The 72,089-nt window shown below is 36.0% G+C and overlaps 2 pseudogenes; both read right to left on the bottom strand.

Annotated features, from left to right (window-relative positions):
* Positions 1 to 2,679: 2,679 nt before the first annotated feature.
* On the bottom strand, positions 2,680 to 5,343 carry LOC100968683 (small ribosomal subunit protein uS5-like; annotated as a pseudogene).
* A 39,704-nt stretch (positions 5,344 to 45,047) lies between these two features.
* Positions 45,048 to 50,333, bottom strand: LOC100991145 (52 kDa repressor of the inhibitor of the protein kinase-like; annotated as a pseudogene).
* Positions 50,334 to 72,089: the final 21,756 nt, after the last annotated feature.

The raw sequence follows: 72,089 nt of genomic DNA, 5'->3' as shown, positions 1-72,089 counted from the left end.
TGAGCCACTGCGCCTGGCCTCTTTTTTTTAACTTTAGTTACAGACATCAAAAATCTAATCAATAAAGGTGCCATTTTGCAACAAAATGTATACTCTTTCTATCTCTACATAGAAGTTCTAAAAAGTTAATTTTGAAGTTTTTTGCAAGATTAATAATTCATAAAGCTTGGAGTCATTTATGCAACAATAACAGAGAAAAAAACATCTTTCCCTTTCTTTAAGCTTCATCAAGATTACTCCTTACTTCAAGACCACCCCAACAAAGTGAGAATGCACCAAATGTGATCTAACTTGTGATATGAATAACTATACTTCATAAGAATAATTCTAGTGTGACATTATATTTGCAGAAATGTAATAATTTAATTAATATTTAATGTGTCATGATTTTTATTTCATTTTAATGCTGAAATTATTTTTTAAAAGAATATGTATTCAGTAAGAGATAAAAAGCAAACACTGCCATTCCTTTTGAATTTGAATAGACTTGATTTGCAGTTAGATGTTGAATTAGTAATGCAGCAATGCCAGACAACATTAACAAATGCCTTTCCAGTAAGCAAGTATAAGAAAGTAAGTAACATTAATGCCAATGAAACTCATGTAGCTGAATTAATTTTCTATTCTGATGGTTAAAATATTGGGCAGCCAAAGTTGCCTTTGTGAAGATGTTCTATCTGCCTTGTTTTGCCATGACCAATTACAAGTGTTGTTTGCAGCTTCAATTTAAGGAACAGGTACCTATAGGAATTAATACACAAACTGGTTAATCCAACCCATGTTTATCAAATTGCAATAAAATTATGGTGGCATACACAACAGAAGACTCCTAATGCAAATATGGCCTTCTCTATTTCTCCACAGAAATGACATAATTATTATATCAGTAAGTGAAAACTAGGATAATGATTTTATCTCAATTTTTTGCAGATCGAATATTTTATTCTGCAGTTTCAAACAGGAAATTACATATTGTGCTCCAACTCCAACACCAAAGAATACCACTTCAAACAATAAAATATGCAATACCATAATGATAGAGAAGTGCTTGGACTATTCAGATCCACCAAGCCATGAAGCCAGTTGAGACTACTTTGCTATTAAATGACAGAATGTCTTTTGTTGTTGTCTTTCTCCATGAGATAAGAGATTTGCCTTCCCTCAATTCTAGGCTCTCATCCTTATAGTCTCATGATCAGAAAATAAAGAGGGTTTTCTTTTTTTTTTTTTTCAACTCAACAAAAAATAATCCTAGGGAAGAATTCCGATTGGAATGAGTTGGAAGAGGTTTTGCTATTTCTTTGAGTAGAACTGCTCTCAGAGAAAAACAATAGCCAACTTAAAAGTTCTTCATACAATGCATGCTATATATTAAGTCAGTAAGTGCTTAACGCATGTCAGAAAATGTAATTACTGATTCTCAGTTAAGGACAGGAGGAGTATAACCATATAGACCTGGCAATCTGACATTTTAGGTTTTAATTCCAATTATTTTGGAGATATGAACTTGGGTAAATTGCTTTGCAATTCAGAGCTTCAAATTTTGGTGGTAAAATCACCTTGATAGAGAACTCCTAACTCACTGTTTTGTTTTTCATTTGTTTGTCTTTTCAATGAGACAAAAATTGCCTTTTGTGCATAGTATGAGGCCTGTCCATACTAGTTAGTAAATGCCTGTTCAATCCCCTTTTCCATTTATGAGTTTTGGGATATTAACAGAATCCTTACCTTAGGAAAACATCAAAACTCTCTGTCTCACTTTCTTTACCATTGATATCCCTTCCTGACTGGACTGTGTTTTAGATAAAATGAAATTGTGCATGTAATGGAACTTGAAGTAGTTAAAGGCCTTTTTCAGTTGCAAAGGCTTATTATAGTAGATATGGTTCCAATTTTACTTTGTCACTGCAGACCTTTTAAAAAGCTAACAATAAGTCAATCAGCAATTGAGAACCAGAAACTAAAAAAAAGCATTCCAGTATCATATAACTTGACACTATCCTAGTGCTTTCTGAGATTAATAGCAGATTTCAATGTCATTATATAAATTATGAATGTTGTATAAGTAGGTGGTTAATGTGATTGAGCCTATTTGTTATGGAATAAAAATGACTAGAAATAAGTATGATCATAGCAAAAGCCTGCAGATGCTACTTCTGCTGGAGTCTGAGAAAGCTTTCTCCAAAAATGAAGTATGTTAAAAGGTTTTCAAGTGCAGCTGAGCTCTTTACCGATTTCGTAGTTCTATTCACATGATAAATTCTTAATATCTTTTTTCATTTTATATATATGTAAAACCAGGAGGAACTATTCTTCACAAATAATACTAATAAAGCCCTCTCCTCCCTGATTTTTTTAAAGGGCCTAGCTACTACAAGGAAGATTCTAGAAATGAGTTATTTAACTAGGACCATGGGAGCACATAAGAATTTTATTAGCAGTAGGATTTAATTATAACCACAAGGACTTATGTCTTTAAGGCCTTCAAGAAAGAAACAAGACTGCAATTAATGTAAAATAGTCAAAGCCATGCATTGGAATAAACTGTTTTTGAGCAAATCTATCTTTCATTCAAAGAATTCTCTATAAGAGGAAAAAAAGGAAGCACAGTGATTGAAAACAGTAAACAATTTATTACATAAATGGAGATATTATAGAGGAAAAGTGGTATTTGGCAGTGGAATTTTATGGACAGCCTAGTAAGTCATGGAAGAAAAACAAGCTGGCTTCTCTTTTTTGGAGTGATTAAAGTTTTGTAAAACATTTTTTTTTTCAGGTTTGTATCTCTGTCACTGATTTGCTACCCAGATTTCACATATCATGGACTGCCTTTCTTTTATATATTTGTTAATTTGGCTATTTTATTTTATTATTATTTATACTTTAAGTTCTGGGAAACATGTGCAGAATGTGCAGGTTTGTTACAAAGTTATACATGTGCCATGGTGGTTTGCTGCACCCATCAACCCGTCATCTACATTAGGTGTTTCTCCTAATGCTATTCCTCCCCTTGCTCCCCACCCCCCAACAGGCCCCAGTGTGTGACGTTCCCCTCCCTGTGCCCATATGTTCTCTTTGTTCAACTCCCACTTATAAGTGAGAACATGCAGTGTTTGGTTTTCTATTCTTGTGTTAGTTTGCTGAGAATGATGGTTTCCAGCTTCATCCATGTCCCCGCAAAAGACATGAACTCATTAAAAAGTCAGGAAACAACAGATGCTGGAGAGGATGTGGAGAAATAGGAACACTTTTACACTGTTGGTGAGAGTGTAAGTTAGTTCAACCATTGTGGAAGACAGTGTGGTGATTCCTCAAGGATCTAAAGCTAGAAATACCATTTGACCCAGCAATCCCATTACTGGGTATATACCCAAAGGATTATAAATCATTCTACTATAAAGACACTTGCACACGTGTGTTTATTGCAGCACTATTCATAATAGCAAAGACTTGGAACCAAGCCAAATTCCCATCAATAATAGACTGGATAAAGAAAATGTGGCACATATAGGCCGGACATGGTGGCTCACACCTGTAATCCCAGCACTTTGGGGGGCCAAGGTGGGCGGATCACGAGGTCAGGAGATCGAGACCATCCTGGCTAACATGGTGAAACCCCATCTCTACTAAAAATACAAAAAATTAGCCAGGCATGGCGGCGTGCGCCTGTAGTCCCAGCTACTCAGGAGGCTGAGGCAGGAGAATGGTGTGAACCCGGGAGGCTGAGCTTTCAGTGAGCCAAGATTGCGCCACTGCACTCCAGCCTGGGAGACAGAGCAAGATCCAGTCTCAAAAAAAAAAAAAGAAAGAAAGAAAGAAAGAAAGAAAGAAAGAAAGAAAGAAAGAAAGAAAGAAAGAAAGAAAGAAAGAAAGAAAGAAAATGTGGCACATATATACCATGGAATACTATGCAGAGATTTTATTATTTTTTTAACATGCTTAATTCACTTTATTTTTCTTGTAAAAAAATCCTATGTTGTAGCCACAGCTGGAGCCTGAGTCCTCTCCACAGAGACTCTGGCATGGGTCTTGACAAAATGGTCAATGAATTCCTGATAGGGAGACTTGGTGAATACATTCTCCTTCCAGAGGCCAGGGTCAGGTAGCTGTAAGTCTTGGAGATGGAATAAAAGGCGGCATTGGTGAAGTTGCCAAGGGTGGCAGTGCAACCCCTGGCTGAGCTGTATCAGTCATCAATACTGGCCATCAGCAGCAGCTTCTTGGGCAAAGTGGCTGAGACAATGCCAGTGCTGCTGGGTGCAGGGATGAGGCACACCAGCACAGAGCTGCAGTGGCCTGTCACCTTGCAAGTGACAGTGTGGGTTTTGCCAATCCTGTTCCTCTAGTAGCCTCTGTGCATGGGGACGGTGGAGAGCTTGGCCAGGATGTTGGCCCATCGGATGGCAGTGACAACCTCCTTGGGGCATTTAACATCCAGACGGACATGGCCATTGTGGTCCCTGATGGCAGTAAACACCTTCAACCTGGTGCACTGGCTGGCGCAGGTCTGCTTCTGCACCAGCATAATCTTCAAAACTTCATCTTTGAGAGAGGCCCCCAGGAAAAGGTCAATGATCTCAGACTCCTTGATGGGCAGAGAGAAGAGGCAGATCTCCTCCAGGGATCTGATCTGCATGTCTTTGACCAGGTGGCCCAGCTTGACGACCAGCATCAACTCCTTATCCTCAGCCTGGCCTCCTTGAACTACGGAGTTTTAGCCCCTGCCTCAGCCCCTACCACTGAGGTGACCCCAGCCCCAGATGCCACTGACAAAGCCTCAGGAGAAGCCACCACACTTCCCCATCTCAGGGCCCCTGGGGCCTCCAGGCTCTCCCATTGCACCAGTGTCATCCTGGCATTTGGTGTTTTCTCAGAGAAGCAATTTGGTTATTTTAAATGTCATATATTATACTTCAGCTTTTCTTTTTTTGAAATTGACCTATACTTAACATTTGTTTGAGTCTTTAGCCTTTATGCCAAATCTGGTACTTTAAAAGTTATTTAAAATTACAGTTTTGTTTTTTTGTTTTTTGTTTTTTTTTTTGAGATGGAGTCTTGCTCTGTCACCCAGGCTGGAGTGCAATGACGAGATCTCAGCTCACTGCAAGCTCTGCCTCCCAGGTTCACACCATTCTCCTGCCTCAGCCTCCTGAATAGCTGGTACTACAGGCACCCACCACCACGCCCGGCTAATATTTTGTATTTTTAGTAGAGACGGGGTTTCACCGTGTTAGCCAGGATGGTCTCAATCTCCTGACCTCGTGATCTGCCCACCTCGGCCTCCTAAAGTGCTGGGATTACAGGCGTGAGCCACTGCGCCCGCCTACAGTTACAGTATTTATATGATCTAAGATCATATATACAATGTATATAATCTAATAGGTATATATATATATCTACATATAATCTATATGTATATAATCTCTGGCTTTTTTGAGAGCTGAGATGGCATTTTATAACTTGTGGTTACATTACAGCATCTATCTTAATGACTATAGCGGAGATACTACTGGTAATGAAATGGCCTTGTTGTCTGGGGTGCCACCCAAAGTTCTTTGTCTCACTGCCGAAGAAATCAAGGACACAGACAAACCAAGGGTAAGATTAGAGCAGAAATTCAATAAGCGAAAGGAAGACAGAAAGCTCTCCGCTGCAGAGAGGCATCCCAAAAAAGGGTTGCCATTTTACAGTGAAGGACAAGGGTTTTTATAAAGGAGTTAGTAGGGAGTGGTGCTCCATTTACATAGGGCATGAAAAATGGGTCAGGACTAGGTGTGTCATTTGCATAAGGTGCAAATCCCTTGCAGTCCCTACCATATCCATTTAGTGAGCATGTGGGCCCTTAGCCTAAGTTACTCCATGTTGCTTATCTCTTCCTACTGTGCATGAGTTATGGGTGAATCCCTTCAAAGTGGACATGCCTGGTCCAGGGTATCTCTTCTTATCAGTGCTGCTGCAGGCAGCCCCCTGTGCAAGCTTTCTTATCTGAGTATATCTAAAAAATGAGAAGGAATATGCTCACTAAGCCCCTCCCCAACCCTGCCATCCATATGTGAAACTTTATTGATTACTTGTGATGTGTTTTGTGTCAGACCTGGCTTCCTTTTCCGTGTTTGCAGCTTGATCCTCTCAGGCTGCTCTTTTGTTAGAAGAGGAATTCTGCTGAGGACTCAGCCCTAACTATCTACATAGATAGTTTCTTCCTTTCTCCTTCTCTCTCAGCAGGTCTTTCTTCCTTGTATTTCATCTTCTGTCAATCTCCAGCGTGAGACCATGGACTTAGATCCATGAGGAGAATTTAGCCAATGTATGCTTCTGAGCTGTAGGATATATTTTCCTCCTTGTAGATTTAGAAGGAGAGATATGTGGCCCAATTCCCAAAGAGAAATGGGGCAAAATAAATCAAGAAAAGGTGCTGCTTGGTCGACCTTCTACATTCTAGACACCTATTCCAGGTTCTTCCTGAATCCAGAGATTTACATGCCCTTTGGTGTCATAAAGTTTACTCCATTTTCCATACATCATAGTTAAATTTGATGTCTTTTACTTGTAATTAAAGATTCCTAACTAATATAATGGTTTGTATATTTAACTAAGCACTTATTAGAACTGTATGGTACCTCATTCCACATCTTCTCTTTTTTTCATCTTGATTTTCTTTCATTTCTGTTTTTCTTGCATCTGTCTCTGCACGTTGTTTTGGGGGGAAATAGGAGAGTATCTGAGTTGTTTGGAACAAAAGAAGGAGGTACTTTTGGATTATTTTCCCTATCTTTCTAATCTGAAGTATTTTTAGTATGTATAAATTAAGAGAATCCATTACATAAAAGCAGGTACAAATTAACATCTAATCACCATAAAATAAATTTTTGACAAGAGACTTTAGGTTACAAAAGAATGAAAAGGTTAGTAAATCCTTTTCATAAAAAAAATAGTAAACTGGGCAAAGTTATCAAAACAATGATTCTAGGACATTGGGAAATGTACAGAGAAAAGCAATAAATTGAAAAATGTTAATTCATGAGAGTCCCTGGGACCTGTGGCTGATCCTACCTTCCTCCTCCTCTGCTGGGGTAGTTCTACCAGGGTGTTCCTGGCTCTGTAAACCACCAGGTAGCCCAGGTAGCTCACCTAATTTGGAGAAGAGGGCAGAAAACTCAAGGTCACATGCATTATTAGTAAAATAGCAAATTCTGTAGGAAACACACCAGGAAAACCTGCAGCTCTTCCAGCTTGAGATAGCTATTCCAGTAGGGGAAAGCAACTGATAGATGGACTAGCTAGAAATTTAATAGTGGAATTCTGGATATGAAAGACAATTAGGTGAGGAGTGAAGTGGGGTTTGATAAGTTTATCACTTCACCCTGACTAATTGGGAGGTTGCGGGCTCATGCAGGAGAGACCAGAGGGGAACTGATAGAAAGTAAAAACTGGGATAGTTCCAAAACCGGCCTGAATTTTGAAGTGCACCCCAACATACATATGGCTGCACTGGTAGAGAATAGAATTCTTGCTGGGTTATGGTGTTTGAGTGCATTTTCTAATCAGTCATTGGCTTACAATGACACAATAGAGACAATGGATTAACCCCTTAAAAAAAGAACAAAAAACAGAAAACCCAGTGACAGCATGATGCAGGGAGCCAGATTCCATATATTAAGTCCAGGCCAGATGGTTTACTAATAAAGAACAAAAAGAAAAAAGAAAAGAAACAAAACAATGGCAATGTAATGAACAAAAAGCAAACAAAAAATCTACATTTGTTACAATATGTAAAATGATAACTTTTCAACAAAACCTATGTAACATGCAAAAAAAGAGGAAAGTGTGATCCATAATGAGGGGAAGGGTGGATAGCAGTCAAAATAGTCACTGTGTCCACATATTTCATTAACTGACAAAAATTTACAGTCACTCACAAATATGCTCAAACAATATAACAGAGCAATTATGAAAAAGACTCAACAAATAGAGAACATCAATTTAAAAGCTATTAAAAAGAAACAAAGGAGATTCTAGAATTGAAAAGTAAAATAGCTGAAGTAACAAAATTCATTCAATAGGAACAACAGTAGATTTAAGAGGGCAGAAGAAAGAATCAATAAACTTGAAGATAGATAAATAGAAGTATGAGAAACAAAGAGAAAATGGTTGAAGAGAAATAACAAAGCCTTAGAGATGTGAGTATATGGAACTATATTGGAGCATAGTTCTTGTATTTTATATGAATTGTCAACATTAATCTGAAGTAAATTATGGTAAGTTAAGATGCAAATTTTGATCACTAAAGCAACCATTTGAAAAATAACTAAAAATACACTTTAAAAATTCATCAGAGGAACTGAAATGATACACTAAAGTCTATTTGTTTCACAGAAGAAGCAGGATGGAAGACACAGTAATGAAAAATGTGAGATATATAGAAAACAAATTACTAATGACAAACTTAAGTCTAATCACAACATCTAAAAGTAGATATTAATTGTATTAAATTAATATCATTAAATTCCACATGAATGGCTCAAACACTCCTATCAAAAGAGAGAAATAAACAAACTGGATTTTAAAAGTTTCCAAATGTATGCTTTCTATAAAAAACATAATTTAGATTCATGAACACAAATAGATTGAAAGTAACAGGATAGAAGAAGTTGTCATAATAAGAACTGGAATGACTAAATTAATGTCAAATAAAATAGACTCTACAATAAGAAATAATTCTAGAGACAAAGAAGAAACTTTATAATCATGAAAGTGTCAATCAGAAAAATATAATAATTATAAAAGTATGTGCAACTACCAACACTGCTCCAGAAACATAATGCAAAAACTGACACTATTGAAAGAAGAAATAGACAATTTAATACCAATTTTTGAGGATTTTGGTATCTCACTGTAAATATTTGACAGGATTACTACAGAGAAATTTAGCAAGAATAGACCTGGCGTAGTGGCTCACGCCTATAATCCCAGCACTTCAGGAGGCTGAGACGGGTGAATCATCTGAAGTTAGAAGTTCCAGACTAGCCTGGCCAACATAATGAAACCCTGTCTCTACCAAAAATACAAAAATTAGCCAGGCATGGTGGCAGGCACCTGTAATCCCAGCTACTCAGGAGGCGAGGCAGGAGAATCGCTTGAACCCAAGAGGCACAGGTTGCAGTGAGCCGAGATTGCACCATTGCACTCCAGCCTGGGCAACAAGAGCAAAATTCCATCTCAAAAAAAAAAAAAAAAGAAAAGAAATTCAGCAAGAATATAGAACACTTGAGTGACACCCTCAACTAAGTTGACCTAACTGCTATCTACAGAACACACTACCCAACAAGAGTAAAATATGTATTATTTTAGCCACAACAGGAATATTTTCCAGGAGATACCATATTCTTGGCAATAAAGCAAACCTGAATAAATTTAAAAGTATTGAAATTGTCCAAAGCATATTCTTCAATCCCAATGGAAATGAATTAGAAATTAAAAATAATTTGGGGAATTATCTAAGTATGTGGGTATTAAAGAACATAATGCTAAATAACATGTCAAAGGAGAAATAAAGATATAAATTAAAAACTATTCTGAACTGAATGGAAATTGCATGACAACATATCAACATTTATGAAATGCAGCTGAAACAATGCTTAGAAAAAATTTTATAGCTTTAAACCCCAACATAGAAAAAAAAGTCTTAAATAAAAAAGTCTACTTTAAGAAACTTGTAACTTCTACTTTAAGAAACTTGTAAAGGAATTGCAAATTAAACCTAAAGAAAGAAGAAGGAAGGAAATAATAAAGATAAGATTGGAAACTAAGGAAACAGAAAACAGAAAAACAATAGACAGCAATGAAAACAAAAATAGTAAGAAAGACTAGAATACTAGAATCTGACAGAAATCAACACCATTCATGATCCAAGGCTGTGCTTGAAGCCAGGTTGTCTTATGGTGCCTGCCTGCACTCACAGGAGTTTGCTGGTGTATTATACATCTCTATAGTAACATGATACAGCCACTCTGTCACTACATGCCTTAGTGCATAATTTTATTCATGATCCAACTGTTAACTAATGATCCTCTCTCCATACCGATAGTTTGAAGTATGTAAAAAAAGAAATCTGGATGACCCCATCTGGTCTTCATCATCTCATAGGCCACTACTCAGAAATAAACTGGGATCATTTCTGGCCATGAGCAAGAAACAACACAAAATACTGGTCTAAACAAAATAGAAGTTTACTTTTCCCACATTAGAGTTTACTAGAACTGGTTTCCACGATCTAATTGTGTACATCTCTTCCCAGCTCTACATTCAGTGATATATGCCATATGATAGGAATATTTACTCCTCATAAATCAAAAAGCACTACAAATAAGGTCATTATACCTAAGGAACTGGTGGTTAAGCATTTACCAGCACACTGTTGTGGGTAGGGTTCAAGATCTACTGTGTCGGTTGCACATAAAAGAGCCAGTATTGTTATTTTCTTGTTGCTCTTCCAAGGTCACATTATGGTGCCAGATGGTTCATAAAGTTGCATCACTATATTTTTGTTCCACAAAGCAATAAAAAGGAAAAACATAAGTTGAAGGATATCTCTTTTAATCAAACCCAACAACAACTCCACACAACACTGATCCTTCTATCACATTGTCCAAAAACCAGGCGATAGACACAGGAAGATATAAAGAGGCCTGCAACTTGTAGCAAAGTTCACCCCTAAAAATGATGGCTTTTTGGTTAAATCAGAATGTAGATAATAGATATTTGAAGACTATTAGAACTGCTTGAACCAATCATCATTTAAATTGATCATCTTGCTGTCACATGTTCACTCTACACCAAGCAGTTGCAGTGAAGAGATCATGGCCAGCAAGAGAAGCACATGGACTGCTCCCTCTGCAGAGGATGTGATTAGGCAATTTATCTCAGAAGCAGGTTATGGGTAGAGCTGCCACTATGACTGGCCTGCCCAAAACAGAGATGTTGGCAAAAGAAATTGGAAGTGAGGTTGGGAGTGACAAAAAGCTGATGATATACCTTTTGCCCTTATTAAGTTTGCACAGATGATACAGCATAAAAATCTGGTTCTTCAGGACAAATACAATTATTACAACCCAAGCTACAGTAGACATTTGAGTAGTGTGGCAGGCAGAATAATGGCCTCACAAAGATGTCCATCTTGTAATTCCCTGGTAATATGATATGTTCCATAACAAAGGAGAATTAAAGGTGCAGATAGAATTAAAGTTGCTAATCAACTGATTTTAAAATAGGAAAATGATATGGTTTGGCTGTGACCCCACTCAAATCTCATTTTGAATTACCACATGTTGTGGGAGGGACCTAGTTGGAGGTAACTGAATCGTGGGGGCAGGTCTTTCCAGTGCTGTTTTTATGCTAGTGAATAAGTGTCACGAGATATGATGTTTTTAAAAAGGGGAGTTTCACTGCATAAGCCCTCTTTTTGCCTGCTGCCATCCTCGTAAGATCTGACTTACTCCTTCTTGCCTTCCACCATAATTACGAGGCCTCTCCAGTCATGTGGAACTATAAGTCCATTAAACCTTCTTTTGTAAATTGCCCAGTCTCGGGTATTTTATCAGCAGTGTGAAAATGGACTAATACAGAAGATTAGTCTGGATTGTACAGGTGGATCCAATATAATCACAAAGATTCAGATCATAGTAATGTGACAGGAAAAGAACTCTGTGTTTGCTCCCCATCCTCACCCAATGCATCTCTTCATTTTTCTTTGATTTTATGGTTGTCCTGATTTGTATTCTTAATAAGAAAATATAATCATTAATTATAGCACTTTCTGAAGTTCTTCGGGTCATTACAGAAAACTATCAAACCTGGAGGGTATTATGGAAACCTCTGAATTTGTAGCCAGTCTGTCACTAGTGCAGGTGGCCTGTGGACCCAACTTGCAGCTGGGATTTGAAGTGAGGGTGGTCCTGCAGAGGAAAGAGTCCTTGTGAAGTCTGTGCTAAGTCTGGATGGTCAGTGTACAAGTTGAATTTCAGTACACACTGGCATTTGAAACAGGATACTATCAAATAAAATTTGAAAAGGGTAGTATTAAGATAAAAATATCATTTTATAAACATCCATGTAACATTTTTATAAGCTGTATTAGTTAGAAATGGAAAATGAAAACCAAGGCCTAAAACAGGAAAAAATACTTCAAACATGAATATGAAATGATAAAGGCTTGCATCTCATACTTCTAAGATACCAATTTAGATCCTGTAGGATACATTTTTCTTTAAGGCTGTTAGCTGTTAGTATTCCTATGGGCCCCTGGGAACTGATGCTGAATATTATGTGACATTGAAAGCTGGTTGTTAAATCACTAGTAGCTTGAATATGGCTTTTGTAGAAGTTCCACCACATAATCAAGGTAATTGCAACCAAAGCCATCATTCAGTGTGCTTTTTTCCTTTCTTTCCTCTTATTCCTTTTCTCACCCTCTCTTTCTCTCTTCTTATTCTTTTTTCTCTTTCTCCCTCCTTTCCCTCATCCCTTCCTTTCTTCACTCCTCTCTTTTTTCTCCTTTGCTTTGGCAAGCCTGTTTAGCAGCCCACTGTTTCTCCTACCTCTCACCTCATGTCTTGCTCCTTTGCCCCCATGCTGCTGAGAAACACAAAAATCTGTGGTCCAGCTCTGTGGATGAACAATTTGAAAAAACAGAAATAAACATTTCACCAATGGGAAACAAAATCAAGTGCTGCATTATTTTATTTACTTGGATAGACTGTCTTGAGATGCAGTCCACGTATCTCCTGCTTAAAAAACATAATTTGATCCTGAAAACAAATGCAATAAGTACAAATCTTTCAAACAGAAACTTGTTTTATTAATTGTAACTGAAAAACTACTGATGTATTTCAGCTCAACCCAAGTTACCATTATTTTCTCTGCATTGTTCACTTTACCAAATTCTAAACATATTGAAGCTCCCAGTCTGCATTCAAACTGCACCTAATAAATAAATCTACTACAGGACCACTAATTTTAGGGCAAAATAAAGATGATTATACGTGTAAATAGTGAAAGTATATGACATAATGAACATATCTAGAAGAGGCTACCTCTTTATTTGATTTGATTGGGATATGTACATGAAGAAAAATATTTCAAGCTTGCTTAAACACAAAACAAAATTTACATCTGTCTTATAATGGCATTCTCAGACTAGAAACTGCAATATCAAGTACATTTGTGAGTGCATTACTGCCTGAAACCATAATGTCAAAATCTTAATTTGCTTGGGGGTTTTACGTTAAAGATTATTAAATTTGAAAAATAAAACACATACAAATACTAGTGTACTTGTCAAGAGCTGTCATGGAGAACATTAGCTGAACATTAACTGAACAGTTTTTGTACAAGGTAAGTGTGTAGTTCATTGGGATTCTCTAAAGCCAGTCCTATGTAGTTTAGCCATTACCGGTATTTGAGCCAAGTAGTATCTGGGCTCCCTAGAGTTTTCTCTCCCTCACTTCTTGCCTCAATTTTCTTTTCCCTCATTTCTGCATTCTTGAAATTATACTCTCCAGTAATGTATTAGCATGTAAACTTTGTTCCTGATCAGTTTTCTGAGAACCCAGCAAGATGTCTTGACCCAATACAATTGAGACATTATTTCTTAATGTTTTATTTGAAGCCAGATAGCTAAATAAATTATTCTTTCATGGTCAATTTTGAAATAAATGTTTAAAGATTTTTTTAAGAAAAATAAGAAAAGCTGACTCTTTCACACTATTAAAAGCAAGTGGGCTATATCTATTTCTGTATCTATACATCTGTATGTTACTGCCTGAAATTAGAATGTATGTGTGTGTCTATCTATCTGCATATACACACATGTAGGTACATGCATATGCATAGACACACACACATTATATAGACATATATAGATGCATATATATATATATATACACACACACACACAACGCGTGTGTGTGTGAAAGAGAGAGAGACAACATATACAAAAGTAGCTTACTTTTAGACCTAAGCAAGAATGGTTAAAAGTGGAAGGCAATCAAAAACTGAGCAAGAAAAAAAAAGGCATTTTCCGATAGCTTTCTCTGGGAGCTGGCTTGACACTCAAGCTAGATCATGGTGTTCTCCTATAGAACAAAAACAACCTCAGAGATCAATAACATACAAAAATGCCACTCTGTGATCATGATAGAAAAAATACATACAAGCTCACTTTCTCAATGACACCCACTTCATGTCAGAGTGTAAACAAACTGACAAAGCTCACAGATGTATTATTCACATATTTCTGCTTTATGAATAGTAAGTGCCTAGTAAAATGCCACTTTTATTCCTGTACTTTTTTTTTTTTTTTTTTTTTTTGATGAGATGGAGTTTCGCTCTTGTCACCCAGGCTGGAGTGGGGTGGCGCAACCTCAGCTCACCACGACATCCGCCTCCCGGGTTCAAGCAGTCCTCCTGCCTCAGCCTCCCAAGTAGCCAGGATTACAGGCACATGCCACCATGCCCAGTTAATTTTGTATTTTTAGTAGAGATGGGGTTTCTCCATGTTGGTCAGGGTGGTCTTGAACTCCCGACCTCATGTGATCTGCCTGCCTCAGCCTCCCAAAGTGCTGGGATTACAGGTGTGAGCCACCATGCCCGGCCTATTCCTGTACCTTTAAAAACTGTGAACATCACTCATCACTTGCCAAAAATTTCAGTGATCCTTGATGGTGGCTCCTAGCAGAGCAGCAGCTGGAATAAAGCTGTCCTAGTTTTCAGCTGAGTCTCCAGGTTTTGAGGCTTGTGCATGTGTGCATGTGTGTGTACCCATTTGAAAATGATCAAAGTTGAAATACTTAACTCCCCAGGTACAATTTAGCTCCAGGAAACAGCATTTACCAAATGTATACTTTTTCAGAAATGAAGCTAGAACAATTAAAAAAGTAAGTCAGCACTGAACTCAAATACAAAATGAGGACTATTATTGTAACCTATTAGATAAATTTCTACCAGATTTGTGAAGTCCTGTAGCAGCTTGCTCAGGCCTTCTTTGTCTCTGACTTTAGCTAAGTAAAGGGAGAGAAAAGGAAATATAATGAGATTTTTTCTTCTTTATTTTCTGTGATAAAAGTTTAATCCTCTTAACACATAAATACTCATTAGCTGTGCTGGATTAACATGTTTTTCTAAATGGATGTGGATGGAAGAGAAAAAAGCTGACTTACCCAGAGTCATGCAAAGTGTCAAAAATAAAATTAATAGCTCTTCTCTAAGAGAAATAAAGTGTTACTTTGTAGGACTCTATTCACGTGTTCTGACCAGCACAAATGATCTCCTTCCTTAGAGGATACATTTTCACTATTGAGGAACTGAATTATTTCCTCTAAAACAATTCTAACAAGTGACAGTACATTGCAATCATACTAGGAGCTAAGATTATAGAGATGTTCTTAAGGACCTTCTCATTTAGCAGAGGAAGGGGAAGAAAAAAAATCAATGGTGGTTAGTTATAAAGTACAATATTCAAATGATCTGAATGGGGACAATACAAATAACTGGTAGTGTCATCAGTGAATGGGTGTGTTTGGAGGTGACAGGGTGGTGTGCCATAGGATCCAGTTAAGAGTTCAGATCCCAGATTTCAACTGTCTAACTTACAATCTTGGTCTCTCCTGGTGTTTGCGTAAACTTGGGCCAGCTACCTGCTTTTGTGGAGCTTATATTCTAACCAGAAATAGAAAAAAAGATAATAAGTAACAAGTAAGTAAATAATAAAGATTTTAAAAAGGAAGATCAGAATAAAGGTTGAGAATTTCAAGGTTGAGAGGCTGCTTACAACAATAAGAAGGATAGTCATTAGTCATGGAGAGGGTACTCATAGAGAAGTGAGTGTGAAAGTGATTAAGGTGGCAGAATCATGTAATGTGTTTAAGGAGCAAACCACAAGAAGTTTACTGTGACTAAACCTTAGTGAGTGAGTGGAGATTGGTAAGATTTGAAGTCAAGGAGACATGAGTCTTATATGACTGTTTCAGAAGTTGTAAGAACAGGAGCAGTCATTTCAGGACTTTGGCCAAGAAGACCTGGCATTCTTTTAACAAATATAAGAGAAACATTCTTAAGTCATTGACCTATAGATAACCTAAAGAATTCTGATCATAGATCACTTTGTGATTTTCAGCATGTAATTTTAAAAGGGTTTGGAGCAATAAATGTTATTGCTATAAAAATACACCTTTTAACACCATCTAGGTCAACATATGAATATTATTTTATTACTTGCATCTACAAAGATGTAAAATGTTTTATATTATCATTGAAATCTGTCTTCTTTGAAAAATAATCAAAAATGATCCACAGGCTAATTAATTACACAATTAATCAATAAAAATACCTGTGTCAACATCTTAGGGGATGTGTTTCCAATAACACATTGTTCCCATGTTTAGTGAAATGATAACTAAATTCAGATATTAAAGTCACAATAAAAAATGATACTTAAGTATATATACATATTGTTATGGAGGAATTAGATAAGGTGATTAAAAATATTTTTTCAAGCATAAAAAATACATGTATATTACATTAACATAAGATTTGGTAGCAGAAACAGAATAGAAATATAATTCAAAGTTAAAAAATGGGAAATTTTGAACTATTATATAGATTTTAAATGGATGACAGCACATATCAAATTTCGATGGCATTTATATTTCAATGAATAAATTTTAAAGAATATTGTCAGTTTCATTTTAGAACATAAGCGTTTGGAATAAAACAGAAAAAATATATTATTTACAACTACTTAAATTTATAACGAAAATTGTTTGTGTTAACAAACTGTTGTATATAAAAAAAAAAGTTTTACAAACTTAATTAGGAGTGAAAGGGGAGAGTTCCAGACTAGGCGCAGTGGCTCATGCCTGTAATCCCAGCACTTTGGGAGGCCGAGGTGGATGGATCGCTTGAGGTAAGGAGTTCAAGACCTGCCTGGCCAGCATGGTGAAACCTCATCTCTACTAAAATATACAAGTTAGCTACTCAGGAGGCTGAGGTAGGAGAATCGCTTAAACCCGGGAGGTAGCAATTGCAGTGAGCAGAGATCGTGCCACTGCACTCCAGCCTGGGTGACAGAGCGAGACTCTGTCTCAAAAAAAAAGAAAGAAAGAGGAGAGTTCCCTGATTCCCCTCACAGGACATGTGACAGTGATGTGGCTCATCTGTTTGGTCGCTGCCACTGTTCAAACCCCTTACGGGATGGGGAGCAGGCAGACAGACAGGTGCAGGAGCTCAAGTGGGTGTGTGCTACAGTGCACTCTTTTAGCCTTGCTGTCCATGGACAGCTTAAGTGTTAACCAGCTCAGTGGAGCCTTTGCCTTTCTGCAAGGGCAGAGGGCCAGTGTGACAGCTTTCTGTCCCGAGCTCTTGCTCAGCGTCCTGGAAGAATTGGGTCACACACAGGCTTGAGGAATGGTGAATGTGAGGTTTTACTGGGTGGTGGAGTTGGCTCTCAGTGGGGTGGATGAGGAGCTGGACAGGAGATGAAGTGGGAAGCTGATTATCCCCTGGAGTTTGGCTATCGAGGGACCAATTCTCCAACTATCCCCAGCCAAACTCTTGTCAACATTCAGATGCTCCTTCTCTTCTCTCTTTCTCTGCCATACTGCTCATCTTGTCTCCTGCTTCTGGAGCCTGGGGATCAGGGTTTATATGTGTACAGGATAGGGGTGTGGCGGGCCAAAAAGTGACTTTTTGGGTGCAAAAACAGGAATGCCTGTTCTCACTTAGAGCCACAGGTATCTAGGCTTGAAGGAGAGGCCTTTGCCAGGAAACCGCCCTCTTCGCGAGTGTTTACTTGTCTCCTCTCTGTATCAGGGACACTCATATAAAGTGTTGAAGCCCCCCACGAATTAATAAATGGCAATAAGAATCACCACTGTCTTGTTTCTAGTCTTTAAAATTGCATTAACAATTTCTCTATTAAATACACTTGCTTTAGATTTTGAATATAATGTGTTAACTTTCATTTTTTTAATCTTTACCTTGTTTAATTTTGTTCTTGTATATTGTCTGACCTTCCCACTAAGTTATTTGGATCTAAAAATTAACATTCATGTTCTATTCCTGAAACCTGAAATAGTCTGGAACATTTTTACATCCTAAATAAAAATTCATTAAATAAAATAATAGAATTAATATTTAAATAAATATTTAAATGATTCTTTTAAATGTAATTATTGATTCACAAGTGTTTGTTTCCATAATTATTCATGAAAAAGTCTAGACTACCAGAATTTGTACTAATAACATTGATAAAAGAAGAGTAATAATGCTAATGTGAAATAAAATTGATTAATTAATTAATAAGAACAATAAGAAAAAAACAAAGTTATCATTTCATTTGTGTTCCACATTTACTGGCATTATAAGTTACAGGACAATTTTGGAGGCAATGATATGGGGAAAAATTAAACCAGAAAAAAAGCAATAATATGTTTCTCTTATACCTGTGGCTTTTGAGATAAATGCAACCTGAAATCATTTAGGTATGTGTTGAGCATTTGCACATATTGAATAGAGGCTAATGACAGAAAGAGTGCCCCATTGTCTTTCAAAAGTTCACATTACTTGGTGAATATAGTTCTTTGCCCACCAGCCTACATTCATGGGTACCTACAAACCTATTTGATTCAGACGTCAGGTAGATATTTGATATGAACAGATGTTTGAGACACAGAAATCAAAGACAACATTCCTTTACGCAAAGAGCTCAGAGTCCAGAGGAGTCAGACATGTAAACCAGCAATGACTACCTAGGCTAACGGAAGTAAAGAGGAAAATAAGAGATAGAGAAACAGAGAGAAAGAGAGTTGGTATTCAGAAATGATACAGTTGCTTCGGTGATGCCTCAGCTTGTTCTTAAAAGACATATAAAACATATTTAAAACTAATGTGTAGAAATGGACTTCTAGGCCGGGCGCGGTGGCTCACGCCTGTAATCCCAGCACTTTGGGAGGCCGAGGCGGGCGGATCACGAGGTCAGGAGATCAAGACCATCCTAGCTAACACGGTGAAACCCCGTCTCTACTAAAAATAGAAAAAATTAGCCGGGCGTGGTGGCGGGCGCCTGTAGTCCCAGCTACTCGGGAGGCTGAGGCAGGAGAATGGCGTGAACCCAGGAGGCGGAGCTTGCAGTGAGCTGAGATCGGGCCACTGCACTCCAGCCTGGGCGAAAGAGCAAGACTCCGTCTCAAAAAAAAAAAAAAAAAAAAAAAAAAAAAAGAAATGGACTTCTAGTTCTATGTTTGTGAAGCAAGCTTCAAGAGGGATCATGGAGTGTTTGGTGAACACCAAGAGGTCTGGTTGGTCTTTAGAATAGAGGTATACTTTACTTTATACTCCTTATTGTGTAGGCCATGTCCTACTGTGTAGGACAGACTAGATCTTGGAGAGTCTTGTATACCAGGCTAAATTTGTATTTTATTATTCATGCTAACAGACATGTATGATAGTAGCATAATCAAATCTGTAGTTTATAAAGATCATTCTTTCCTAAGGAGAATGGAGGACAGAATGAAAAAAAGTGGGAGTTAGTGACAAAAGCAACAAAGATTATTCAAAAACTAATGCCAGACTTCTTCTTCTGATAGAATATCAGAGACTGATATTACACCCTCAAATGACACAAATAAACAGGAAAAAAAAAAAAAACGTAAGTATATGGAACAACAATTTTCATACATTCATTAATAGGCAGTGTAGAACAATGGTCCTTGGGAGAAGGGTAATAAACGGAAACCAGGAGTTGGACCAAAGAAGAATAATACTAACAGCAAATTTAGGAAAATTAAAAAAAATAATTATTTAAGAAAATAAACTGGATTTTAGGGTTTTTAACATAAGTCAAAGTACAATGTATGAAACAATATCATAAAACTTGGGAAAAGAGAAGTATATTGTTGTGAGATTCTTAAACTACATGAAAAGTAGTTAATATTGCCTGAAAATACATTATAAAATGCTTTAAATAAAAACCTTCTATTGCCTTATAAAATCTAAAATATTTTCTATAATTACCCTTTACAAGAAAAAAAAAAGTTGCTGAGTCCTGCTGTAAACCCTAAAGTGACTACCAAAATCTGGGAGAAGGGATAAGGCAATATGTAAGATAAAATGAAGTCATAATATATATTCAGTTAATTCAGATGAAGGTAGAAATAGAAAGAAAAGGGAATGACGAACAGATAAAATAAATTTGAAAGTACTTAAAATCTGAAAAAATGTAACAACGATAAATTTTTTAAAATAGAAATCAAAAGAGAAAAAAATCAATGAAGCCAGTGGCTTAAGGTTTGAGATGATCAATAAAACTGATAAACACCAGATAGATTAACTGGTTGAAAAAATGCAAACTATATATACTAAGATTGAGAATATCACTTTAAATCCCCATGAAAATTAGGACAATAAAAAGAGAACATTATGAATATCATTGAGCCAATAATTTTGACAAAGACAAAATATTTGAAAGAGACAAATTAACAAGTCTCACTCGAAAAAAAAAAAAAATAGACCATTCTGTTTAATTTCTAGTAAAAAGTCTTCCACAAAACAAACTTCACCCTGAAAAGGAAATTTGGGTGGAGACAGAATGTAAAAACAGACCTAAAATTTAAAGCATATATAATTAAAGAAAAAAAATGCAATGTGTATAACAGTCTAAAGCATATATAATTACAGGAAAAAAATAAATGCAATGTGCATAACAGTCAAGAATTTAATCTAGAATTTGGATAACCAAAACCAAGAACAGAGTTGAGAAGATGTAAAAGTTTCAAACCTAAAACTTGAACACTTAGTAAGAACCATTCACAAATCCCAAACAAGTTGTAGACATCATCCCCAAATACAAGAAATGACTAATTTAAGCCGGTTTATTTAAGCAAGTTCAATGAAAGATTTGTTTTTGTAAGTCTGAATGGGAGTTAGAGAAAATAAGGCAATAATACTGGCTAGTCACAGTGATAAGCAGTTGATCTCATCCCAGGTCTCAAAAAGCAAGGGTAGAAGCAGTTATCCTAAAGAGAGCTGTATAAAAAGAATTCCCATGTATGCAGAAGGCTCAGTGAATAGATCCCAAGGTGAAATAAAAGTGTCTGTCAATCCAAGATACGCCTCTGCCTCTTCAACTAATTGTATTATTTAAATTTCAATCTCATGTTCCTTCTTTGACTACAGCTTTCAGAATTCACTTGACCAGCTTCCTGATGTCCTGTAGAGAAGCCAGGTTTTCTGTCCAGACATTGTGCCTGTGACTCTCCCACAGCACTGTGATGTATTTCCTTCACATAGGGTGTTATTTGTAGCAAAGCCCTATTTAATCTCTATCAGACTTAAGATGCGGTAAGGTTACATTTCATGGCAATAATTACAACCTACATTATGGGACCGGCAGTTTGTATTCCAAGCAAATTATATTACTCATTTTATTTTTCACAACAGTCCTATTATTATGTCCATGATTCAGAGGAGGAAACTCAGCTGTGGAAAGGAGGTTGAGCAGTAGCCCAGTACTGCAGTTAAAAAGTCATACCTATAGCCAAGATTTGTACTCAGGCAGTCAGGCTCCAGAGTTGCAGGATTAAAGTCAACATTATGCTTACTAACTCCATGGTTTTATGGGAATTTTCTTCAGGTTTTGAAATAAATACATTGATATTTTTCCATTGTTGATTGTTGTGAGAAACAATTTTTGCTCACTTTCTGTAACAAAATAACGGTGAGATAATAGATATTGCCCGTGAGCTACTTTTCACCTAAGACCTCAAATAGCTCTATAAATATTATTTTATTAGCTGTCTTATCATCTCTTTATCACAAAATCTGTCACTTAAGTAGGTAGATAATTAGAACCAGATGAATTAAATGACTTCTCCAAGGTCAAGACGCAAATTTGGAAGACGATGGAGAAAAAAATAAAGTTCAATAAATGTCTACATCCTTGCCACTGTTACTAAATATCAGCCAAAATTAATTCTAAGATACTGTTCTTGTCATTAAGTTTCTGAATGGAGAGTTGGATCCTAGGACAGCATGTATTTCCTTCCTATTGCAATAATACAAACAGCCCTTTCATTTGTGTGATGCTTTATAATTTTGTCCCATACATTGCTTATATGTGATTTCACATCACTATTTTGACTCTCACCTTACAAGTTGGGGACTGTGGCTAATAATAATGAGAACTGCAATTTAGAGAACATTAACTATAGGCTCAATATTTTGTATATTTTATCTATTTGTATAACAAGCAGACTCCATGCCATCTATACTAGTATTATTTGCATTTTATAGTTAAGTAATTGTCACTCAAAGAAGTTAAGGAGCCTATCTAAGACAAGACTTCCAATAAGTGGCAAAGCTGGGATGTTTAACTCTGCCTGTCTAATGCCAAAACTATGCATAGAACCACACAGAATCAGGTCACATATCTAGTGAGTGGTAAAACCAAACACAAATCCAGGCATTGAGTGAGAGAGTGTGAATATAGCAAATCTGGGTCTAGATATGATCTCCAATGCTACCACTGCCCCACTGTTGGCAACAGCACCATTATCAGTAGTACTTATTGAGAATGTGTTATGTGCTTGGCACTTTGATAAGAACTTTGCACACACCAACTCATTTAATCTTTACTACAACCCTGTGAGGTAAGTGCTCTTATGAGTTTTATTTTATTAATAATAAAGCTAGCTAAATCAAGTCAACATGGCTACTAAGTGATATCTCCTGCCCCAAATCACTTTTGTTGACTATACTCAAATCCCAAAACTGAAAAGCAGCTAATTTCTCTTTTAATTTTAATTCCTCTTTCGATTTTAAAAAATTAAAATATGTAAAATATTTAATTTAAATTAAATTTAAATATTTAATTTAAATATTAAAAGTATTTAAATTACCTGATTCTGTCTGAACGGTACATTTTGAAAAGAAACAGCAGTCAATGATATCTAAAAGCTGTGCTAGCATTCAGAACAAGACAGGCTGTAGTATTGTACGTTTGAACACAGTCTCGCAAAACACCACCATCTGACAAGGTCACTCTGAGATGGTGATGAAGTAAGACAAAGACAAAATAAAACAAAGCAAAAAACAAGCCCACTTCATGATATTGTCTGAACACTGACAGAAAAGAAGGTCCCTGCAAACATGTCCTCCCCCAACCATTGTGGGTGATGAATACAAAATTACCAATCATAGTTTTAGCCTAACTCTATTCTTTCTTCCTGCTAGGTAAAATGCATAGATTCTCACTCATAGAATTGCTCTAAGCCAGAGCAAAGCACCACTTTCTTGAACTCTCGCCAGAACTACCTAATAGAAGCTCAGTCCTATAATAAATTTTCCTCATAATAAAACAATCTTATTGAGATGTCTCTTGATATCCCATGATGTGCATTTCTCCTAGATGCCAGAAGTAATAAACTCAAATTTGTTCAATTACAGGTATATTTCTGGTGGTCTTTCATTGAAGGGCATTGACTATGTGAACCAAATTTTTTAGCTACTTCCTCTTCTGTGTATAGTAAAACTTTCATAATCTGTTGGAAAAAAAGTATATCAAACTTAAGCTTCTGAAAATAAGTTGCAAAAAGCCCTGTGAACTTTTTAAAATAGAATTTGGAAACAAGGAGTAGCAAGAAGCCTAAATTATGTAGTTTTATTTTTAGGTTTTTATATTCTGCTCAGTCCATGCTCAAATAAAAATATGAAGAAATTCTGGGTCCTACAAGGGCATAAATGCTACATCTTATTAATCCTTATTTTCTCCCCATTAATTAATACATTTCCTATTATAAACCTGGTTCTTATATTTAACTTAAAAATTGATACTGAGAAATTATGGAATTACAATGTGCAGTAAATTGGAATTCCTTGTCTGTGTCAGAATTTCAGCTTCTGGATCATATTTCATGGTGGCTTTAGGGATGTCGCTTAGCCTCAGTGTGTTTCTTTTCCATCCATTATAACAGCTTTACTTCCTCTCCATACTTCAAAAGTATCAGAGTGCTAATCAAGTCAAGTTATGTTATTGGAACAAAAAAAAATCTGTGTAATCAATTTCTTTCAAAGATGTATAACCTATTTTCATCTGATTGCTTTTTCGCTGAATAGCTGAGGTCTAACATAAACCCTAGTTGTTTAGTGAGTAAGATTATTGCCTTAAACAGCGTAGAAAGAGAGTATAATGAATTACAATTAAAAATAGAATATCAAATGGACAAAAAAGTGACAATAAATACTTTCTTATTTGGGAGTTGAAGTGCTGAAGTATCCCTGTGATAAATCCCACAAGGCAATAAATGGAAAGAATAGAAATCTCAATATTTGTAGTCTGGAATGCAGCTCAAAAGCACAGCAGCTAAACTTCAAGGCAACACAAACCATGGGAATGAAACTTTGGGACCTATTTCAAGTGAATGAAACTAAAGTCTGTCATGGAACAAACTCACAGCTAGTTGCTGCTAGTGGAGGGAAAATGAAATGATGACACCTTCCATTACTTTCAAATTTCATGAAAGCAACAGAAATAGAGTGAAGTAGAATTTCAAATGTGATCTGAAAAAACTTCAAATGGCATATTTGATGTAGTCTGCTTTATTAGGGGTTAGCATATATGATTTATTTCAGTTCTCACAATAGCCCATCCCTGGACCTGGCTTTGGGTTAGGAAATAAAATCACTGACTGGTCAGAGTTGAAGCACATACCTACTACCCATGAAGCCTGGCAGTGGGTCCTACCCTACTTAAACCCCAAGAACTGGAAAAGAAGAATTTTTTTTCTTTCCCAAGAACAATCACGTTTATTTTCAAAAGGGGTATAATGAAGACAGGGTAGACAGATGAAAAACATTAAGCCTCCGCTACATATGATCAAGAATCTATGATTTTAAAAATTGACACATATATATGTATATATGTATTTATATATCTTGATCACATATCTTTTTTTTTGGATATTTCTTTTATTTCAGACATATATATATTACTTTTTTAAAAATTTTACTTTAGGTTCTGCAATACATGTGCAGAACGTGCAGGTTTGTTACATAGTATACATGGATCACATATCTTATATATCTATGTATAATTCTGAATTATATATAAAAATATATATTTTTATTAACATGTAGATATTTGGGCGTTTTATGTTTTATGTTATATATACACATGTTATGTAAAAGCGTGTGTGTCTATAACATTAACTCATTTTTCTTACCAAAAAAATACTCATTCAGTATTTGATGGGTGACTATTGGCTTAGTTTTACTTTATTTCAGTATCACATATAGATGCAAGTGTGGAAGATCTGATTTCAGGAAACATATGGCTTTGTCAATCGCATTATAACCTCTTAGTTTTTTTGGTCTGAGCCTTTGGAGTAAATGCACAATCAACAATTGCATGTATGCTTTTATTTCTGGGTTTCATGGAAGAATAACAGAAAACCCCGAGGCAAGTGCATGACTGCCCCCAACCAATGAAGAAATAAAATAGCCTGTGTCAATATTCTCTTCAGTGGAAGTACAACAATGTAGGTTTTTCTATAAGAAACTACATTTAAATAAAACCAAGATAGTACACTAAAAACAAAAGTGAAAAATAGGCAATATAACTACCAGGAAATTGGTAAAATAGTGCTTCAAAATTTTGTAATGCAAAAATTTAGATTTGAACCTTAGACAAGTTGGAGAGTGCCTTGATTGTATGGTCTGGTTACTCACAGCAGTTACAGCTCCAATACTTGGCACACATCACATTTGATAAATATTAGTCTAATTAAAAATTGTCAAGAGATTAGTTTTGATCTCTAAATGTTTACTTGGATTAGATAGGGCTGTATCTTAAATCATGCGTACAAAGTAAGTTTAAGATGTTAATTTATTGCTGGGGACAGTGTGATATACAGAAAAACAAAAGGAAGAAGAATTATAAGGGACTAGACAGGAAATCAAGACATGAAATGGAATATTCTCCTACCACTGTTGACCTTGAGCCAGTTACTGGATCTCAATTTTCTCATTTCTTTTTAATGTTAATTTGAGTTCAAGTTGTCTCAGCTACTCACTAGCACATTTCCTTGAGCAACTTGTGTAACATTCAAGAGCCTTATTTGTTTTTACCTGTAAAATTGAGATAAATATTCCTACTCCACAAAAAGTAGTGGTGAAGACTAAATTAGACTTTATATGTGAAAAGCATTAGGTAACCAATAAAATAAAATATGGAAATCTGTTTTTCTTGTTAGATAATATAATCAAATGTTTCCTCTTCAGAGAGGTCTTCTCTGACTTTGAGGCTTTTTAAACTCTGTGCATTCCCACATTACCCTCTGCTTACTCCTGCTGAGGGAGATAGGAAGTACACATTTGGAATCCATTAGACTAGATCCTAAAGAACAATAACACAGGGCATAACATGCCTGAATAGTAAAAGCCCCATGTGTTACATATAATGACAGAATTCTGTTACAGTAACTCAAGTTCTATTTCTTCACCTTTACAATCAATTTATGTCTAGTTTTATGCTGAATATATGTTTTAAAAGCATAAATATCTATATGTGTAAGTATAACATGGAAGAGCATAATAGAAAGAGAGGAGACATGCATTGTAAAGATAAGTAGGGCCCCTGGTCCAGGACTTTTAAACTAATAAGGAGAATTTTTGTTTACATAAATTACTGTGGGGCATGTATTTAATAAAAATCCACCACAGGGAAAGGAGTTCAGTTTATAGACAATGGTAATGAATTATTATTCTAGGGTTCTGATAAGGATGGAGGTGGGACTGGGAGGTTGGATTAAATAAATATATATAAGGGAAAATCAACAGGTCTTGATGACATGAGAAAAGAGGAAGAAACAGTAATAAGGGACGAATGACTCTCAGGTTTAAAAATCAGATGTCTTAGGAGTTGGGGATTCCAGGAAATACAGAAAGATGATCAGAGAGAAATAGGAAATCTTTCTATTTCTTTGATTTGAGTTAAAGCCCTATCTCGGCTACCTACTACTAGCTGTATGTCCTCGGCAACTTACATAATATTCTTGAGCTTCAGTGTGATCCAGTTTGCCTTGTAGATACTCAAAAGAATGCTTGGAAAGGGACACATGTATGGGAGTTATCTTATAATCGTAGAGGTCAAGCCATAAAAATGATAATAAGCTCACTTTGGTTAAAAAAAAAAAAAAAGACTGAACCTCAGGGAACACAAGCTTAAAAGAGAAGAGAAGAAAGGAAATCCAGGAAGAAAACAAACCTGAACTGTGAGAGACAGTGTAGTGAAATTGTTTGTTCTTATCTAAGACTACTGTGGTTCAGAGTCCGTGTGAATTGCCCTGTGCTAAGTGTGCCTACTATTTGCACTGCTGGATCTTTAAAAATTATATATTGACTCTCCAAAACCCAAGAAATCAACTTCTGGATTTGAATTTCACCATGACAAAGAAAAGAGGATGTTTTGGGGAATTAAGGCCAATAATTCCCCAAGAAGAAAAGATGTCTGGGCCTGGCGCAGTGGCTCATGCCTGTAATCCCAGCACTTTGTGAGGCCAAAGCGGGCAGATCACCTGAGGTCAGGAGTTCAAGGCCAGCCTGGCCAACATGGCGAAACCCCATCTCTATTAAAATTACAAAAATTAGCTGGGCGTGGTTGTGGGCACCTGCTATCCCAGCTACTTGGGAGGGTGAGGGACAAGAATCGCTTGAACCTGGGAGACAGAGGTTGCAGTGAGCAGAGATCCTGTCACTGCACTCCAACCTGGGCAACAGAGTGAGACTGTCTCAAAAAAAAAAAAAAAGATATCTGATAAGAGAAAGAGACATAGCATCATTCAAGATGTAGTTCTTAAATGCTACATATGTCTCCGAAACTGTAAGGTTTATTTCTCAAGATATAGTTTGCTAATACATCTATCCCTTCTAAGATAGATAACTTTTTTCCACTTAAAGACAATGAACAGGTAAATTAAACTTGAAATTATGTTTGTATATAAAATACAAATACATACATGGGACTGATTTCACTTGAATATGTCTAAACAAAGATTATTTTGACTGTTTTTCTAAATTGATAAGGATGATGAAGTTTTTTTACTTTACACTGATATGTCTAGAAGACAGTAATGAAATTTGAGTTGAGACAAAGATTTTCTCTTTCCATGGTTTCAAAAGAGGAAGTTTTATCACAATGGGTTTTGAAGTGATGCAAACCAACTTTGAACACCCATCTCCATTTTATTAGTAACTAAGTGACTCAGCAAATTAACCTCTTTGTGACCATTTATTCCTCTGGAAAAAAAAAATAATGATAGAAATGCTTGGTGTTCTCAACTTCTGTGATGGGCACATGAGATCATGAATGTAAACATGTTGTGCCAACAAAAGGTATTTACAAATTAGAATGGCATATAATATGTATGTGTAAATATACCTATTAGAAAATAGTCATATGGCATTGTAGAGAATGCATCTTAAATGATTAATTTTTAACTGAGCTGAAAAGCTTTCATTAGAAAACTCTAGCAAGAGCAAAATGAAATGTTATTTTGTAAAATGAAATGCTATTTTGTAAGTTGAGAGTCAGACTACTCTTTCATTCCTCATTTTCTCTTACCAAATTACATGCAGTTTATATGAGTTGACTATGCCTACTTAAATTTGTGTCACTTTTACCATTAACTAAGGGAGTGCTGTCCAGTTTGCAAACATTACTGCTTGGCTGGTTAGATGTCATGATGTTTAAAATACACCATTTCTATTATGCATACATATCGATTACTTCAATCCCATTAAAAGCAGTAAATGAAGGATTAGCAGATATGTTTCCTCTTCATGATAAAGCTTTGCAAGAGGGTGGAGTTACGTCTGTATATGTATGTGTATATGTATGTGCATGTATGTGTATGCATATGTGTATGCATATGCGTATGTGTATGTGTGGTCTGGACTCGCCTCGCCTCTCCATATATTTCCTGCTCCCAACCTTCAGTAGGCGTCCCTTAGTTAACTGGACACTGAGAAGTGAAAGGGCCAGGAAGAGGCTGGAGAGCCAGAGAGGGATGGAAGGAGGCCCCCGGCAGGCAACAGCATGAGATTCAGCCCAGCGTGCTACCTGCTGCCTCTCCTGCAGGCGCTGGTGCCCAGCACCAGATGAGTCCTGGAGGTCCAGTGACCTGAGCCAAGGACTGCTGCCCTGCGAGTTTGGTTGTACTGCAGGCCACCAATGGGGGCCAATACACTTCAGCTGCTTGCAGCTCTCACTTAAGTTAGAGGGTCCCTCTATGATTCAGAATTTGAAATAATTGTTGGAAAACATGGCACTTTTCTGATTATCCTAGCCCCTAGGAGAAAGTGTCCTGACAACTCCCAGTGCAGGGATCAATGACTTTTCTTTCCAAAGATGTTTCCCTCCAGATAACAGAGAGACTAAAAATAATGAAAGAGAATCCAGACATAAAAGGAGAAATTAGCACCAAGTAAAGTTCTTACACTGAGGCAGTCTCATTCTTAGTGGGCTTTACCCCTTGATAAGTTATTGATAATAGGTGCAGGAAGCCAGAGAGAGTCTCTTCCCATTGGTCATTGGAAATATGGAGGCAATTAGTAAAAGTTCTTGCCCCTCCTTTGCAAAATAACCTGTTTTAACAGGTTAGTTGATGAGGGAATGCTTTAACAGGTTAGTTGGTGAGGGAATGCATTAACAGATTAGTTGGTGAGGAAATGCATTAACAGGTTCGTTGGTAAGGGAATGTTTGAAGTTTCATTTGGGTAACCTGCAGATTTAGGATAATATATGTAATTAAAAGTTAGAAGCCTCCGTCTGAATGCTGGTGAAGAAACCTATAGTCATAATATATTGCGTTTTATTTCTCATTGGCTTATCTCCTTTTTTTCTCCCATGTTTTCCTCTTCCCTTTCTTATTTCCTTTCTTTCCTTCTTTATTTTCTTCCATCTTTTTTTATTTTACTTTTAGCATTTTAAAATGACATTTCTTAACATCATTTCCGTCTTTACTCCCTTGTATTCCACATGCCATATTCTTAGGCTGCTTTCTTCTTCCTCCTCTCCTTCCCTCCACCTTCCTCCTTCTCTTCTTTCTTCTCCTCCAACTCTCCTCCTTCATCTTCTTATTCTCGGTAGTTGACTGTGTTTCTAGGTATCTTATTTTTTCATTTGTTTATCCAAGTTGGGTTTTGCTGAGCTTGTTGGATCTGTAAGTTGCGTTTTATCAATTTTGGCAAGTATCTCAGCAAATATTTTCCTACCCCATGCTCTCTCTTGTCCTTCTGAGTCTCCAGTTACACGGATGCTAAAACCTTTGTTATTTACCTAGAAATCACAAATGCTATTTTCACTCTATTTACCTTTGTATTTTAGTTTGTGTATGTTTTACTGACTCAGCTTTAAGTTACTAGATTCTTTTCTCTGTTGTATATAAATACACTATTTTATTTCAAATATCACATTTAATTTTTTAAAATTTCAACTTCCTTAGTTTCATTTATTTCCCTTCCACTTCTTTGATGATTCTTCCTATCTTGCGTGCGTGCTGCATGTGTTCCTGAAGATTCTTTAAAAATTTGTAATAATTATATCTGATTATTCCAACATTTGGGATAACTTTGAGTTTGTTTCTATTGATTATTTTGCCTCTCAAACACTGCACATTATTTGCTTATTCTTTGTCTTGTAATATTTGATTCTATGAAGGACCTTGGTACAAGAAAACAGTAGAGTTCGAACTAGAAATATATATCTTCTAAAAAATATGTGCCTCTTATTTTATAACAACACTGGAGTTGGGCACTAAATCAATCTGATTTGTAGTTGACCTGGATCTGGGCATTGTTACAGCTTTGAAAGTAGGGTAGGATCTTTTCTTCAGGAAGGTTTATAAGCCAAACCTTAAATTTCTTTCAAAATATACCATAAAACAGAAATAAGGACCGAGTCCCATGCGGGTTCTGGTTTAGGTTTAAGGTGCTCTGCATAGTGAAGAATGATATTCCTGTGTTGGTTCCAGGCATCAAAGGGTGATACAGAAAATTTTGAGGAAGTCACTCCAAAGCACTGGCTTTCTCAAAACTGGGCAAGTTTTCATAGGTCTAAGGGAAATACTTGTTATGGTAAACTACTTTTGGATGCATTATTTATAAAACATTCAGAATCAATTGGTGATCACTTTTGTATCATTAGCTTATCACAAGTGTGACATGAATTTGTGACACAAAAAATATTTTTGCAATACACTATCACAAAGACATGTGGGATTAGAAAATAATAAAGTTGTGCTGAGTAGGTCAGAGAACAGTTTATATTGTGCTGCTAAAAGAAAGGAAGAACTATGGCAATGTCTCAAATCTACATCAAAGAAAGAGAAGATATTTACTTAAAAGCTTAACAACATTTTGAAATGAATATATGAGAGATTGAGGAATTTAGAATAAACAATTTTAGTCAAACAATAGCTGAAAGTCAACCAAGTGAATAGTATGTACACAGTGAATGCTTTTACTGATGTTGTGAGACATCATTATACCATTAGGTAATGATTATATTGCAATTTTTCTGACTTGTTTGCTGCTGCTTTTCAAATGTTTTAATATTTCAAGTGTGATGTTTAAAATTTGATATTGGAAAGCATGTGGATATAGTAGTATACAAACTGATTGCAAGCTGTTTTACATATAAACTTATTAATGTATGTTTGTGTTAAATATTTTGTCTTGTATTTTAGAACTTTTAAAGGGTTAGGAGTGGAGATTTTCTCAATTCACTCATGTTCCATAAAAATAATTACCAGGGCATTTTTTGAAAATAATAACCTTCTATAGGTGTTGGAGAAAATGAAACTACTCTAATTGCAACAGTAATATTGCTTGAATGGCATACATCCAGGAAAGCCAAAGTCCCAAATCCAAGTATTAGAAGAGACAGGCTCAAGTTATTTAGGTAGAACCTAAGGGCAATGTGTGAAAATGACCTTGAGAAAGGTGTTCTAGAGAAAAGAGAGTAATAGTACTTTCATTTGTAATGCTCAAGGCCATGCTGAGCAATCACAACTATTAAAATTATCTGCTGATAAGAGTATCACTGGGACTTGAAAGTAAAATGTGCTAATGTGGGGCCATTTGTTCTTGGAACCCTAAAGGTTCACTAAGAATCACTGACATGAGGCAGATTGAGTAATAGGAGAAGAGGTATACAAATTTATTTAAGGTGCATACACAAGAGCTTTAGAACGAAGACCCAACTTCCCAATGAGTTACAGAAATGTATATACCATTTTTAGGTTATAGAAAGAATGGGGGCTTAGATGCTGGTAAAACAAGTTATTTGAAGGGAGAGAAAAGGATTGCTAGCAAAGGTGGCCTTGCTATGTAGATGAAAACTTCCTCAGAGAGAACATATGATAAATATTTCTTTTCAGACTTTTAAAGGTTTCAGACTCAATTTCTGCTGGATCTGGGAAAAGGAACAGAAAGGGAAGGGGGCATGGCTGGATTAATGGAGATTCTCTAGAGATGCAAATTTTCCCCACTTAAGACAGCTTTGTGAGGCCATTTCTACCTAGTGGCCAAGAAGCAGCCATTTCAAAATATATCAAAGAAATATATTTGGGGAGTAAAATGTTTTAATTTCTTGACTAGGCTGTCCCTCATTGCCATTTCTCAGACTTTGAAAAGACTAGAGTCAAGGTTCTAATTAATACCTCTGAAATTTCTAAAAACTTCTGTTGCAGAACTTTATTATTCATCTGCTTCCCCCCAACCTCCCGGAGCAGATTCTAGAATTACTTTCTAGGCTCAATATGTGGGACTTTTTCTCTCCCTCACTACTGGAGGTCTTAGCCAGTGTCAATAGGCAAGGAAGTAAAAATAGCATCTAGAAACAAAAGGAAAAAAAAAAACCCTCTCTTTATTTAAAACAGCACATTGGCTTTATGCAAAACAACACAAGGCAAGTAGAAAATTTTACCATATCCAAAAAGCTTTGTCAATGAAAAAGAGTCAAAGTCTGTAAAACGTTCGAAGAGATTTATTCTGAGGCAAATGTGAAGACCATGACCTGTGACAGAGCCCAAGGAGGTCCTGAGAACATGTGCCTAAGGTGATTGCATTACAGCTTGATTTTATACATTCTAGGGAGACAGAAGTTTCAGGCAGATATCAATCAATATATACAAGGTATGTATTGTTTCTGTCTGGAAAGGCAGGACAACTCGAAGGGCAGGGGCCACTTTTTGGTGGATTCAAAGATTTTGCAACTGCACAACAAGTTCTCCTTGCCCACTCTCCTGATAGAGCTGATTTATCAAGACAGCAAATTGCAATAAAGAAAGTTTAATTCACACAGAGCCGGCTGTACAAGAGACCAGAATTTTATTATTACTCAAATAAGTCACCATGAAAATTCAGGGATCAGGGTTGTATTCATGTGTTTTTGCATTGCTATAAAGAAATACCTGAGAATGGGTAATTTATTTTTTTAAAAAAGGTCTAATTGGATCATCGTTCTGTAGGCTGAACAGGAAGCGTGGCAGCGTCAGCTTTTGGGGAGGTCTCAAGGAACTTACAATCAAGGCAGAAGGCAAAGGGGGATTGAGGCATCTCACATGTTGGGAGCAACAGCAAGAGGGAGAGTGAGGAGGTGCCACACACTGTGAAATGACCAGATCTCAAAAGAACTCACTCATCATCAACAGAACAGCACCTATGGGGACATCTGTCCCTGTGATTCAATCACCTCCTGCCAGGCCACAGCTTCAGCATTGGGGATTACAATTTAACATGAGATTTGGGGGAGGACACAGATCCAAACCATATCAGGGGTGTTTAGGGATAATTTGGCAGGTAGGAATCTGGGGAGTGGGGAGTGTTGATTGGTCAGGTTGGAGATAGAATCATAGGGAGTCAAAACAACAGTGATGTTATACCTAGGAGCAATTGGGGAGGTTTAGAATCTTGTAGTCTCCAGCTGCATGACTCCTAAACCATAATCTCTAACCTTGAGGCTAATTTGTTAGTCCTGCAAAGACAGTCTAATCCTCTGGCAAAAAGGGGGTTTGTTTTGGGAAAGGGGTGTTATCAGCTTTGTTTTAAGGTTAAACTATAAACTAAGTTTCTCCCAATGTTAGCTCAGCCTATGCCCAAGAATGAAGGACAGCTTGGAGGTTGAAGCAAGGTGGCGTCAGTTAGGTTATATCTCTTTCATTGTAATAATTTTCTCAGTTATATTTTTTGTAAAGGTGGTTTTAACTTTCTGATTGGCAATTGTTTGAAAGAGTTAAGTTATTATCCAAAGACCTGGAACCAATAGAAAGGAGTATCTGGGTTAAGATAAGGGATTGTGGAGACAAAGGTTCTTATTATGCAGATGAAGCTTCCAGGTAGCAGGCTTCAGAGAGAATACATGATAAATATCTCTGATCAGATCTAAAAAGGTGCCAGACCATTAGCTAATCTCTCCTGGATCAGGAAAACACTTGAAAAGTGAAGAGAATTCTCTACAGAGTGTATATTTTCTTCACAAGACAGCTTTGCAGGGCAATTTCAAAATGTGTCAATTTGTGGGTAAATACTTCAATTTCTTTCCAGACCTGCTATCTGTCTTGTGATGGCATATGAGAATTAGGCTGTAGTTTGGTGTCTTATTGCCACAAAGAGTTTTTCACTTGTAAGATCTCTATTTTGATGTTAATGATGGTCAGTTGTGCCTGAATTACAAAGAGAACAGATTATAACGTGGCATATCCTTCCCAAGATGGCCAGAACTAGTTTTTCAGGTTTACTTTGGAATGCCCTTCGCCAAGAGGAGGGATCCATTTAATTATTTGGGAGACTTACAATTTTATTTTTGGTTTACAGCAAGTGGCACAATGCTTTAATGATAGATGTTAAGACTTGTTCTATTACTCATGGGCTGCTATTTTTATACACACTATTGCTTCAATTAAGATAACTCACTTTCCTATATTCCAATAAAAATAAATAGCTTTAAATAGTAATATAATAGTTGATCTACAAATGACATTCATAAAGAGTATGTTGAAGATAATATAAGCAAATCAGAAAAAAATAGAATGTATATTCTTTAAATATATAAAGAAGGTTATAGATATGTTTATACTCATTCAAATTCTACATTTTTTCTTTGGCATAATAATTAAATGCTTAAACAAAAATAAAAAGAAGTTGAACCAAATAAAAATGTTGATGAAATGTAGTACTACTAAAAATGCAGCAAGAGCATTGTATCAATGAAAAAAAAATTTTTTTTTTTTAATTATACTTTAAGTTCTGGGATACATGTTCAGAACGCGAAGGTTTGTTACATAGGTATACATGTGCCATCGTGGTTTGCTGCACCCATCAACCCATCATCTACATTAGGTATTTCTCCTAATGCTATTCCTCCCCTTGACCCCACCCCCCAACAGGCCCTGGTGTGTGATGTTCCCCTCCCTGTGCCTATATATTCTCATTGTTCAACTCCCACTTATGAGTGAGAACATGTAGTGTTTGGTTTTCTGTTCCTGTGTTAGTTTGCTGAGAATGATGGTTTCCAGCTTCATCCATGTCCCTGCAAAGGACATGAACTCATTCTGTTTTATGGCAGCAAAATATTATACCATGTTGTATACATGCTACATCTTCTTAATCCAGTCCAATACTGGTGGGCATTTGGGTTGGTTCCAAGTCTTTGCTATTGTGAACAGTGCTGCAACAAACATACGTGTGCATGTGTCTGTATAGCAGAATGACTTATAATCCTTTGGGTATATACCCAGTAATGGGATTGCTGGGTCAAATGGTATTTCTGCTTCTAAATCCTTGAGGAATTGCCACACTGTCTTCCACCATGGTTGAACTAATTTACACTTCCACCAACAGTGTAAAACATTTCTATTTCTCCACATCCTCTCCAGCATCTGTTGTTTCCTGACATTTAATGATCGACATTCCAATTGGCATAAGATGGTATCTCATTATGGTTTTGATTTGCATTTCTCTAATGACCACTGATGATGAGCATTTTTCATGTTTGTTGGCCACATAAATGTCTTCTTTTGAAAATTGTCTGTTCATATCCTTCGCCCACTTTTGATGGGGTTGTTTTTTTTCTTGTAAATTTGTAAAGTTTCTTGTAGATTCTGGATATTAGCCCATTGTCAGATGGATAGATTGCAAAAATTTTCTCCCATTTTGTAGGTTGCCTGTTCACTCAGATGATAGTTTCTTTTGTTGTAGAGAAGATATTTAGTTGAATTAGATCCCATTTGTCAACTTTGGCTTTTGTTGCAATTTCTTTTGGTGTTTTAGTCATGAAGTCTTTGCCCATGCCTATTTCCTGAAGGGTATTGCCTAGGTTTTCTTCTAGGGTTTTCATGGTTTTATGTCTTGCATTTAAATCTTTAATCCATCCTGAGTTAATCTGTGTATAAGGTGTAAGGAAGGGCTCCAGTTTCAGTTTTCTGCATATGGCTAGCCAGTTTTCCCAACACCATTTATTAAACAGGGAATCCTTTCCCCATTGCTTGTTTGTGTCAGGTTTGCTGAAAATCAAATGGTTGTAGAAGTGTGGTGTTATTTATGAGGTCTCTGTTCTGTTCCATTGGTCTATATATCTGTTTTGGTCCCAGTATCATGCTGTTTTGGTTAATGTAGTCTTGTAGTATACTTTGAAGTCAGGTAGTATGATGCCTCCAGCTTTGTTCTTTTTGCTTAAGATTGTCTTGGCTATACGGGCTCTTTTTTGGTTCCATATGAAATTTAATGTAGTTTTTTTCTAATTCTATGAAGAAAGTCAATGGTATCTTGATGGAAATAGCATTGAATATATAAATTACTTTGACCAGTATGGCCATTTTCATGATATTCAATCTTCGTATCCATGAGCATGGAATGTTTTTCCATTTGTTTGTGTTCTCTCTTATTTCCTTGAGCAATGGTTTGTAGTTCTCCCTGAAGAGGTCTTTCACATCCCTTGTAAGTTGTATTCCTAGCTATTTTATTCTCTTTTTAGCAATTTTGAATGGAAGTTAGCTCATGATTTGGCTCTCTGGTTGTCTATTATTGGCACATATTAATGCTTGTAGTTATTGCACATTGATTTTGTATCCTGAGATTTTGTTGAAATTTCTTATCAGCTTAAGGAGTTTTTGGGCTGAGACTATGGGGTTTTCTAAATATTAAATCATGTCATCTGCAAACATACATAATTTGACTTCCTCTTTTCCTATGTGAATACGCTTTATTTCTTTTTCTTGCCTGATTCCCCTAGCGAGAACTTCCAATATTATGTTGAATAGGAATGGTAAGAGACAGCATCCTTGTCTTGTGCCGGTTTTCAAACGGAATGCTTCCAGCTTTTGCCCATTCAGTATGATATTGGCTGTGGGTTTGTCATAAATAGCTCTTATGATTTTGAGATATGTTCCATCAATACTTAGTTTATTGAGTGTTTTTAGCATAAAGCGGTGTTGAATTTTATCAAAGGCCTTTTCTGCATCTATTGAGATAATCATGTGGTTTTTGTCATTGGTTCTGTTTATGTGATGGATTACATTTATTGATTTGCATATGTTGAACCAGCCTTGCATCCCAAGGATGAAGCTGACTTGATAGTGACAGATAAGCTTTTTAATGTCCTGCTGGATTCAGTTTGCCAGTATTTTACTGAAGATTTTCACACTGATGTTCATCAGGGATATTACAGTGAAATTTTCTTTTTTTGTTATGTCTCTGCCAGGTTTGGGTATCATAATGATGCTGGCCTCATAAAATGAGTTAGGGAAGATTCCCTCTTTTTCTATTGTTTGGAATAGTTTCAGAAGGAATGGTACCAGCTCCTCTTTGTACCTCTGGTAGAATTCAGCTGTGAACCTGTCTGGTCCTGGGTGGTTTTTTGGTTGGTAGGCTATTAATTACTGCCTCAATTTCAGAACTTGTTATTGGTCTATTCAGGGATTTGACTTCTTCCTGGTTTAGCCTTGGGAGGGTGTATGTGTCCAGGAATTTATCCATTTCTTCTAGATTTTCTAGTTTATTTGCATAGAGGTGTTTATAGTATTCTCTGATGGTAGTTTGTATTTCTGTGGGATCAGTGGTGATCTCCCCTTTATCATTTTTATTGTGTCTATTTGATTCTTCTCTCTTTTCTTATTTATTAGTCTGGCTAGTGGTCTATCTATTTTGTTAATCTTTTAAAAACCAGCTCCAGCTTACATTAATTTTGTGAAGGGTTTTGCATGTCTCTCTCTCCTTCAGTTCTGCTCTGATCTTAGTTATTTTTTTGTCGTCTGCCAGCTTTTGAATGTGTTTGCTCTTGCTTCTGTGGTTCTTTTAATTGTGATGTTAGGGAGTCGATTTTAGATCTTTCCTGCTTTCTCCTGTGGGCATTTAGTGCTATAAATTTCCCTCTAAATACTGCTTTAGCTATGTCCCAGAGATTCTGGTACATTGTGTCCTTGTTCTCATTAGTTTCAAATAACTTATTTCTGTGTTCATTTCGTTATTTACCCAGTAGTCATTCAGGAGCAGGTTGTTCAGTTTCCAAGTAGTGCAGCTTTGAACGAGTTACTTAATTCTGAGTAGTTCTAATTTGATTGCACTGTGGTCTGAGAGACTGTTTGCTATGATTTCCATTCTCTTGCATTTGCTAAGGAGTGTTTTACTTCCAATTATGTGGATAATTTTAGAATAAGTGCTATGTGGTGCTGAGAAGAATGTATATTCTGTTGATTTGGGGTGGAGAATTCTGTAGATGTCTATTAGTTCCACTTGGTCCAGAGCTGAGTTCATGTCCTGAATATCCTTGTTAATTTTCTATCTCGTTGATCTGTCTAATATTGACAGTGGGTTGTTAAAGTCTCCCACTATTATTGTGTGGGAGTCTAAGTCTCTTTGTAGGTCTCTAAGAACTTGCTTTATGAATCTGGGTGCTCCTGTATTGGGTGCATATATATTTAGGATAGTTAGCTCTTCTTGGTGCATTGATCCCTTTATCATTATGTCATTCCCTTCTTTGTCTTTTTTGATCTTTGTTGGTTTAAAGTCTGTTTTATCTGATACTAGGATTGCAACCACTGCTTTTTTTTTTTTTTTTTTTTTTTTTTTTGCTTTCCATTTGCTTGGTACATCTTGACTCCATTCCTTTATTTTGAGTCTATGTATGTCTCTGCACGTGAAATGGGTCTCCTGAATACAGCACACCGAAGGGTCTTGACTCTTTATCCAATTTGCTTGTCTGTGCCTTTTAATTGGGGCATTTAGCCCATTTACATTTAAGGTTAATATTGTTATGTGTGAATTTGATCCTGTCATTATGATGATAGCTGGTTATTTTGCCCAATAGTTGATGCAGTTTCTTCATAGTGCTGATGGTCTTTAAATTTTCGTATGTTTTTGCAGTGACTGATACCAGTTTTTACTTTCCATATTTTATGCTTCCTTCAGGAGCTCTTGTAAGGCAGGCCTGGTGGTGACAAAAATCCCTCAGCATTTGCTTGTTTGGAAAGGATTTTATTTCTCCTTCACTCATGAAGCTTAGGTTGGCTGGATATGAAATTCTGGATTGAAAATTCTTTTCTTTAAGAATGTTGAATATTGGTCCCACTCTCTTCTTGTTTGTAGAGTTTCTGCAGAGAGATCTGCTATTAGTCTGATGGGCTTCCCTTTGTGGGTAACCAGACTTTCACTCTGGCTGACCTTAATATTTTTTTCCTTCATTTCAACCTTGGTGAATCTGACAATTATGTCTCTTGGGGTCACACTTCTCAAGGAGTATCTTTGTGGTGTTCTCTGTATTTCCTGAATTTTAATGTTGGTCTGTCTTGCTAGGTTGGGGAAGTTCTGGATAATATCCTGAAGTGTGTTTTCCAACTTGGTTCCATTCTCCCCATCACTTTAAGGTATACCAATCAAACATAGCTTTGGTCTTTTCACAGGGTCCCATATTTCTTGGAGGCTTTGTTTGTTCCTTTTCATTCTTTTTTCTTTAATCTTATCTTCACACTTTATTAAGTTTTCAATCTCTGATACCCTTTCTTCTGCTTGATTGATTTGGCTATCAACACTTGTGTATGCTTCACGAAGTTCTCGTGATGTGTTTTTCAGCTCCATCAGGTCATTTACGTTCTTCTCTATACTGGCTATTCTAGTTAGCAATTCCTCTAACCTTTTATCAAGGTTCTTAGCTGCTTTGCATTTGGTTAGAACATTCTCCTTTGGCTCAGTGGAGTTTGTTAATACCCACCTTCTGAAGACTACTACTGTCAATTTGTCAAACTCATTCTCTGTCCAGTTTTGTTCCCTTGCTGGCGAGTAGTTGTGATCCTTTGGAGAAGAGGCATTCTGTTTTTTTTTTTTTTTTTTTTGAATTCTCAGCCTTTTTGTGCTGTTTTTTCCTATCTTCATGGATTTATCTACCTTTGGTCTTTGCCATTGGTGACCTTTGAGTGGAGTTTTTGTGTGGTCATCCTTTTGGTTGATGTTGATGCTATTGTTTTCTGTTTGTTAGTTTTCCTTCTAACAGTCAGGCCCCTCTTCTGCAGGTCTGCTGGAGTTTGCTGGGGCTCCACTCCAGACCATTTGCCTGGATATCACCAGTGGAGGCTGCAGAACAGCAAAGGTTGCTGCCTGCTCCTTCCTCTGGAAGCTTTGTCCCAGAGGGGCACCCGCCAGATGCCAACTGGAGCTCTCATGTATGAGGTGTCTGTCGAACCCTGCTAGGAGATGTCTCCCTGTCAGGAGGCACAGGTGTCAGGGACCCACTTGAGGAGGAAGTCTGTCCCTTAAAAGAGGTCGAATGCTGTGCTGGGAGATCCACTTCTCTCTTCAGTGCCAACAGACAAGAACATTTAAGTCTGCTGAAGCTGTGCCCACAGCCATCTCTTCCCCCAGGTGCTCTGTCCCAGGGAGATGGGAGTTTTACCTATAAGCCCCTGACTGGGGCTGCTGCCTTTCTTTCAGAGATGCCCTGCCCAGAGGGGAGAAATCTAGAGAGGCAGTCTGGCTACAGTGGCTTTGTGGCACTGCAGTGGGCTCTGCCCAGTCCAAACTTTCTGGCAGCTTTGTTTACACTGTGAGGGGAAAACCGCCTACTCAAGCCTCAGTAATGGCGGATGCCCCTCCCCCCACCAAGCTCGAATGTCCCGGTCAACTTCAGAGCGCTGTGATGGCAGTGAGAATTTCAAGTCAGTGGATCTCAGCTTGCTGGGCTCCATGGGGGTGGGATCTGCTGAGCAAGACCACTTGGATCCCTGGTTTCAGTCCCCTTTCCAGGGGAGTGAACGGTTCTGTCTCACTGGAATTCCAGGCACCACTGTGGTACAAAAAAAAAAAAAAAAATCCTTTGGCTAGCTTGGTGTCTGCCTAAATGGCCGCCCAGTTTTGTGCTTGAAACCCAGGGGCCTTGTGGTATAGGCACCCTAGGGAATTGCCTGGTCTGTGGGTTGCAAACACAGTGAGGAAAACGTAGTATCTGGGCCAGAGTGCACCGTTCCTCATGGCACAGTCCCTCAAGGCTTCCCTTGGCTAGGGAAGGGAGTTTCCCAACCCCTTGGGCTTTCCAGGTGAGGCGACACCCCACCCTTCTCCTGCTTGACCTCCGTGGGCTATACCCATTGTCTAGCCAGTCCCAATGAGATGAACCAGTACCTCCATTGGAAATGCAGAAATCACCTGCCTTCTGCGTTGGTCTTGCTGGGAGCTGCAGACTGGAACTGTTCCTATTTGCCCATCTTGCCCAGTTTTTTTGTTTTGTTTTGTTTTGTTTTTGGCAGAGTCTCACTCTGCTTCCTAGGCTGGAGTGCAGTGGCATAATCTTGGCTCACTGAAACTTCCTGCCTGCCAGGTTCAAGCGATTCTCATGCCTTAGCCTCCATAGTAGCTGGGATTACAGGCACCCACCACCACACCCAGGGAATTTTTGTATTTTTATTAGAGATGAGGTTTCACCATGCTGGTCAGGCTGGTCTCAAACTCCTGACCTCAAGTGATCTGCCCACCTGGGCCTCCCAAAGAGCTGGGATTGCAGCATGAGCCACCGTGCCTGGCCCTAACTTGGATATTTTACCATTGATTGAGATTGAAGTTTATTAGTAAAAGTAATGAAATAAGTTTCACTCTATCCCTTTAAAAGTTTCTTAAGACAAATCTTTTTCAGTGTTTTGAAAGTGTCACATAATTTTTATAGTGAAAATTTCTAAAGAATATTAAAATTATAATTGTCATTCCAATAGGTACAACTATATCCTTTGTAATCATAATGAGCAGAAGTAGGAGTGCTTTACATCCAAATAAATCATTTTTAAAATCATTTCTATATGTATAAGACATTATATTACGAAAACAAATCAAGGTGGTCACCCACTCTATACTTTGCTTACTGAAATATAGGCCAGAAGATGTGGATAGTCTCTGTTTTGCATCAATTAAGGACAATGGAAGATAGAAAATCATGTGAACTGCTTCTTCTGTGCTGCTTGTTTTTAGAATTTTTCAGATATCTGAGAATAAAGAGTTTTATAAATAGGAAAGTGATGTTATATTTTTATTCATGATGATTTACATAGTCAAATCTTCAGTGTTTGTTTGCATTATGTTTGAGTAAACCATTTCTCATTGACTTATTTTTCTATTAAAAGGCAGCAAAGCAACCATTTTTGCATATCATAAATTCAGTTTTGAAGTTGGCTATTTTTTAAATGGAGCATTTTAAGATAGATCCTTCAGTGTGACACATTGGGGTTTATCCAGAAAAGGGCCCCAGATGCTGAATAGAGTCAGGGTCACCTATAAAGACTGCCTAAGGAAAAGAAGCTAATTCACCTTAATAAAATATATAAATATTTTAAATTAGACAGAAATTTCATAATTCAATGCTTTGGTATTTTTTACTATTTCTATCATGAAGCCCTTGATGTCCCCTGAGGTACTGGAGGATTTCTATGAAGACTGAAAGGGAAACCAAGTAGTTGGGCTCTCAGATTTTCATTCTGTCTCTAATCACAGCATATCCTTGGTCTGTAGTTTATTTATAAGGATATAATGCTGGTATTTTGTTTTATATAACTAATTCCACTGCAAAAAAATACCCTGAAAATAACTAAATATACAATCTATAATAAAACTTTCCATTTACAGATGAGTAAATAAATTGTTAAGTTGCAGACAGAGAAGAATTTGGGTTGAGTGAAACATAAAATAAGTAAGGAAACCAACCACCTGTGTTTAAATATCTGGATGGACTATGCCTAAGTTAGGAAGCCAAAGGGTTTTTTAAATATTCATTTTTATTTTTGTTTTCTTTTTTGATACAGGGTTTCAGTCTCTCACCTAGGCTGGAGTACAGTTGTGGCATCATATCGCACTGCAGCCTGTACCTCCTGGGCTCAGGTGATCCTCCTGCCTCAGCCTCCCAAGCAGCTGACCCTACAGGTGCATGCCACCATGCCCAGCTAATTTTTTTTGATTTTTAGTAGAGATGAGGTCTGGCTATGCCTCCCAGGCTGGTTTCAAACCCTTGAGCTCAAGGGATCCTCCTGCCTCAACCTCTCAAAGTACTGAAATTAAAGCTGTGAGCCCCTGTGCCCAGTTGTTTTTGTTTTTGTTTTAAATCATAATTTAAGTTGTCCCCAAATGAAAGTGGGCTGCTTGAGGAAGCTGCAACTTCCCAAGGTTGTGCAGATCCCAGTGCAGAACCTGAATATTCACTTCTAAGAGTGAGCGAGAGGAGACTTATGTACCAGGTTGAGGGCAGAGGAGGCGGCCTTCAGATCTGAGAATCTTTGATTTATCATGTACAGCAAAGTGAACCCTGAGGCTATGGAAGATCTGATAAAAATACATTTGCATGTCTTGGTAAGTACTGCTATCTTTGTTCTCCTGTCATACAGTCATTTCAAATTTGTGTTTGGTGGATTCCTGTTTCCCCCACAGACCACTGTAAAATAATAAGCACATATTATAAATAATGTTTCCTTATGTTTCTTTTTGTCCAAATATTATGTTAATATAGTGCACAAGTGTCAACTCAAATGCCATCTCTAAATGTTTATTGTTGCCTCCCTAAAGAGTTGACTTTTTAAAAAATAAAATTCACATTTAATTTAGATTGAAATAACCTATGCAAATTGATTTTCTTCACCAAAAATAATAATAAAATTTTTCATATTATTTCTAGATAAACAACAAAGCACTTGTTTTTGTAAGTTTCCCAGGTTTTGCTTGTAAACAAAGACGAGACAGTAGATATAATCATGGAAAAATAGAGAAAAAAACAGACAAGTCAGTTGTCAGTACCCTGGCCTTTGGTTCTGCCTTAACCATGAAACAGAAGTCTTCAACATATACCTGCTAGAAAGCTTAGGAAGATGTAAGCTCCACAAAAAAATGTAAACAGCAACAACCAGATGTTGAGCAACAATGGCAGGCTCTTCCATTCTAATTTTAACTGTAATTCATTCCTTTAAGTTCATTTGAGAGAGCCAAAATCTACAGTGAAATTCTCTTTTGGCAAGCTCACAAGCTTCTTTCTGGTAACTGTCCAGTACAGATGTTTAACAACATACTAAAATCTCCTATTAGTCAAAGATCAATTGTGGGCTTCACTGTAACATTTTATAAAATGTATTCCTTTCTCCCAAACCTCCTCAGAATATATTTCTTCAAAGAATTGTCAACACCCAAGAACTAGAGATCCACTGTAATAATAAGTGTCATGTCTAAAATGCCACTAGAAGAGTGCCACTAGAAGAGATCACACAGAATGCAAACATGGCACTTTCAATGCTATTTTCTGGAAGAACAGATAGGTCTTCAAAGCATGAGAGTATAAATAGGGATCATTTAAATAGGTAGATTATCAATGGCTAATATAGTCAATGGAGGCCTACAGGCAAAGATATTTAGTTATTATGTGGCCTTCATACACCTTAAGGCTTTTCTTCCAAGTATCAAATGTGAGAAAGCCTATTTTTAAAAGTCCCCTAGGTATTTTCAATGGTTTTTGAATTATCTGTAGGAAGTTCTGACATAGTTGTATGGAGTTTAATATATGTGTCCACCATTACATTCAGATCATGTTTCATATCAAAATTTATGTTATGCAAAGCATGGTTACTCTTAAGTTTGGTTGGTCAAAGTGTTCCTCAAGTATGCTTTCATACCACTCATTCTCAACCTTCGTCACAGGAAGAATACACAGGTCATACAGCAATGCATCCACACTAGGAAAAAACTTGATGTCAGGCAGACAGAGGACTTCATAATTGGTGAATGGAAGCTTTATATCTTCCCTTATGTGTTTCCACTTGATTCTCCAACAATGAAGCTCGGCTGAGAGCTTGCCAGGACTAAGTAAGTTACTTCTGTGCATGTCGGCATGGTGTTCCTCTGATGTATGAAATTTGAGTTATCTCGTGACTGAGGATCCCAGAGCTAAGCATTTAAGGGCTCTGAGATGCTGTTCTGGGAATATATCGTTAAGTACCTGAATAATGTGCTCCACTGTTGGAACACTTAGGGTTTCTTTACAGTAACTCAGAGGTTAGTTGAGATTCCCAGTTACCTTGCTGAGCTCTGTGGAATTTCCCAGGGAGATTCATCTGCATATCAAGTTTGGCTGCCAAATTTATGGCTTCCTCAAACCAAAACTCCTCATAAACTTTAATGTTTTCCTTCACTTCACTGAGTGAATGCAATACAGCAGTCAAACTACTGGCTGCAAAGAAGACATCAGAGGTTTGCCCCTGGAGATTTTTTTCCCAAGGCTCTTGTAAAAGTTAAGACATTTTAAAGAACAGCAATAGTAACCATGAAATCAAAATCTGTTACTACACTGCAGAGTACAAATGCTTGGCCATCTATACTGTTATACCATCTAATATTTGTGTCACTACTTATACCATCTAAACATAAAACAAGTGCTTACAGGAGGTCCACTAAAATTTCAGAATCATCATCCCTGACTGTTCACTGAGAATGGCAAATTCCCTTCAGTTTGTTTACCCCTTTCTTCATTGTTCTGAAAAAGAATAGAAATTACATTGTAAAGTTCTACAAGCAGTTGTGGTGATCTATGGTAAAAAGAATAAACTTCCTCAATTGTTCCTAACGCAACAGATACTCAAATAACAGGCACTGATTTAGCCCAACACAAATTTAAGGCACAATAAGGTCAGAGTGTGTAGATAGCTTGCGGAGTGTTGCTTCTAGAATTCTCTAAAACTCTACAAGTGACAACTTTCATTTTGGAACAAAATCCACTGGAAACAATGTAAGCCTGGCTGTGACAATATTGCATATTTAGTCTCTGCTTCTCAGTTGTCACAGTGTAAAACTCACAGCCAAAATTTCTGCATCAGCTTCATAAGCCAGGAAGTCTACAAGTTCCTCTCAGTTTATGAGATTCATCAACCTCACCAACACAGGTTAGATGCTCTCTCCTGCTATGTCCACTACATTGTCAGTGATGATAGAAAAGAAGTGTGAGTCTCTCACTTCTCTGAGAGTTTCTCCCTGAATACAGCCCTCACAGATCTCTAGCATCTGTTTCTGCTGTGTTTTCGAACATAACAATGTGTTAACTGCTGTTGTCTCAAAGTGCTTTCTCAGGACCTCCGCACCAGAATTTATCAGGCACTCTAGCATTGCTTGAAAGTTATCTTGAGTAAAAAGACCTCCTGTGATTTCATTAGCCTCATGTCCATTCAGCGACACATTTTGCTATCCTATAACAATCAAGACTTCAAATAGAGATTTTAGGCATTCTTTGTTTTCCTTGTCCTCAAGGGTCACAGGTAAGATGTCCTCATCTTGCTCTTCATCCCCTTCTTCTGCAGTGGGGTTCTGAGCATTGCTGTTGTTAGTTTATGTTTTTGTTCCTGTTCAGAAGTTTCATAAATTTTTCTCTGTTTCACTGTCTTGATTTCATCTTCATTCAATTCTTTTATTCACTTTGTGTGTCTATTATTTGAATTGTTTAAATGATTGGTAAGAACAAATATTGTTGGTATTGCATTCTATTGAAGAAGAGTTCTATAAGGACTCTCCCAATTACTTCACAAATATCTGCTTCAATTAGTTTTGAGAAATAAAATAATCCAATCATTCTGAATTTTTCTGATGTTTCTGCAAAATTTACATTTCTACCGATCACAGAGGTCTCAAAGTATTTGGCACATGATCAATAAGGTTTATTTAGTTGGTCAGGCATTTTATCTTCTAAGTCTGCTCTCCAACAATTCTTCACTCACTTCTGGGCTCTGGCCCAATACTGCAGGAACTTGAAGAAGGCCAGGTCCAACCACATGCTCCTCTGCTTGCAGTTGGGGGCTGCACATAAGTTCAGCATCATGCCCTCCCCTCCCAGCCTCCTCAGGGCAGTTTGCCCACCCATCAGGACCTGGGAGGACAGCCAGGGTGGCTTCGCAGGGTCAGTGGTATAGCTGATTTTGAAAAGGATGCTGAAGTAGAGTTTCAGGTTGGAGAGGAAGTGGTAGCATTTAATCTAGGTGTATGCTATTCCTGGTATAGAACAATAAGCAATGAATGGGCAATTTGATATCAGTGTTATAAATAAAGCACCATATACAGATGACATAGAAAAAATGTAAAATTATTTTTATCCCACCTTTAACTATTTGGCTAAAGGTTTTGAAGTCCAAAAGTACCTATTTCAAATTTCTTAAGAAAGAGCAACTACAGAATGTCTATGTAAATTCCACTTGAATGATTTCACCAGATTATGAGAACCATTTCCATCAATGAGCCACAGAAATCCCCACGTTGTTATTGTTAGGATACTGCTTAACCCCAAGTTTTCTTTTCAGAATAATGGCTTTTGTGCCTCTGCTTCTGAAGTGTTTCTTTTTTCTTTTTTTTTTTTTTTTTTGAGATCGAGTCTTGCTCTGTCGCCAGGCTGGCATGCAGTGGCACAATCTTGGCCCACTGCAACCTCTAACTCCTGGGTTCAAGCGATTCTCCTGCCTCAGCCTCCCGAGTAGCTGGGATTACAGGCACATGCCACCATGCCCAGCTAAATTTTGTATTTTTAGTAGAGACGGGGTTTCACCATGTTGGCCAGGATGGTCTCAATCTCTTGACCTTGTGATCTGCCTGCCTCGGCCTCCCAAAGTGCTGGGATTACAGGCATGAGCCACCACACCTGGCCTGAAGTGTTTCTAAGAAGCCATTTTCAGAAGGATTATTTCCACTCAGGATGCCTGATACATAAGCCAAATCTCCTATTTTGGGGAAAAGAACTAAACATTGAGTTGTGATACTCTTTCTAAACTGTCTTTTGTGAATTATTCTAACATGACCTTTTATTAGTAGGTTAAGTAGTAAATGGAACAATACATATGAATGTACACTATGTATTATGTTCATCAGCAACATAAAATTGCCATGAGATGAAAGAGGATAACCATCATTAAGACTGATGGCACCTATGAGTAAAATGAGACATGAAAATTCGGTAGTATCATTTCATAATGATCTCTCTCTCTCTGCTTCTAGCAATTTTTTTCTACTCCAAAAATATATCATGTAATTACTTAAATATTGTTTTATTGTTAGAAAAGTAATATCTCAACAATGCAGAGACTACTGAACCTGTCAAGGTTCAACCACAGAGAGCAGACACAATTTCCTATATTGATGAGTTATTAAGCCAAAGAGAAACACTACTTTATTATCTGGTTGACTTTCAACTGGCTTGTAACTAGAACACATTACCATGTCATAAAGGGTGGGCAAAAATGAAATAATAAATATATACAGTAAATCCATAATATTTTCAAACGTGTCATTTCAGCAGGAAATGTCTAAGAAATAAGCATGACTACTTTAAATGAATAAAAAAGATTACACCAGTTAACCTTTGAATCCCTGTTACTTATTGGAAATAACCATTCTTCTACATTCCTCAAGCCCATGACAGTCCCATATTTTTTTATTCTTACAGTACTGAAAATCCTAACTCATGCTAAAAAGGATGAATAAGAGCTAGGGGTTTGAAGTCATATCTGCTTGGGTTTAGAGCCCAGATTTCAAATTTACTAGTGTATGTTCTTTCCCAATTCTGATCATAAAAGATGCCAAATGGCAATAAAAATAGTGAAAATATGTAAGTTTCTCCAAGGAGTAAATTGTAATAAAATGTACATAAAGGGTCTACAACATTGTTTGGCATGTGTGAATGCTCGATGAATGTCCACTATTCTTATTAACTGGAAGGTACATTTCATCATACTAAATAAGAACTCAATTTCTACCCTGAGTTACTATACTCCGTGACTCTACGTAGTGATCATGCAACTAGTTTGTTCGCTTAGGGTTAGTAAATTAAAGGTGATTAATATTTTCATTAAATTATACAGCACAAAAGGAAAGATTCCTTGGTCTACTTTGCCACCTTTCAGGAGTAATAAATGTAAAACATCTAGGAAAAATAGCTGTTTTGCTTATCATGGATAGATACTATAAAATTCCTCCAAGCCATGTCTTCCAGTATTTTATTACACATGTAACAGACTCAAAATCACAACTCATTTTAAGAATCTTGATATTCTAACTAAAATCTCTATTCTTAAGATCTTTTTTTTTTTTATGCTGTACTTCTTTTCTTTTTCTTTTTTTTCATCTTTCTTTTACTGCCTTATTTTCAACTTGGAAAACAAACTCTCTGACCAAGATAACCTTAACAGTTCTCTCACCTGACTAAATTATAGATGAGCTCATTCTTGATTCTAGGTCCTGATCTCCCTTTTCTTAGAGCATTTTCTTTATATAACTTGCAATTGTAAATTCTTTCTCTGCTCACTTGAGATGCAAATTTTTGTTTGTTTGTTGTTTGTTGTTGTTGTTTGTTTGTTTTGAGACAGAGTCTCAATCTGTCACCAGGCTGGAGTACAGTGGCGTGATCTCGGCCCACTGCAACCCCCGCCTCCCAGGTTCAAGTGACTCTCCTGCTTCAGCCTCCCAAGTAGCTGGAATTACAGGTGCGCAGTGGCAAATCATTTTAAAAGCCTCTTGCCAGTTTTGCAACCCAGGAATATCTTAAGGACCTGAGGGCCATTTCTTTGATGTGTAATCACTACAAAAGATAATGACCCTATCTTCCTAGGAGGTTAGGAGGTTATCTTCCATGGGCATCAGTTATGAAACACAGATGGCTTAATCACAGAGAGAAATATTTGCACTCAGGAATTGACTCAATATGCTTCACAAATCCCATTGATCACAATGTCTTCCAGTATTTTTCCACTAGCTTACCATAGTGCTTAACTCTCCATCCCCTTGTAGGAGAAGAGAAAAACCAAAGCATTTTCTCTACTCACACTCAATACACCACCACAACACAAAACACTTCACTTCTGGTCACCGAAATGTGTGTGAGTTCTTCCTCACACAACAGGCAATTCTCCAGTGGATACCAACTGGCTATACTATCTTTGAATTTACTTCTGATGCCATCTACCTGGAATTAGACTCAGGTTCCACAGGTTAAGGGCTCAGTCCCAAAAGAGTGCACCCTACTTTAGATGCCAATTACAAGACCCAGGCTGTGAACTGTACTTCTGCCCAACCAACTGTAAATTGGGGTTCTCATGACCCACTCTTCAGGTTCTATTAATTTGCTAGGGTGGTTCACAGAACCCACGGAAACAACTTGATTAAATTTATTGTTTCATTATATCAATAAAGGATATTACAAAGAATACAGATGAACAGTCATGTAGAAGGGATGCATGGGGCAAAGTATGTGGGAAGTGGGATGAAGCTTCCATGCCCTCTCCGAGTGTGCCACCCTCCAGGGATCACCACATGTTCAGCAATCTGGAAGCTCTCTGAAGGCTGTCCTTTTGGGTTTTTATAGAGGCTTCATTACATAGGCATGATGACAACATCAGTTGAACATTGGTGACCAACTCAATGTTCAGCCCCTGTCCTCTGCTAAAGGTCAGGCTGTGGGAGTGAAAGTGCCAACCCTCTAATCACATGGTTGATTTTACTCCCGACCTGTTTCCATCCAGGAGCCCACTATGAAGCATGTCTTTAGAACAAAAGATACTCAACTAACCGAGGAAATTTCAAGAGATTTAGGAGTTCTATGTCAATCCCTCCTATCATTCAGGATATTACAAATGTCTCAGGAGCTCTGTGTTGGTAACTATGGCCAAAAGATCAAATGTTAAAACAAAACATTCCCCCAACACCCTTACCTACAAGGGTTTTAGGAACACTCTCAGAAACTGGGAACAGAGACCAAATATATATTTCTTATTATATCACATCACACCCCCCACCCCCAACTCACCCTTTGTTTCAGCACAGAGTTCTGGCCTCTCATCTCTATTACAGTGGTCTTGCATAGTCTTTCTTTCCTGTCAAACTTTGGTGAAATATTTACTTTGGCAACTCACTTGACTGTTGAGGAAAACACATAGCATTACTAATCATATCACTTCACAGTGTATTTGCCAAGTCAAAGAGCTTAAAATATTTGTTTTTTCCTTATATGGGTTTGATTCTATATCACATATTCTCAGACATTTCTCAGTGTTACTTATGCTTTAAAATTCAGGTAACTGAGGCAGGACCCAGGGTTCTTAAGAGGAATTGTTCAATGCACAATGAAAAGAAAGGCTGACTTACAAATTGCTAACTATTCAAATTTAACATTTTATTGTAATTATACTTAGCTTGCCTACGGTGGCCTACTTTATTCATTTATTATTTATTTTTCTTTTTAAAAATTTCTTTAGCCAGTTCTTTCTTATTCTGTATTTGTACTGTTTCTAACTCTGTTATTTGCCTCTGTAATATGGGGATGTTAAATTGTGAACTCAATCCACTCCTTTGTCAGATAAGTTTGGCTTGATCTTGATTCCTTCATTCAAGTTATCAACAAGGATTTACGAAAAAATCTGCTTCAAGATTGACTACTCCTATGATATATTTTGCCAGATATACTAATTATCATTTTTGTTTCTTTTATGCCAGATACTTTATAGAGATTATCTCATTTAATTTTCATGAGGATGTTAAGAAGTGAATAGTATTATCCCCATTATTCGGAAGAGAAAAATGAGGCCAGAAACATGCTTAAGTATGAGAGCCAGTAGGCTTATTTTCTGCCACAGGCCATGCTTCTAATCACCCTGCGATTGAACACTCCCTTTCTTTACTCCTTTTCTTGATCCCCTTCTCTTTCTTCTCATTTCTCAGTCTGTTTCCTTTTTCTTTTTCTTACATGATGTTGGAGACTAGGGAGACAATAATGAATTGGGCATAGATCCTCATTTCAAGTTACTCACATGCTTATCCTTTATTTAATTATGGTGCTATGTATGCATTTAACATTCATTAAATATTTTAACCAAAACAACAAATAAATTATGTAAACCTATATTTAACCTAAGGAGAGGATATATTTCCCCATCCCATTTTTCGAGTTACAATAAACATACATTTGAATCTTTTTTATATAATACTTGCATTTTAGAGCTCTAACAACATCCCTCATTTAGGACTGCTTTATTGTTTCTTAATGTATTTATTATATATTATAAATATTATGACATATTTTATATTTTAAGCAATGAATTGCAGATTGCAGAATTTTTAGAGGGCTTTGATGAGGAGAATATGCATTTAAACAATTTATGCCTGGTGGACAATTGTAAAAATTACTTTTTGGAAATAATCGACAGCAGGAAAATTAAAACTGCAAAGTTTACACCTGATAACAAGTCAACTAAATAAACCAAGAAAAGTATTTCCTTTTCCAATGAATCATAGAGAATAAACTTCTTGAGTGAATCTAAAAAAAAATGGCATTGGTGAAAGAGAAAAAGAATGTGATAAATTGAGCTAATCAAGCAGTTAATTTAGTTATGTGCACGGAGAGATTTTTTTGTTTTGAAGTCTTCAGTATTAGCATTCTAATGAACTTTTCATTTTGAAGTTCCATGATATACTTGAAATGTAAATGAAATGAATATAATTATGTAAAATAAGTTTAATTCTATTTTAAATCAGAAGAAATTAATATCTCTGTTGAGGAAAAATCTCCTAAAACAATAAATGAATAAATAATACATAATCTTAAAAAAGAACTAAAATTTCATCCCTTGTGTTTATATTTCCTTAGTCAGATGAATTTTGCTTAAAAGAGCCTTTTATAATTATAGCAGATTGGCCAGAGTAATTGCTTTTAAGTCATTGTTTATCTGAAACAATTCAGCTGTGTAAATTAGCATCGCTTCTGCCTTTTTAGAGCTTTGTAAAAATTAACCAAACTAACTATATTCATTTATAAGGTACGCAATATCTGATTGTACCCTTTCTTAAAATTTTGCCTTCGTTAAAGCTTTCATATATCCAAATTTAAAAGAAATAAGAAATGTTTCTATCTGTATTTTGAGGTAAATAGGATTGTTCCATGAGAGACTTTTCAAGGGCATATATTCAGAGTAATTTAACAAAACTATGTCTTATAATTTCTTTTTTTTTTTTTTTGAGATGGAGTCTCACTCTCTTGCCCAAGCTATAGTGCAATGGTATGATCTCGGCTCACTGCAACCTCCACTTCCTGGGTTCAATCGATCTTCCTGCCTCAGCCTCCTGAATAGCTAGGATTACAGGCGCCCACCAACACACCCAGATAATTTTTGTATTTTTAGTAGAGATGGGGTTTCACCATGTTAGTCAGGCTGGTCTCAAACTCCTGACCTCAGGTGATCCACCCACCTTGGCCTCCTAAAGTGCCAGGATTATAGGCATGAGTCACCGCGCCTGGCCATGTCTTATAATTTCTATATTGCAGATTAGTTGCACTTACAAAGAGACACTTATTTATCTCTATCTTAAAGTAACATACTTAATTATTAAAAATTTTCCTCAAATATAACATAAAAATTAGAGAGCGGGAAGTCTTTTCTCTCAAATGGTACATAACTTCAATAATTACAGATTCTTTGTCAAGCATCATGTTGAACACTTTATACATATTTTCTTATTTAATCCTTCCATTATTCTCATTAAGACAATTAATTTTATTACACTTATTTTATGAATGAATAAAAAATAAATGTTCACAATGGGGGTAGTATCTACTAATGGTGACATAATTAGCTTATCAGTAATCACATTTAACTGCAAATAACAAATCTGGAAACAGTGGCTAAGGTGAAATGAGTATTTTATTTTTCTCACACAGAATTTGGGAAGTAGGTAAACTAGGGTACTAATTCCTTGATACCATCAGAATTCTGAAATTTTATATGTTCAGTAACCTTTAGCATGTGCTCTTTGGTTCATAATGGAAAGACACATGTTCCAATTCTAGCATCTAGTGTTCTTTGCAGTGAAGAAGGAAAACAACAAATGTAAAAATATTCTAACTAGTCTTTTCTCCCATTTTAAGAAGAGATTCCCAGGAGCCACATCCAAAAATTCTCACCTCTCATTATTATAAGCATATGTCATATGCTCACCCTTATATGGAGAGGAGGCTAGGATGAGAAATGCAAATTACACAGTAAAATTGAGAACTTTGCTAACAACAAAGTAAGAACGCTGTAAGGAAGATATTAAAGGAACATCAGAGAGTAAGGAAAAAAGAGGAGTCAGGAAGAAAGGAAGGAGAAAAGGTTTTTGTTGTTGTTAATTTTGTGTGTGTGTTTGTGTGTGTGTGTGTGTGTGTGTGTGTGTGTGTTTAAACCAGAAATGTGAGCTCTAAATTCTGAAGGGACTGAGCTAGGTCTTGAAGCCAAGGTTTTCTAATTCTAAACCTAAGACTATTAGTTAGTAAATCAAAGAATGTCACATGGATTTCCTGAGATTTAGACACATTAGAGCTTAAATATAATATAAATAACAGTAAACACTGAATGTACAATTGTGTAAGTCTTACCAAAAAAACCATAGTGGATTATAAAGGATACATGGAGTTCCTTGTATATTTTTTTCTGAAAATTGTAATGATAACTATAAAGCATTATATGATAACTGTTAGAAATCATGTGGAAGTGAGTTTGCTATTTCTCAAAATACAACAGATAAATACAGAAAGAAGAAAAAACGTTGCATTTTTTGTTTGTTTGTTTGACAGAGTCTCACTCTGTCACCCAGGCTGGAGTGCAATGGTGCGATCTTGGCTCACTGCAACCTCTGCCCCCTGAGTTCAAGCGATTCTCCTGCCTCAGCCTACCAAGTAGCTGGGATTACAGGCACCCGTCACCACATCTGGCTAATTTTTGTATTTTTAGTAGAGATGGGGTTTCACCATTTTGGCCAGGCTGGTCTTGACCTCTTGACCTTGTGACCCACCTGCCTCAGCCTCCCAAAGTGCTGAGATTACAGGCGTGAGCCACCAAGCCCGGCCAAATCATTGTTTTTTTTTTTGTTTTTTTTTTTAGGAAAATGGCAATTTAGAAAATCCACGGTGGCATTATTATCAGATAAAAAAAGTATTATCAGATGAATGAATATTAATGAATATGATGCGTTCACAACCTATATATTTTTTTAAAATGTCAAATTAGTATCTTATTAATTTGTTAAATTAATAAAGGTTTTAATAGATTTGTAAATTCAAAATTAAGTTTATTTTGTTTTCTATTTAGTATGCAAGTATTTAGAAAGCTTATATTCTTGTCCATGGAAGAGTGTTGCATCCTAATAGACACAGATTCTAAGATCTGTTACATGTTCTTACTTGCTCTGACCACATATAAAATAATCAGATATTGCCTATAAAGTAGATGGCAAGTGACTTAATATAAGAGATATACCTCATTCCTCATAGCTATTTGCAGCATTTAATATAGTTGCTGGCATATAATATGAACTTAAGAAATAGATGAATAAATGCATTAATAATTTATAAATGAATGCTTTAGTAATGTATACATTTGAAAATAAATTGGTAACAAATTATTTAAATAGCCAGATTGTATTATATTTAACAGAAGCAAAGGATAGCCTAGTTGATATAATATTATTTCTATTTAGTACAATTTAAGCTTTACTGAGTTCACTACTACTTAATTATGTTTAAATATATGTATATTTATGTACTTATTTTGCTCATTCCTTCCCCTCTCCCCTTTTCTTTCATTTATGTGAGGCCCATCCACTTACTGAGAATGAATTTACTTTAGGTTTTATTATCTTCTGATTAACATTGTTTAAACTCCTCCCATTTGCTTCATAATTTATAGATCAGGCAATTAAAATCAAAACATCTATCTCTCTGTTGTCTACAATCCTGGAATGATTCATTTTATTCTTCATTCCCTGCTCTATCAAATAAATAAACCGAGTGTTTATGATAAATGTTCTTTTTTCAAATGTGATAATGAAGTCCCTTCATGTGAGCACTGGCTATAATCTTAGCTAAAGCGCTTTCTGCTAATTTAGGTAACAAAGGCTCCATATTAATAAAATCGCAATTCAGCTTCTGAAATCTCACAGTTGGGAAAGTGTAATCCTTTTGCAAAATTCAAACAGAAACAAAAAACAACAACAGTAATGTGGTAGGGTAAGTGTGATAAATAGCTGATGAATTATTCAACTCCTGGCATTGCTGGCAGATCTATAGCTTTTAATGAGTTCATCTAATTTGATTTTCATATCAAATTGTATTTTATCCTATGCTTTTATTGAAGAGTGATTGTTAGCAAAATGCTGCATTTTGAAAAATGTATACAACTGTAAAACTACTTATATAATGAAGATGTAGAACAGTTCTAATATTTTCCTTATCACTTAGGAATGAGTCCTCTGATAAAATAGTCAAACTGGGTAACTTCTCAATGCCAAGGGTGGAGAAAAGAATGCATAAGAGTAGGCTGGGTAGAATTATACTGGGATGGGGTCGGAAGGTAAGAACATCTGTGAAGGCTAACTATATGTGTGCATTCTTCAGATTTGACCTAGTGGAGAAAGGGAAAATAATAATTGGCATGAAGACTAACTATTTTCGTGAAACCTTCTGCGGCTAACTCCCAGCCATTCTCCTTCCTTGATAACTGGGCTTCCTTTGTTTCTGACATAATAAGGTCAAACTATGAATTGAACTCATTAAGAGGAAATTATGCCTAGACTATCCATAACAGGACAGTCCCATTACTAACATATTTTAAAATTGAAACAAATAATCAAATAAAAAGTGATCTATTAGCCAATTGTCAAGAACAATCTTAATCCGTTTCTTCATTCTTCACTCTGCTCACAGACTTCATTCCTACAATGTTCAGAGGGCCTATTTTAAGAGAGGCAGAATATCAAGGTATTTACAAGAGAGGACACTTAAACAAGATTTCTTGGCACAAATCTTTGCTCTGATTTCTACCATGTTACATTAGCAAAGTTATTTAACCTATTAATGGCATTGTTTTCTCATCTCTCAAATAGGAATGGTGATAATAGGTACCTCTTATGGGAAATGATGTAAAACATACTGCATTTAAAATAGTACTTTATGCATAGAATTTCACATCAGTTATTTGGTATTCTTGTTAAAAGGTCTTTGTTAAAGGATGACTGCTGATCACCCTTAAACATTATTCCTATTGCTGATGTGTCATATCATGTTGTCTAATCTGTTAAGTAAACTAGTATCCATTTTTATCTCAATTAGACAAGTCTAGAAGGATCTGAACAATCATAAGAATAGAAAGTGAGTTTTTGGGTGGCAGGATGTTAGGCAATATGTTTTGCTCTACTCCATAACAGTCAGCTAACAATTGATTCAGAGAGATGCATGAAGCTAAAATTAAATACATATACATATATGTAAATATGTGTGTGTGTATGTGTGTGTGTGTATATATAAAATAACCTCTTCAGTTTCTAAGCATCATTAATATCAACTATTTGAATGGACAGCAGCAGGGTGTGGAGAGGTTATATGAGAAAGCAGCATTGCAAGAGACAATCATATTTTTGTCTTAAAATCTCATTTTACCCTTTAATATTCCAAGTAATCAAGAAAGTAGCTATTCAGCACCACATATTAAGCTTTTCTGAATCCTAAATTTTAGAAAAAAGAATTCTGCTGTATTTTTCAACTTCAGCCTTATTTAGAAAGAGCCTAACAGAGGCATTCTGGCTCAATTACCTGTGAATAAGGTACAAAGGAAAGCTGTCATTCATAAATTATTTTAGTCTTAAAAATGGAGGCCCTTAAGATACCAATAACAAAATTCACAAAAAAATCAGTGTTTAATTTTATTAAAATAAAAGTTTGTTTTGTATGATACATTTTTAAGAGAATCAGAAGGCAAGTCACAAGGATAAAATGTTTGCAAAACACATATCTAATAAACGACTTGTATCCAAAATTAAAAATAACTATTAAAACTCAACAGTAAGAAACCAGATATTTCAATTAAACTGCTTATAGACTCTTCACAAAGATGTATACATGAAAAATAAGTACATGAAAAGATACTCAAGATCATGTCTTAACGACTTGCGAATTAAAACTGAAAAACCAATGTATACCAGTTGGAATAGCTAAGCTGAAAAACTAACAATACCAACTGTTGGTAAGAATCCATAGCCACAGGAACTTTGCTGAGATTTGTTTTATAATCCTGTATATGGCCCATATTCATATACACTTTGTGGACATCAGAAAAATATGTGCATTTTGCAGATGTTGGGTGGTATGGCATGTACGTAAAAAAAAAAATCCTGCTGGTTGATTGCGTTGTTCAGATTTTCCATGTTATTGCTGAATTTCTGTCTAGTAGTTCTACCAGTTGCTGATAGGACAGTGCTGAATTCAATATGTATAATTATTTATTTATTAATCCTTTCAGGCTTATCAATTTTTCTTTTCTGTATTTTAAAGTTGTTTGTTGCTACGCATTTGGAATTGTATCTTCCTGGTAGATTGATCTTTTTATCATTACATGCATCCTGTTTTGTAAGTAATTTTCTTTGCTCTGAAATCTACTTTATTATTTATTGATTGATTGGATTATTTATTTATTTACTTATTATTTTTGAGAGAGAGTCTTGCTCTGTCGCCCAGGCTGGAGTACAGTGGCACGATCTTGCTTCACTGCAAACTCTGCCTCCAGGTTAAAACCAAGATTCTTGTGCTTCAGCCCCCTGAGTAGCTGAGATTACAGTCTTGAGCCGCCACACCTGGCTAATTTTTGTATTTTTTAGTAGAGATGGGGTTTCGCCATGCTGGCCGGGCTGGTCTCAATCTCCTGGCCTCAAGTGATCTGCCCACCTCGGCCCCGCAAAGTGCTGGGATTACAGGTGTAAGCCATCGTGCTTTGCCTACTGTATTTGCTATTCATATAGTTACTGCTGCTTTTACCCTCTTTTTGCATTTAACCTACCCATATTATTGAATTTGAAGTGAATTTGAGGCAAAGTTGTTTTTTTTTAATTTAATAGGCTTCATTTTTTAGAGCAAATTTAGATTCACAGCAAAATTCATTGGAAGGTTTCCATTATTCCCTAGCCTTACTATAGCCTTCCCATTACCTATCCATTACCAGAGAGAAACATTTATTAAAATTTATGAAACTACACTGACACATGATTTTCACCAAAAAATCCATAAATTATATCAGAGTTCAGTCTTGGTGCCATTTGGACAAATTTGCAATGACATATATCCATTATAATCTCATGTGGAGTAGTTTCACTCTTGTAAAATTCTTAAAATTTTCTATGCTCTGCCTGTTCATCATTCCTCCTAACCCCCTGAAACCACTGATCATCTTATTGTCTCCAAAGTGAGTTTTGTCACTTTCAGAATGTCACATAGTTATAATAGTAGATGGCCTTTTAAAATTGGCTCATTTCACTTAACAATATGCATGTAAGACCCTTCTATGTCTTTTCATGGCTTGATAGCTAATTTCCTTTTAGCAATGAATAAATATTCCGTTGTCTGGATGTACCACTACTTATATATCCACTCACCTACTGAAGAGCATCTTGATTGTTTTGGTTGTTTCCAACCTTTGACAATTATAAATGAAGCTTACATAAATATATGTGTGCAGATTTTAATTTTTAACTCATTTGTATAAATAGCTAGGAATATGATTGCTGGATCTTTTGGTAAGACCATGTTTAGCTATGTAAGAAACTGCCAAACTATTTTCCAAAGTAGCTGTACAATGTGCATTTAAATCAGCAGCAAATGAGAGTTTTTGTTGCTCCACATGCTTGCTAACATTTAGTGTTGCCAGTGTCCTGAATTTTAGCCATTCTAATAGGTGTGTAATGGTACCCATTGTTGCTTTAATTTCTGCTACCTGGATAATATATGATATTGAGCATTTTTTCATATGCTTGAGATGTGTATGTCTTTTTTGGTGAAGTGCCTGTTAAAAGTTTTAGTAATACTTTCATTATTTTTTTCTTATTGTTGAGTTTTACAAGTTCTTCATATACATTGGATAACTAATTTATCAGATTTTTAAATTTTTTTTCTAGTTTTTATTTTAATATGAGGTCTCATTCTGTCACCCAGGCTGGAGTACAATAGCACCATCATGGCTCACTGCAGCCTCGACCTCCCAGGCTCAAGTGATCTTCCCATCTCAGCCTCCAGAGTACCTGGGACTAAAGGCAAGCACCATCATGCCTGGCTAATGTTTTAAAAATTTTTTTGTAGAGAAAGAGTTTTGCTATTTTGCTTAGGCTGGTCTCGAACTCCTGGATTCAACCAATCGGGCCTCTGTCTCCCAAACTGCTAGACTACAGGGATGAGCTACTGTGCCCTATATATGCATCAAAACATCACTATATACAGCATAAATGTGTACAATTATTATGTGTCCATTTAAATATTTTATGAAAAATTTAAAAGTTTTAAATTTTGTATTATGTGTCGATTTATGCCACATAAAGTTATGGGGTATACAGTGTTGTTTTGATACATGTAATTATAGCAATCAGATCGGGATAATTTGCATATCTGTAATCTCAAATATTTATAATTTCTTTGTGTTAGGAACATTAAATAGTCTCCTTGTAATTATTGAAAACTGTATTTTAAATAATCGAATTGTGTGTAAGTAATTGAACACTAGAACTAGTAATAGAACATTAGAACTTATTCTTCTTATCTAGCTGTAATTTTTATTTTTTCTACCAGGCTGTGGCTCATCTTCTTTCTCTTGACATTGTTTTTCACAGAGCAAAAATTTTTAATTTTTAGTTTTAATGTAGTCCTGTTTATCAATTCTTTTTTTCATGGCTCATATCTTTGGTGTTATGTCTAAAAAGCCATTGCCTAACTTGCAGTCAACTAGATGTTCTTCTGTATTATTCTCTAGAAGGGGTGTCTGGTTTTTGGTCTTCATTCACTCTGCCAATCTCCGCCTTTCAGTTGATCTACTTACAACATTTGTAATTAAGGTAAATATTGATATGTTAGAGACTATGTCTGCCATTTTCTTCTCTGTTTTCTGTCTTTTCGTCTGTTTCTTCTATATTTGTCTTCTGTTTTCTCGCCTTCTTGTGGGTTATGTGAACAATTTTAGGATTCCTTCTTGGTTTATTTACAGGGTTTGAGGGTGTACTATTTTGTTTATTTTCCTTAGTGACTGTTCTGGGCACTATCGTATACATATTTGACTTTTCAGGATCTGCTATCAGCAACACTTTATTACTTTGAGTGAGGGTTGAAACCTACTTTCATTAGGACACTTTATGGTCCCTGGTTTTAATCATCAGTGTTTTAAGTGTCAGATGGTGTTATAATTTTACAACTTCAGCCTTGTTTAGAAAGAGCCTAACAGAGGCATTCTGACTCAATTACCTATGAGTAAGGTACAAAGGAAAGCCATCATTCAGAAATTATTTTAGTGTTAAAAATGGAGGTCCTTAAAATACCAATAACACAACTTCTCCATATTATTCAGGCAACTCAGGAAGAGAAGAATATTCTATGGCATTTATCCACATTTCTTCTCTTGTTGTTCTTCCTTCCTAATGTTTCAAGATTTCTTCTTTTATTGTTTATTTTATATTTGAAGAAATGTCTTTAGCCTGCCAGTAAAAATTTCCTTTTGTCTCTCTTTTCGTGAAAATTCTTTCCCCATCTTCATTCTTAAAGGATATTTTCTCAGGATATAGAATTTATGATTCAGATTTCCTCTCTGTTAACACTTGAAAAATATATGTTTGTGTATAGATATGTATGTATATTTACATATATAAAAATGAATTCACATGTAAATATGAATATAAATATATTTATATTTATAAAATATTTATAAATGTGTGTATACATATAACACACACACAAACACATGCACAAAAAATAGAATATTATTCAGCCATAGAAAAGAATGAAAACCTGCCATTTGCAACAACGTGAATAAGCCTGGAGTACATTGTGTTAAGTGAAAAACGTCAGGCACAGAAAGACAAATAATATGTCTTACTCACATATGGAAACTAAAAATGTGAATTTAAGAGAAGTGGAGAGTGGAATAGTGGTTACAAGAAGCTGGGAAGGGTAGCAGAAAGGGAGGATGAAGAGAGGTTGGTAAATGGGTACAAACATACAGTTGGATAGAATAAGTTCCAGTGTTCAATAGCAAAGTTAGGTGACTCTAGTTAATAACTTTCGCATATTTCAAATCAGGTAGAAGAGAAGATTTGGCGTGTTCCCAGTATGATGAAATGATACATATTTGTGATAACAGATAACTCAATTAACCTGACTGGACCATTACACATTGTATGCATGTATAAAAATGTCGCACATAACCCCCATAAATATAACAATTATTATTTATCAATAAAAAATGGATAAAGGATTGTAACAGAAACTTAGCAACAACAAAAGACATACAAATGGCCTATGAGTAAAAAGAGAAAGTGCTGAGCATGATTACTTTTAAGAAAGTGCAAATTTAAGCAACTATGAGATACTATCATATACACAAGAATGACTAAACTTAAAACAAAATGAAGCAAAACAGAAGACTGAAGACATCAAATGTCGGTGAAAATATGGAATAAGGGGTATTCATTAATATATTCCTGGTTTGAATGCTTGCTGTAAAACATAAACAGCTCTAAAAGCAAATATTTTCATTTATAGATATTCTACTCAATAACAATTTAAATACGTGTCAAAAAAAAAACATGTACCTGTATGTTCACAGCAGCTGTATTTATAACAAACAAAAACTTCAAACATACTAAATGTCTACCAAAACGCTAATGGATAAACAAATTGATCATACTTATATAATGGGATCATTACTCAGGAATAATAAGGGAAAAATCTACTGATTCATGTAATCACATGGATAGATCACAAGATATACTAAGTGGAAGAAACTAAAACAAACAAGTACATATTGTATTATTTCACTTATTTGGAATTATAGACAGCCAACACTAATTTATTGGAGGTTTACCATGAGTGTTCTAGTAAGAGGAGACAAAGAGCCTCCAAAAACACACTACATGTGGCAAGACCAGGAGTGCTCTCTCTCTCTCTCTCTATATATATATATGTGTGTGTGTGTGTGTATGTATACATATATATTCACACCACATATATATGCACAAGTAAATATGTATAGTTGTATACACATGTATATGAATACATGTATATATGTACATACATATATGTATATATTACACACATACATATATGTACATGCATGTGTACGTGTAATACATATATGCATATACATATATATTTATACATATATACGTATATGTACATACATATACATACATATATACAAATGTGTATATATGCATATATACAATATATACATATATTTATATATGCACATATATAATATTCATATATCCACATACATATATACATATATGTGTATATATGTATATATAATATACATATATGTGTATATATGTATATATAATATACATATATGTGTATATATGTATATATAATATACATATATGTGTATATATGTATATATAATATACATATATGTGTATATATGTATATGTAATATACATATATGTGTATATATGTATATGTAATATACATATATGTGTATATATGTATATGTAATATACATATATGTGTATATATGTATATGTAATATACATATATGTGTATATATGTATATGTAATATACATATATACGGATATACATGTATATGTAATATACATACATACGGATATACATGTATATGTAATATACATATATACGGATATACATGTATATGTAATATACATATATACGGATATACATATATACATATGTGTATATATGTGTGTGTGTATAGATATATACACCACAGATATTGTGTTACTGGGTAGTATCTTTGTTGTACATTGAGTGACTCACCTGCCGTGGATGTTTAGGTATCCCAGAATGTGGAGCATTAAAGTAGTTACACTAGAGCACCCCATATGTTAATTAAATTAGCAACTTTACCCCAAGTAGTGGTAGACTTTTTATAAAATTGAAGTTATGAACGTTATGATGGATACTTGTGGTCTCATTTAAATACCCCTTTGAGACTAACAAAATAACTGTTTTTTTCTTTTTAAATTTGAAAACAGTTTGCAAAGCCATAATGGCTTATGAAAGGGAAACAAATAACTTGGAAGGAAGGAATCTGTCTTTCCATTTTGTCTACAGTAACTTTAGATCACACACTGAAGCTATGAAGAATATATTTCAGCACATTTCCCACCAACTAACTCCATGTTCAGATGCTGTCATGTTGTTTATAGGCCTGACTCACTTGCAGAAATCTTCCAGACAAGAAGGGTATGTTTTAAATGATAATCAGAGTGATAATAACAAGAACTTATTATTTATCTCAGAGCTATTATTTTGTTCAAATACTCTGCAATAAGCATTAGAACATGAATTATCACATGAAGTTTTAATCTCCCTCAAGGCAGAACTCTGAGAATACTGAACAACAGAGATATAACTTTCTCCAAGTCCAAATCCAAAAGAAAGAGGTAGAGCCTGCCCTCCTACACACGTTTGTCTTGCTTTCCACTTCCTGGGCTTCTCCTAGAGCTACAGTAACAAACAGTTCCATCTTTTAGGGTTTTATTCTTACTGGTGGGAAATATGCTCTGTTCTGCTTCCTCAATACCTGAGACTGACTTGGACAGAGTATTAGCTTAACCAGTAGCCGACCCATTCCATTCTACTCTCCATTCCTGAGTAGCTAAATACCAGCTCCTGAAATTTAGGAGCCCACAGTGACACAGCTATTGCACATCCTATCTTTAGTCTCCTTCTGGGATTGTCTTATAGGTTTTTGCTTATTCCTCTTCCCTATTCATCACTACAGATGTCCCTGAATTTTTCTGTGCCAGCCTTCAAGGACCCAGTATCTTTAACAGTCCCCCATGTCTCTTGTTGCCACTAGTGACCAGCGAGAGATAGTATTTTTCCCTTCATTTGTAAAATTGCATTGCTACTATCTACACCCCTCCCTCACAAAGCTGCTATGAAAATGATTGAGATGATATAGGTGAAAATGCTTTGAAATTTTAACACCTTTAATTTCCTCATCTCTCAAGTAAAGAGGACTTGATAATCTCTAAGGTTCTCATTGCTCAGTAATTCTATTATCTATAATTTATGAGCTTGCTTTTCAAATTTCTGATTTGGACTCCAAATGTCTTACTTTATGCTGAGGCAGACTTCGGTAAGCATTACATAAACAAATAAGTGCTTAGAATAAACTCAAAGGAATTAAGAAAACTCTTTAATTTCCCAAGTTGTTGCTTAGTTTAAAGGTCTTCTGATTTTCTTCAAATTGGTCTAAGTAGATAACTGTAGCTTACTTTAAAATACATTGAACCCCTGAAAAATATTAAATAATATAAACTTTTTCTCTTTTTTGCTCAGTCTGAGGTGGACCTATTGCTTTAAAAAATTCAGTTTGGATTAATATCGGATATTGTCAAAAGGTCTTTTCAGTTCATCTCATTCCAAACTGAAAATTTTAACTCAAAGACTAAATTTTGGGAATTAAATGATAGCCATAATATTCATGGCTCAACTAGTTAGTGTTAAATAAATTAAATTTTGTCGCGTCTCCTAACATTTTGGAATTTAGGCCATGCTTTTAATCTGTATGAAAAGGTTTGGCTCCATGTCCCTACCCAAATCTCATCACGTAGCTCCCATAATTCTCACATGCTATAGGAGCGACCTGGTAGGAGATGATTGAATCATAGGGGTGGGTCTTTCCTGTGCTGTTCTCTTGATAGTGAATGGGTCTCACGAGAGCTGATGGTTTTAAAAACAGAGTTTCTCTGCACAAACTCTCTCCTCTCTTTGCCTGCCGCCTCCCACATCAGATAATACTTGCTCCTCATTGCTTTCTGCCATGATTGTGAGGCTTCCCAGCCACGTGAAACTGTAAGTCCAATTAAACCTCTTTCTTTTGTAAATTGCCTAGTCACAGGTATGTCTTTATCAGCAGCGTGAAAATGGACTAAGACACTGTAGGATATTAAATTTTTATTTTTTTGCAAATGAAATTGTTCTGTGGCCTCCTTTCTCCAAGTATAAAAACTTACCTTCCAATTCAATATATATAAGTCTCTTATGAAATATACAAATTTTTATAAATAATTTTTTCAGGTGAATCATCTTATCACTTTCAAATAAATCAGTTAAGGTGTGTAAAGCTAATAGAATATATGATCCTCGGATTTCAAAGGTCTTTATACACTGCCTCACATTCTTAACTAAGGGAAAAGTAATGACCTTCTTACAAATGTAGTTATTACAAATATATGTATATATAAACATATATCTCTTCACCAAATGTCAGTTTTGAGTCACTTATTTTCAACTAAGTAAAAGGTATTATTATTAACATTTTTAATGGAACTTTGATTTCTAATGGCTGACTCTCTTATTTCTTTTACCTTGTGATAGATACAATTTAGTGACTGCTGATTGTTTTCAATTTAGAAAGATTCTCATTGGTTTTGGTTCTCATAATAAACTGCCATTGAAAAGATATTCAATTGAATATTTAAATCTTATAGGTATAATTTACTTCAGAACCTATATTTCATTAATATAAGATTGCAAAGACACAGGGAATTAGTTATAGAACACACATTAACAATACAGATATGTTCTGAAATCAATCGCACGATATATATTTTCCCAAGAATATGTTAGATTCTCCATGATTTTGTTTCAACATAAATTGGAGATTTAAGAATTGTGACAGTCCTTCTTTGACCTGTGAATAGGTCTGAAATATATAAATAATAATAGTTAATATTTATTGAATACATGTATACTAAAAACTAAGATTATCTTTAATTATTGCATCAATTATTCGAAACAGGTGGACTTTTATCTATTCTCAGATGGAGAAAGTAAGTTGGATAAAATTGTTTGATCAATATTTTACACTTTGGAGTAGAGGCACACTTCAGGTCCAGCCAGATCAGTCCAAATTCAAAACTCATGCTCATTTCATTTCTGGCCACTGCTGGTTAAGGATTATCAATTGATAATTTTGGACGCTGGATTCAAATAGAGGTTGAGTATTCCTTATCTGAAAATTTGAAATTCAAAATGGTCTAAAATTTAAAACATTTTCAGTACTGACATGGCACTCAGAGAAAATGCTCATTAAAGTATTTCAGATGTGTGCTTTTCTAATTAGGCGTGCTGAACCAGTAAGTAAAATGCAAATATTACAAAAACTCCAAAAAATCCAAAAATTGAAACACTTCTAGTCCCAAGAATTTTGGATAAGGGCTATTCAACCTGTATCTCTATTTTTCTAAAGATACAAAGTCCAGATGTCTAAGCAACAGTTACTGTTGTTATGCAGTCCCTCCGACAGATAAAGACAAATAAATATTGCATGTAATAAAAAATAAAATATCTTTATTTTTTTCATATTATTTCATTCCATTTATTTTTTTCCTGTAACTTTTTAATTTTAATTTAATTTTTTATTTTATTATACCTTAAGTTCTGGAATACATGTGCAGAACATGCAGCTTTGTTACACAGGTATGCACGTGCCATGGTGGTTTGCTGCACCCATCAACCTGTCATCTACATTAGGTGTATCTCCTAATGCTATCCCTCCCCTAGCCAACTCCCAAGAGGCCAAAGTGTGTGATGTTCCTGTTCCTGTGTCCATGTGTTCTCACTGTTCAACCCCCACGTATGAGTGAGAACATGTGGTGTTTGGTTTTCTGATCCTGTGTCAGTTTGCTGAGAATGATGGTTTCCAACTTCATCCATGTCCCTGCAAAGGACACGAATGCATCCTTTTTTATGGCTGCATAGGATTCCATGGTGTATATGTGCCACATTTTCTTTATCCAGACTATCATTGATGGGCATTTGGGTTGGTTCCAAGTTTTTGCTATTGTGAATAGTGTTGTAATAAACATATGTGTGCATGTGTCTTTATAATAGAATGATTTATAATCCTTTGGGTATATACTCAGTAATGAGACAGCAATCCCATTACTGGGTAAAAACCTACCTTTAAAATGCAGTGGAATAGTTTTAGGAGTAAGCTTGGTTAAAATACTGGCTGTGCCTTTTAATTTGCTTCAAGATCATGTGCAAGATTTGTAAGCTCAACGTCATAGTTTTTTCCATTACACAGACCTGGCAAATTAGCCTACAAAAATTGAGATTATGGTATATAATTAAAAACTATACCCCTCTCCTTCTGTAACTGCCTCATACAATCCTCTTCTTATTTAAATATATTGGTAACCTAATAGGTCCAAAACAGAACTGCAGCTTCAGTTCTGTTTTGTAATACCGACGAAGTCACAAACTACCAGCATTTCTGTTTTGTCATCTGTAAAACCAGGATAATAATAGTTGACAACTGTTTACCATGCAGTAACGACAAATGCAGTAACATCCACAAAGCAGGCTCTACTCAAGAGAAGATGGAAGCCACACGCAGTTAAAAAAAAATAGCACTTACAAAATTTACTTCCAATATGTTCACTAAAGAGAATTGGATATCTGTTGTCCAGGTCACATTACCCTTCAATGAAAAACACCTGCCAATATTCATTAAAGTATAAGTATGCAAATTATGACTTTTGTTTGTTTGTTTTGTTTTTGTTTGTTTTTGAGACGGAGTCTCGCTCTATCACCCAGGCTGGAGTGCACTGGCATGATCTCGGCTCACTGCAAACTCTGCCTCCCAGGTTCAAGCCATTCTCCTGCCTCAGCCTCCCGAGTAGCTGGGACTACAAGCACCTGCCACCACGCCCAGCTTTTTTTTATTTTTAGTAGAGACGGGGTTTCACCTTGTTAACCAGGATGGTCTCGATCTCCCGACCTTCTGATCCACCTGCCTCGGCCTCCCGAAGTGCTGGGATTACAGGCGTGAGCCACCGCGCCCCGCCCGACTGTATTTTAATAAACCTGTTGCATTCTTTGTAGATTAACAACGAGCCATTGGAAGAGTTAATTGTGTAGTAATAGGGTGGCCAGGAAGTGAAAGAAGCAAAACAAACAATAACAAAAACAACAACAATAAAAATACCAAGGCCCATTCTATGCAGTTACCTCTCAGCTGAAAGCAACTTTTTATTGTGAGTTTTATTGACTTAACCAAAAGTACACATTAATACCTTTAAAATTGGGTGACTATGTCAGGATCTTTAGATGTCACTCTCTCTGACAACATGTTTCTAATGTACCAACCCATAAGTTCCTTTATGTTACATTTAATCATATCTACTCTACATAAAACTTGGTAATTAGAAATTATGCATCATTTTATACTTTATTTGAAATTTAGATTTTTCAACAGACTCCCAAAGCAATATTGTCAGGAGTGCAATGCTTTTAAATGAAATTGTTTATTTAAAATAGTGCATGCAAAACAGTATAGGGATCAAGGACATTGGTTTTAAGATTTTTCTTTAGTTCCCAAAATGCATCCACTCTCTTTGCTCAGTGTGGCTATCTACATTATAAATGAGCATAAATATATCAAGAAGCTTTTCTCCTTGCCTTACAGGTTCTCTGGATGCAGATCTGTTACAGGAAACACATTCATAGCATTGCCTGTGTAATCCAACGGGAGCAATGGGAGTATGCTGGGAGAAGACCTTTGTGTGATTGTCACTTCCTGGATTGAAAGAAGGCATAATAGAAATGACCTTCTAACTAAGCTGCTTGTGAAAGGATTACCTAGTGTGAGGAGAGGTAGTAAAACAGTTTTTTTTTTTTTTTTTAAGTTGGAGCCACATAATAACAGATGTAGGAAAAAGAAACTAAAATTAGACAGAAAAAAAGAGGCTAGTCTTTCAGGAGAATGCTTTGTTCCTCTTAGAATAGGAGCTTTTACAAACACACATCAGTCATCCACTGAAGTCAAACAATGCCCATTTTTCAATGTCTTACAGCATCAATGGACTTTTATTATTTTTCTCCTGTAAGACTTGACATTGATTTCAAATATAATGATCTGTCTTTAGAGTCTGCCTTCTTTGTTTAAGCAAAAGTTAATGAAAAGTGAAAATGAGACAATAGGGTAATGGTAAAAAAGCTAGGATCCTTTTTAGGAGGCTTAGCATGTTCAGAGTTAAAACAGATATTTCATTCCCAATAAGGTTTGGGGGACAGTGAGGATACTTTCCCAGTAAGACTCTTGGCTTCTCTCATGCCTCCCACTTATCCTTCTGAGAACTGTGAGGATTATTTTCCTGAAACATGTTTGACTTCCAATTATTTTCCAAATAAGTATATATAAGGCCTTCCCTGATCCAACCCCAAAATATTTTATAGCCTCATCTCACCACTCACTGTAGCTTGCCTAATTTCCAGCCTAAATGACTAATTATTCCATGCAGTTGCTAAAGTCTATCCTATTTATTTTAATTTACATTGTATCTGTACTTCTTTGCCTTCTTTTCCCCACCTCCAGGTGTTTCTCCAAGTGTCTAAACTTTATCTTTTGTCCTACTTCCCCCACTTCTGCCCATTAAGTTATAATTAATTATATTCTGTTCAGAATTCTGATAGCGATGTCTTTAGATTCTTTATATATCATTCAATTACATGCTTTACTTCACATACTAATAATCTATGTAAATAATTCATATCCTCCAGTAGGTGTGATATTTTGTACCACAGATTATGTTTCCCCAAAGTTAGAATTTAATTTGTGTTGTATCCACTATGTATATACACTTTCCAGAGTACATTGCATTTAGTGGGTACCAGATAACTTTTGAATAAATGAAAAAGAAATGTCTTTATTCTGATTTCATTAATTCTTCTTTCATTGGTAAAAATTTTACATTTCATTTTGTTCATAAATTCTTCATGTGTTTGGCAGCAAATGGAAAAGTTGTACTGTGGCCTAGAAACAGAAGTCCAGGGAGAAAATGTCATATAGAAAGTTGAGGTTTTTTGTGGTGAGATGGTTGCTGAAACTGAAGGGGGACTATTGAAGTTCGGAAGTACAGTTTCTCTCACTAATTCAGCCTCCGTTAATTTTGGTTAGGGGGATGGTTGCTGTTTGAGTTGGCAATAAACACCATTAAGTTAGGTTTATTTTTAAGTTAGGTTTTCTCAGCTGTCAATTGGTAGAACTCTTTTCAAGTCACAACATTTTTCTGCATCACCAAAGCACTGAGTTTGCTCAGTCAATCTCTAGGTTTTGAGGCAGACAGAGAACAAAAAGTCATTAAATATAGATTCCAAAGGAAAACAATCTTTCTAAAGTTTAAGCAGAAAGATGATTTACCACAGTTATAAATTCTCAGCTATGAAGGATCATCACTCCAACTCTCAGTTAATAAGTGAATACCCACCAAACTACTGCTGCCAGGTGGTAATCTTACCTCTCTTGACAGTTCATCCACCTCATATAAGGAACCTCATCTCATCTTTAGGCCAACTTAATTGTTAGGAAACCCTTCGTTATTATTTGTGCAATTGTCATCTGTTGAACCTATCTTTGATAGTCCCACCCATTTCCTAGTCCTTATTTTGCCTTCCTACACAGACAATTTGCAAAAACAGCTGGCA

This window comes from Pan paniscus, chromosome 9, assembly GCF_029289425.2.
Source record: "Pan paniscus chromosome 9, NHGRI_mPanPan1-v2.0_pri, whole genome shotgun sequence".
Lineage (NCBI taxonomy): Eukaryota > Metazoa > Chordata > Mammalia > Primates > Hominidae > Pan > Pan paniscus.
Note: the sequence above shows the minus strand (reverse complement) of the source record. Positions and strands in the feature narration are given on the sequence as shown.